Source organism: Xenopus tropicalis, chromosome 5 (assembly GCF_000004195.4).
Source record: "Xenopus tropicalis strain Nigerian chromosome 5, UCB_Xtro_10.0, whole genome shotgun sequence".
Taxonomy (NCBI): domain Eukaryota; kingdom Metazoa; phylum Chordata; class Amphibia; order Anura; family Pipidae; genus Xenopus; species Xenopus tropicalis.
In genome coordinates this window covers 42,983,527-43,055,615 of record NC_030681.2, presented here as the reverse complement: position 1 = coordinate 43,055,615, position 72,089 = coordinate 42,983,527, and the positions used below count along the sequence as shown (strand labels likewise).

Below are 72,089 nucleotides of genomic sequence, written 5' to 3'. Positions count from 1 at the left end.
ACAACGGTGAGTTCTTTGCATTTAGGATTTCACATTGTGAGAGCTGATATGATGGTGTTGGGAATTTGACCTAGATCAACTGTGAGACAGATCCGGGGTTTATACACCCGGATCTCTCTTTTGTATTTGGTATGTTTTATTTACTTGATTTCCTGACATTTGAGACATTTAGGTTAAATTAATTGAGCCATTTCTAAGTTTAGGTTACTACCATTTCTTAGTTTGTAGTTTACTGCCTAACCTCAAGCTGCATTGTTATGTCATCACCTCCAGATCCATGGTGATCACTGTGATGTCATAATGTTCTAAGTAACAATGGTATGGAATGTACAATGCAAAGTACATTATTGACACACTGATGTCCTGAAAGCTGGGACTGTGGAGACTTATTCCCTCCCTTCCAAACCTTACCCAGATGTACTCAGCTGAAAAAAAAGACACACTAACACCGTTATGTGGGTGGAGCTCAGCCACAGCTTTATTAAAGAATACAACATCAAATAGTCCTTGCCATGTATTTCAAGAACTTTATATAGCTGTTTTATAACGAATGCCGGTTTAAATGGCCCAGGAATATCACCCGCCATTTGCTGTGACAACTAAATATATATAAATATATATATATTTTTTTTAACAATCGGAATAAACATTTGCTTGGAATGAAAAATACGTCATGTAGTTGACAGAACTTACGTACTTACAGGTCATAAGATAAATGTGCTTAGACAGGGAGGGGGGAGGGAGATGCCTCCCCGCGCTTTCATTAGCTATTTTAGCGCTCTCTAGGCTGTGGAGACTTAGTCCCTCCCTTCCAAACCATACCCTAATGCAGTGCTGTCCAACTTCTGTTGTACCGAGGGCCGGAATTTTTCCGACCTACGTAGTGGAGGGCCGATAATGGAAGCCAGTTTTGACCACTCCCCTTTTTGAAACTGCACCCACTTGAAACCACACCCATGTTATCACATGACCATACCCATATTAATGGTTGTAGTACAGCAAAAACCTGCTATAATCTGCCTGCCCTACCCTGCCTGTGTGTGCCATACTCTGCCTGCCCTACCCTGCCTTTGTGTGTGCCATACTCTGCCTTCCCTACCCTGCCTGTGTGTGCCATACTCTGCCTGCCCTACCCTGCCTGCGTGCCATACTTTCACTGTGTGTGCCATTCTTGTCTGGTTTGTGCCATACTTGGCCTGTGTGTGCCATACTCTGCCTGCCCTACCCTGCCTATGTGTGCCATACTCTGCCTTACCTACCCTGCCTGTGTGTGCCATACTCTGCCTTCCCTACCCTGCCTGCGTGTGCCATACTTTCACTGTGTCTGCCATTCTTGGCTGGTTTGTGCCAAACTTGGCCTGTGTGTGCCATACTCTGCCTTCCCTACCCTGGCTGTGTGTGCCATACTCTGCTTGCCCTATGCTGCCTGTGTGTATGGCACACACAGGCAGCCTACAGTGACACAATGCTGGCACTGCTCCTACAGTCTGCACAATAACTATATATTAAAAAACTTTTTAATTGCAGTACCACCTCAGTATATGTTCTTTTTGTAGTATGCAGGGATTATTTGTGGGTTTCTACTGCTCCTGAGGTGTGAACAGGGGAACAATGGGGGTGATTACAGCCTGAGCCTGAGGTGTGAACACTGCAGGGGGTGAACAATGCAGAGATTAAAAAATGTGAACAACACAGGAGATTACATATTTAAACAATACAGCCTGATTACAGCCTGAATCTGAGGTGAGAACCATGCGGGGGGGGGGGGGGGGGGGGGGGGGGGGGGCAGTTAATGACAGTACTGATACCATTTAAAGCTTACACAAGAGTAAACCATCAAAGCAGCCAGACAGGTGGGGGGCCACACAGAGGGGGTCGCCAGTTGGACAGCACTGGTCTAGAGCAATGCTGTCCAACTGGTGGCCTGCTGCCCCGCCCCCCCATTAAAGTCTAGCTACTGTGAATGCTTACCTTTGTGTAAGTTTTAAAGGGTATCAGTACTGCGATTATTCACAAACCATAGATTTAACCACAGTATATTGTGTTGTAGGCAGTATAGTGTGTTCAAACTTGCAATCTTAACACTACACATTAAACACTTGCACAGGTAAATTAACCCTTTTGTCATGAAATATGTCTTGTTTAAATTGCTGCCTTCTACTTTACATTGTTCTTTTCCAGTTAGAAGTCAATTTGTTCTCTCCAATCCTACTGAGTTTACTGAGCCTACAACGCAACATGTTTGAATATGCTACCACAGTCAATGTGATTTTCTCCACAGGAAATTAACAAAATCATTGCTCTTTTCTTAAAGCCATGAGGTAATTAATCAATAATTGCAGCACTCCAAATTTGCGAAATTGCAGGAAAATTTGCAAAACACAACTCATTGGGGTTTTTCCCACTGTGACTTCTTCAGCACAATATATATTGGAGTCTATAAACATAATTTCCTGGTGATTTTCTGAAAATATTTGCAAAGGTGAAATGCAGAGTTTTAACAAGAATCTATACCTTGTGAAAAATGTTGTTCATCACTAGGTATTACCCATAAGAACACTACCAAGGAGCACTAACTTACTAACATGTGCTAACTTGCACAAGTACCTTTGCCAATACTCAAGGGTTTTTTTTACAAATATGGGCACTAACTTGCACAAGTGCAGTTGCCATTAGAATCATTCAGGTCTTTGTTTTTATTTCATAACTTATAGTAGACTCTTCATTGTATTTACAAACTAATTTCGACCATTCTCTAACTTGCAAATTAGTTCTCCTGTTAGGAGAAAACAGCACCAGCCCGGGGTACCTGGAGCGATGCGCTTCCTCCTTCCGCCTGCATTTCGCTAAGACTAACAGAATAGGCGCATGCTTTTCACTCTACATTACCTACCGTGATGGTCACCCATACACTTGACTGGGGAGAGTAAGAAATAAGACCAATGGCAGCCAGTGCATTATATCAGATGCTGATATAAATCTGCATTTAAGCTCCAATGAGAGTTAGTATCATATGCAAATATTTCCAGCTTTGAAATTAAAAAGATTTGTATGAATCATTGATCTCTGGCTGTTAAGAGATGTACTTCAGCTTAAAACAAAAGCAGTGCTGTGATTTAAGATAAAGAAAGATAAGTGAAAATTAACGTAAAGCCCCTGATTATTGTTTTCTTCTTTTTATTAAAATTTCCATTCACTTAAATTCTTCATGGGAAAGAACTCTGGGCACCGTTACCAAACAGTGGTGGATGAAAACTGTAGTGTTTCACTGCCTTCTTGTGTTCATGCCTGGAAGTGCTCTCACTTGCTTGATTCTACTACTAACAGCTGAAAGATGGAGATAATGTGCTTGAATTTCATGCAGCTATTGCAGGATAAATAGAATGAATATAAGGAAATGAACGTATTGCTATTGCTAATTTAGTGATATAATTGCATAACCTTATCAGTATTTTAACAGCCTATACTTTATATATTTGATGGTATAGGAAATTTATCTCAGCATTGCTACAAAAGGTAAGGGGAAAGTATGAAATTTAAGGGCACGGTAATAAAACAAGTGCATCTCCCTTATGGAGTGGCGACTTTATAGTCAGGAGAGTATGGAACCCCTCAAAAATGTGCAAACATGCTAAATTCATACCATTTCCACAGAACAAGATACAGAACAAATCTAAAGAGCCATTTACACAACCTTCTACCTGAGCTAGCAGTTCTTTGATTGTTCCTTTAAAAAACTATAGACATTAAAATCCATTTGGTACTTTTGCTGCTCAGCCAAGAGTTGGCACTAATACTGTATGTCTATGTAAATATACAAAAAATGATTTGTATACAACATTCTGTGTGCTTATAATGTAATTATTATTAAGTGACTAATGTTTTGGCTATGGGGAAAATCAATCCAAACAAACTGTACCTACATATAATTGTTCTATGTTATTTGTGTTATTTCAATTACTGTTTTATTTTAAATATTTTATTTCGATGTGTTGTCTGCAGTATTTTTGGAATAAAAGACCATGATAAATAAATACATATAAATATAGAATTTTACATTTTTACAATATGAGGTAAATTCAGCATTAAAGATTTCAGGGCAGATTTATCATAGTGCTAATTAGAGCTTACCACAATAAATGACACCACTCTCTATTAATGTCTTTGGGATTTTTAGAGGAACCCATTGATAAATATGTCTAAAATCCCATAGAAATGAACAGAGAGCGGTGGTGAGCTCTTATTTAACACTTTGATAAATCTGCCTCTTCATGTCTTTGAAACCAACTCCATGTTGAGCATTCTTTAAATAATGAGCCAGCACTGAGATGTGGTTATTGCTCTATATTCTCTATTTCCATCTGATTCCTGGGTACAATCCCATAAAGCTTAATTGAAAAACATCACAGTTGAGCCTTGGCTATAATAGGATTACATATGTAAACATACTGTTCTAACATACTTTATCTAATGTACAGATTAAAGGGCTTGTTTACTTAGAACTATGTGCCAAACATTTAGGGCCAGGGCACATAGAGCATTGGCTCTAGCTCCGCTGCTCACAACGTTCGTTCTTTTTTTTCAGGCTGAGAGAAGTGGATCTGCTTCTGATGATGGCACACAGAGCTGTGCCCTTACCTTTAAGCACCTACCTATAGAGCACTTGTAGGGCACTCTGTGACCCTATGCTTGTTGCACCAATGTTAGTAAACTAGCAGTGGGGTGCAAAGGAACTCCAGGAGTGCCTCATGTCCACAGGTGCTCCTTCCTGCACAGGGTGAATGATGCAAAAATAAGTATACAAGGGATGCCCACATTCAAGGGTTATTTAATACTGGCAGGCAGGGAGCAAAGTGCATCACGGCAACTTGATCCTGTTTTTTGTACTTCCCTAAAATATGGGCATCTGTTGTATGGTGACTGTGTTTAGCAGTACTATACTTAGGCAAAGGGTGGCACATAGGCTTCATCCGCCCTCATTCAGACATGTTAGGACTAGCAGTCACTGGCTGTAAAGAGCCTTGTTCTTACCTGGTAAGGAAAGAACTTCCTTGTGTCCATCAGCACCTACTTGTGCAGCTCACAAAGCACTTGTATCCATAGTAATGGTAAATAACCCCCTCTACCTCTTATGTGGTGGGCACAATTTGCTCCCAGCAGTGTGCCATGCACTCAAAGGCAAAAATCTTTGCCCACTGACTAAAGATATTACCAACATCAGTGGGTGCAAATATTGGGAAAGTATGTGTATATATATATATATATATATATATATATATATATATATATATATATATATATATATATATAGAACTGTTATGCCTTGCTCATTCCTTGTTCATGTAGCTTGCTAAGAAGAAAAAAATAAGTAACTTATTGCCTGGAAATCATATAATATTGTCAAAGTGCTTCTAACACAGAGACTCCTGTCCTGCTGGGACAGATTATAGATGTATATATGGAATAACACAAAGCCATTATCCCATTTATGGAACAGCAGATACTGGAAGGTAATTAACTGATCAGTTTAGTTCAGCAGAATCAACAACAGCAGAAAACTAAAGCAAATTAATTAAAAGCACAAAAAAACATTATATTGTATTGAAAAAATATAAATCCATTATAGACTCATCTCCCTTTGGTTTTAGGGTAAAGACACACAGAGCTACTAGTAGAAGCTACGTTTTCATGACTACTAAGCGCCAGAAAATACCCTGCCATAGACAATACTGAGAATTTCCTCTGCTAAAACACATGTAGGCAGGATTCAGGGTTCGGTGCATCCAGTTTTTGGGAGGGCTGGCTGGGTCAAAACTGTCTGCAAGGTTTTTCCAATTTGAAAAACTGGGCAGGACTCTCCAAAATTGACAACTGCCAATTGCCATGTCATAATCCTGTACCCATGATGGCACAACCCCACCCATGTGACTTAACTTCCCTGCCCACCTCCCTGTGTTAAGTTTGCTGAAAGGTGGCAACCCTAAACGTGGCATGCCTAGAAGTTACAGAGAAAGCTATATATCCTGCCCTTGCAATGCTTAGCAACAAATAATATTCCATATAATGGAAAAGGGGGTAACTCAACTCGCACATTAATGAAAGTGGGCGGATGCGCAAGCCCCGAGCTCATATCTTGCAGGTGTTCCTTAAAAGCATAGACACAAAACTAAGCTTTCACACTCATGGCACCAGGCTGAATGTTTAGTTGAAGCTTAATTTTACTTTATCCATTAAAACATAGACCCAGTCACTCGAAAAAAAACCCTGATAAAAAACAAAATGGAATGGTATCTCCCCTGAACAATTTTGATGACATGGATCATTAAAGGAGAAGGAAAGTCTAAGTCACTTGGGGGTGCCAAAATGTTAGGCACCCCCAAGTGACTTAAATCGCCTACCTTTTTCCCCAGCCTGGTGCCCCTGTTCGGAGAGAACAGCACCAGTCCAGGGGTAGCTGCAGCTCTTCCGAACTTTAACAGAGAAGTCGGCTTTTCACTGCTTTCTCCTAACAGGGGCACCAGCCCGGGGTACAAGGTAAGCGATTAAAGTCACTTGGGGGTGCCTAACATTTTGGCACCCCCAAGTGACTTAGCTTTTCCTTCTCCTTTAAAAGGAACAGTTCAGAGTAAAAATGAAAATGGTCAAAATAAATAGATTGCACAAAATACAAAATGTTTTCAATACAGTTAGTAAGGCAGAAATGTAATCTATAAAAGCTGGAGTGAGAAGATGTCATAACATAACACTACATAACACTACTTCCTCCTTTACAGCTCTCTAAGCTGACAATCAATGACTTGAATAAAGGGCCATATGGGACATAACAGTTATTCTGCATTTGAATCTGACCTGCATGCTCACAAACTAACTGAACAGTTGTGTCCCTTGTGGGCCCCCTAAAGTCACTGACGAAGTAAGAGATTAGAGAGCTGAAAGCAGGAAGTAGAGTTCTGGCTATTATGTTAGACTTCTTTAAGACATCTTCCCACTCCAGCCTTTATAGATTACATTTTTGCCTAAGTAAGAATATTGCAAATATTTTTTATTTTGCGCAGTTTATCCATTTTACCCAGTTTCATTTTTACACTGAACTGTTCCTTTCATGTTACTGGATTACTGAATCACTGGGGTGGTGATGCAAGTTCAATGTCAGCATTTCTAGCCATATTATTTTTTAGGCTGTTCTGTTTTCAGGATTACAACTTTTGTAAGATGGAGGTAAAAACAGTCAGTTTTAAGGGAGGATTTATGTGGTCCTTAGGTTTCCAAAACACAGTGCCCTTTCATCACAATCTGCTATCTGCAAAATCTACGGTCTCTATGCAGGTCCATACCAGGATTGAAAAAAGGCCCTGGCATTCTCAGAACACAGAGGCATATGTGTGCCATTGTTTTAACTTTGTTACACATTAGAATTCTGTTCTTTATATGTTGGCTATAACCTGCTCTTCTTCTGTTGCTACAGCTGCTAGTCCAGTCATTTATCAATGCCCACTGGGCAAATTTGCCCATGGGCAGAAACCCCTGGAAACCAATAAAATTGTTTAATTCATTGTTCTAGAGAGCGCTGAAATAAATAATGAAAGCGCGGAGGGACTCTGGAGCCAGCTGTGGCTCAGTTCCCTCCGTGCTAGTAAGGGGTTAACTCACCAGCTAGTGCAGGCAGGAAAGTGCAGCCCCCTCGTTCGCTCCTCCTGCCTCCCCCTCTGTGCCTGCATCTCCCGCGCTGCTGCCACTCTGCTTCCACAGAGCGGCATCCCCCTCCCACCCTCCCTGTTTAAGCACACTCTGTTTCACAAAAAAAAAAAATTATCATATCAGTATAAATATTTGAGTTGTCACAGCAAATGGCGGGGGGTAGTCCTTGGCCATTTAAGCTCTGATGTTGTAATATGGCTTCTACATGCCCACTAGATGTTCGCAGTGGCCGGCATTCGTTAACAAAACAGTTTAAGATGTTTGTAAAAGTTGAATATACATGGCAAGGACTAATTTTGGAGGTTGTATTATATAATAAAGCTGTGGCCGAACTCCACCCACACAACGGTGTCATTGCGTCTTTTGTCAGCTAGGTGCAACGGGGCAAGAGTGATAATGGGAGGGAACAAGTCTCCACAGTCTAGCTACAGCTGGCTGAAAAAAGCCACTCGCTGATAGGCTGCTATGGTTCACTGCCCATGGGCAAATTTGCCCAGTGTTGACAAATGAGCCCAAGTTAGTTACTTCCTGGTCTGTAGCCCATAATGCCTGCAGCCATGTCATTAGATGCAAATAAACTTGGATGACCCCCTGATTACCTACATTTAACCATTGGACATTGTACTAAAGTGACATACTTTATATATAAAAAGTATATATAGTCAAATTGTGTGTCCGCACTCTAAACGAAATAAGTGGGTGCTAGGTTAAAACGTGTAAATGCCTGGTCCCTTTCATATGTATATATATATATATATATATATATATAGCTCGTTTATTAATTCAGCATATCAATATAAAGAAGAAAGGTACTGTTGTGATAACAAGGACTGCCAACCATTTAAGTTTAATACAGATTATTGATATTTCTCTTTGTAAATACCCATTATAATCAGTGGCTAAGAATAAATGTAACAAAAATAAAAGGGATGAAATCATTTCATTACAAGCTTTTGGCAGTATCACAGAAGCACAATAAAAACAGAACTGACCGCCAGACAGAACAATGCCAGATGCCTGTATTACAATAAAGCTGGGTGATAATTATATTTTATATTTGCAAAAATAAAACTCACAGATCCTATTCAAACTTTTCTTAGGATGTTTAATTATTACAGCAAGATAAAATGGCCGGAATTGTGCTGGGAAATGTGTGCTTTTTTTGTGTAATAAACTGAGAGCAATGAAAATGACATGCAAATATAAGTACCTCTGTGCTAAAGACCAAGATAATCAGACAAGTAGCTTTATACATGTGAAGTACTGGCTTTGATCTAAACATGTAGATTGCTGTTTTGAAGCTTTTATTTTCTTTTGAATGAAGATCTTCCTTATATGAGTGTAAATGAACAAAAAAATAGCTTGAGTGGAAGTGTAGGAGGCAGAAATTGCACATTCTTCTTATCAAGCTTTGTGATTGAGGTGAATAATATAGTGTTTAAAAAGCTCTTCCGTAGTAGGTATGGTTTGAAAAAGACTAAAGTTTATGCGTTCATGTTTTTGCAGTTTTTGCCTTTGCCCTAATACATTTTTCCTGAGTCGGTCCCTGAAGGTAGGGTTCACTTACTAAAATGGGCAGGATGCAAACTGAGGAAAAATAGAAAGATGCAACGTTCCATGTTATTTACACCAAACTGCGGAAAAATAAAAAGATGCAAAGTGCCATGTTATTTACACTTTACACTTTTCTTTTATTGTGGTCCTATTCTACTTGTTGGCAGGGCACTCCTTACAGGGGTCCAGGTGACCAATAAGTTAATAAATGGGTCCCCCTTGGGTTGAGGGCCCTTCTAGCCAAGGGCTTACCAAGAACAGTGAGTTAATGTCAAGTCTCAGCCAGAGAAGCAAGTTAACTGTAAACAGCCAGCCAGGGGGAAACACTTCTGTAGAAGGTTAACATTTAAACATTTACTACACTTCTGCTTGGAGATGCTTGTGGGTTAGATGACGCAGAGCAAATGTATGCACTGAACTTATAAGCTACTGTACATAAAAAGAGTGCTGTATTTAGGTCCTGTGCCCCCCAAAGCACTGAAACTAAATATGCCACCTTAATCATGGAAGTGACATTGCGCATACTTTTCTAATTGTTAATCAATTTTGTACTGCTAGGGCAGGGGTCGGGAACCTTTTTGGCTGAGAGAGCCATAAACACCACATATTTTAAAATGTAATTCCGTGAGAGCCATAAAATATGTTTGGCCGCGGATACTGTGAGGCAAAGTAGGGTGGGTCCCAAGGATGCCGGATGCGATGTAGAGGAGGGCGTGGCCTGCACTCGGCGAATAAAAGACGTGTTCTAAGGCTTAGAACAGGTCTTCTATCCGCCAAGCGCAGGCCACGCCAGCCGTTATTTTTTTTATTAAAGATTTGGCAGAGAGCCAGATGCAGTCATCAAAAGAGCCACATCTGGCTCCTGAGCCACAGGTTCCCTACCCCTGTGCTAGGGCTAATGTCACGTGTGCCGCAATTGTGTAGTTTTGCACAGCAATGTTTTTTTTGGCTCAGGGGTCAGTCACCCCCCCCCCATTTGAAAGCTGCACAGAGTTAGGCAAGTAGGCAAATAATTCAAAAACTATGATAAACAAATAATGAAGACTAATTGAAAAGTTGCTTAGAATTGGTCTTTCTATAACATACCAAAACATACTAAAAGTTAACTTAAACCACCCCTTTAGGGATTTTTCCGAGGGGAAGCACAAAAGAGAAATCTCCTAGTGTAGTAACTTCAAATATATAAAGTGCTCAGCTTGTAAATAGGTGGAAACACACAAATTGTTCTGTGACACAAAACCACAGTGATTGTACTTAAGCTTCCCTGGAGAGATTACCTACTCACCAGAAATAAAAATGCCAAACAGTGAAATTTCACATGTGATTTTAGCATTTCATTTTAGACAAAATGCATGCGGGAATATTCTGTCCCACATTTTTATTAAATAAGCTAGTACAGATATGGAATCCCTTATCCGGAAACCCTATATCCAGAAAGCTCTGAATTACGGAAAGCCCGTCTCCCATAGACTCCATTTTAATCAAATAATTCAGATTTTTAAAATTGATTTCCTTTTTCTCTGTAAAAATAAAACAGTGCTTTGTATTTGATCCCAACTAAGATATAATTAATAGTCCTATTGGGTTTAATTAATGTTTTATTGATTTCTTAGTAGACTCAAGGTATGAAGATCCAAATTACGGAAAGACCCCTAATCCAGAATACCCTTGGTCCCGAGCATTCCGGATAACAGGTCCTATACCTGTATATGAAAAAAAAGTTGCACAAATTTTGTTTTTTTTTATGTCAGCATTTTTTTTTTTATTCACAAACTCAAATTTTGATAAGAATTCCTAATATTACTTCCTAACGCCTTTTCCAGTTTGTACATTGAATTACCAGCACACTTTATGTACAGGAATTATTCCTACACTAGCTTCTAGGCATGCCATGGTTTCAAGTGTTGCCAAATATTGGCATGGCTAAGTGTACACATGGGCTTGTATTCTTGTCTGTAATACATAAGGTATGGATAAGGTTAATGTCTAATATTTGGAATGTGAGTGATAATTAAATTTGTGTTCTCTCCCCCTTTACTAGATATGAAAGGTGCAGGTTAAACATTGCAGTGTTTGCTACACACAGAACTGTTCCATTCAGCTATACATTTGGGCAAAATTCTGGTGTAAAAAAATCAGTGTAAAGAAAAAGCATTTTTTACACAATATGCACAATATGCTCTCTCATACATTTGTCCTGTTGACTTTTAAAATGGGTTCAGATTCAGTTGTAAATGCTTGGGGTAAATCCAAACTTTCTATTGTACTGATTTCATGATCGATCTGAACAGCGGGAAATAAAAAGAAGCTGTGACTCCTATTCACTTTCTGATCTGCAGATGCACTATACGCAAGCCAACATAGTGCACTGGTATATTAAATTTATTGGTGTAACCTCTATTTCAGAGGTACCATTAGAACATGGGTTACACTGTACTCTCTCACACAGAATGGGCCTTTGCTAAGTGGAAGAAGAAGGTGGGGGTGTTGTGCAACTACACCTCTCTTGCTGCTATGCAGAAAAATGAAAACAGAGGGCACAAGAGGTTCTTGCAAACAACAAAATAATAAGTGCTTATTTGACATCAACAGGGTTACTCACAATACAGCTGTCAGAGGCCAGTGGTACAGGAAACACCAGATACAGACTGACACTCCCCTGCGGACAGACTTGGCAGGAATCTCACTTCACTTCTGCCACACCCTGTAGTGGATCCCTCAGGGAATTCTCTACCCCGATTCCCTATTCACTTGGATCCCTACACTACAGGCAATATGGCCTGGGAGAGATACCTCCAGCTGAGCTCAAAACTGCTCTTTCTAGCTCAACCCTAACTGCCTTACACTCCTAGGGGCACATTTACTAACCCACGAATCCGAATTGGAAAAATTCCGATTGGAAAATGAACATTTTGCGACTTTTTCGTATTTTTGCGATTTTTTTGGCGCCTTTACGACTTTTCGGAAATTGTTGCGACTTTTTCGTTACCAATACGATTTGCGCGAAAAAACGTGAGTTTTTCGTAGCCATTACGATGCGCTCGTATCTTGTCGCAACTTTTTCGTATTGAGCGCTCGTAAGCGGCGGGCGAAACTTTCAGACTTAGCATGATTTTGGAAGCCTCCCATAGGACTCAATGGCACCCTGCAGCTCCAACCTGGCCCAAGAAAAGTCACCATACTGAAGCTTGAATGAATCCGAATCTTTCGTACTCGGCGCGAAGGCTACGAAAAAGTTGCGACTTTTCACGCAAGTAGTAACGCTACGAAAAAATCGCCAGATTTTGCGCAACATTCGGAATAGCAACGAAAAAGTCGCGACAATTTTCCGAAAAATCGCCAAATACCGATCATTACGAAAAAAACGCAATCGGACGCATTCGGCCCGTTCATGAGTAAGTAAATGTGCCCCCTAGAGTGGTACTATATAGGGAGCTACACCTGCCACTATCTAATGCCTCATTCACGGGGCCCTCTTCCCCGACTTTAACTGGGCCTGGGCCCATGCACAGGGCTCTCAGCACATATCCACCCTGTTCCTCAGGTGGAAGCAAACAGGAAGATGCCACTCCTTTCCCTCAAAGTGAGGCAGGAAGTAGTCACCATACCTTTTAACCAATAGCACACATATGTTAATGAACTGACTGATACATTCCCTTCTGCCCAGCAACTAAGGGAACTGAACCTGTAGGGGTTTAAAGCCATAGGGGCCATTTAACCCTATGGGTCCCTACATAGGTCTGCCCAACTGATCAATAGTCAGAGTATATGGATATACTCAGCAACAACTGAGTAGTGGTTGAGCAGTGCAGAGCAGTAGTGTTTACATCCCCTTGTGGCATCAGGAGTGCCTTGCATGTCTATGAGCTAAACCACACAGGAGAATTTGAACAGATTTGTGGGTCAGGACAAAATTTTGTGGGATTGGATTCCCCTGCTGTAATGTCAGATAAAGTTAGATGGTGTGTTATGTTCATGCATCTACATCCTACAGTCAATGTATGTCTGTCAGACACGATTCAGAAGCAGCATGCAGCGTTCCCTTTGGTCAAGGTGTGTCATGTCAGATGGAAGTTAACACATGAGAATTTTATAGCTACATTTGAATTGTAAAAATTCCTCTTCCAGAACCCTATAAATGCAGTGCCATTTCTATGAGGGATGGTAATATAGGCATTTTTCCAAGAAATCAGGGTTAAAGGAGAAGCGTATTCATTATTCAGCCAAAACATATGATTTATGCTGCAGACATAAATACTGATGTCTGAAATGGAATAGCATTTGTGGGAAGTACCTCCCAGAAAGACGAAAGCCCTATACTTCTGTTACTTCTTCCATGAGTGACCACAGTACCAGATTTCCTGCTAGCGTTAAACTGGTAACTAGCAAACAATAAGATTCAGTTATTTTTCCAGTCAATCAATGTACATACTCTGAGCATACCATACTGCATAAAATATTGGTTTCAAGCTCAAAAAAAAAATTGTGTGGAATAAGGGCCAATCAGCTGTATTATAGATTATATTATATAGTCCAACTTATTATCAAGGGTTAAAACATAAAGGAGGCTATAGTCCAGCCATTACAGCCATTATAGGAGTGAATTCCTAAAGCAACACTGCTTGCTTTACTAATAACAAGATGATTAACATATATCTAGTAGGGAACCTTCTCATTTGCCAATTCTCTAGCACACCTTATATAGAAGGTTTATATACCCTTTGGTTAAGACTGTTGTAAATGTAAATAATTGCAGGAGTCGCACCCTTAAATAATGTTCTATTGATCTTACTTCTGTTATGGAGTGATCATGAATTACTCTGATCTGAGCTACTTGGTGAAAGAGCATTTTTATGTGCTATTAAGTGTTCATGATATCATTACAATTGTTTGTTATAAAATGTATAATATACACGTAAATGTTTCCTGTAGCTCTAGATTTGGAGCAGCAGGCAGTTGTACAGGATTTATTAATGGATCATTAATGTATTTAACTTTGTGAGGGAAGCTTTGGAATTTTTCCAAGCATTCTAATAAAATGATTTTTGCATAAGTCCAAGTGCTAGGAAGGTCTTTAACTGATGTTCCACTGGGTTTCAGCGGATTCTCTCTTAATTAAGCCATGACCATTTAATTTTAAACTTAAATTCCATCTCCCAGAGTGCTCAAGTATATTGCCTTAGATGCAATCTGTAGCCTAGCATCATCATGGCTGTGTTCTAAATAGGGATATAATCACTCATATACTACTGGACTAAAACCCACAGCATATAATGGTAAATTCTTAAAGAAACACTATAATACAATTATTTGGAATGCAACTTGGTCCATTTTACCTGTGTTTGGTGCTTGGATGCACCTGGCCATGTGTAAGAGCCCTTATACCCAAGTGCTTATACATGCATTATGTGTAGTTATAGTAGTTAGTAGTGCTTTTGTTGGGTTCCGCAGTACCAGAACACAAAATTAATCAAAGCTCCTTCTTTCTGCTTGTACCAACTGCACTGCAGTGAACCACGAAATGCAGATGGAACACTACTTCTGGTAGTTGGTGGCTGTTGGTGGTTCAGTGTGTGCAACTGGTGCAGGTACAATAGAAAGGATTTGTTAGCTTATGTGTTCCTATGTGGTGGAACTAGGTTTGCCAACTGTTCTTAGGGGCTATACCGCCCAGAAAAGGGGTCTGGGCAATGATATATGGGGCAGAGGCTGACCAAGTCAGCACAGCCTTGCAATAAAGGTGCATAACCATGGCATAGGGAGGCAGATTGGGCAGGGATACAGGGTTGCAATAGATTCAAGGCAGGATGAAGGCAGAACGACTGGGGATTACAAATTTATCGGCAAATCCATTGGCAGTAAAAATTGTAATACTGGCCCTGGCCTTGGCACATTACAGGCTAGGCCAGTGAAATACTAGTCAGGTGGCAACGCTAGGTCCATGGGCAGAAGCACGGTAATCTCTATTTGAAAGATAAGAAGATAACTGAAGTACCTCTGGAAGGGAGGATTCTTATTGCATAATTCAGCTTGTTTAACCAATGATTGTACAGGTATAGGACCCGTTATCCAGAATGCTCGGGACCAAGGGTATTCCGGATAAGGGGTCTTTCCGTAATTTGGATCTCCATACCTTAAGTCTACTAAAAATCAATAAAACATTAATTAAACCCAATAGGACTGTTTTGCATCCAATAAGGATTAATTATATCTTAGTTGGGATCAATTACAAGGTTCTGTTTTATTTCTACAGAGAAAAAGGAAATCAGTTTTAAAATTCTGAATTATTTGATTAAAATGTAGTATATGGGAGATGGGCATTCCATAATTCGGAGCTTTCTGGATAACGGGTTTCCGGATAAGGGATCCCATACCTGTACAACATATTTTGAAAAGACTGGAATAAAAAGCTGGTGTTCCCTTTTATTATTTACAGAAAAAATATATCCATCCCTTTATATAAATGCATATGTAAATATAAAATACAAATATGTAATGGTATCATATGTATATATCACAGAAAGAATGAGCCTGTTTTCATAAAAATATGACACATTTTCTCTTAAAGGATTTCAAGAAGTCACAAGAGTCACAATTTAGAGCACAGCATATCCCCAAGCTTACTTTAATATACACAGCCATAGCAAGATCTAAATCTTATAACTCTCTTGAGCAAAATAATATCAATTATGCATGCATACACTTACTTACAAATACCTCATATTCTTAAATGTGAAATTGTTTCCCAGTTCTTTGAATCCCCTGTAAATGCACAAAACATTTACAAACCTCCCTACAGCACCAACATAATCCCATAAAGAATATTTGTTTTCTTTTAGATAAATCTATACAAATATATACTCACATACATTTTAATGAACAATTTTGCAGTTTTCTGATATTTTGCAGGATTAATAAATAAGAAGCGCTTTATTAAAGGTGTTGTTCACCTTTGAGTTAACTTTTGCTATGATGTAATATTCTGTGACAATTGGCAGTTGGTCTTCATTTTTCATTATTTGTAAATTATTTTAAAAAGTATTCAGCAACTCTCCAGTTTGGAGTTATAACTGATATCTGGTTGCTAGAGTCCAAATTATCTTGGCAACCAGGGAGTGGTTTAGATGAGAGACTGAAATATGAATAGGTGAGGGTCTGTATAGAAAAAAAGAGTTATAAAAAGTAAAAATAACATAATAAATAACAAAATTATAAAATGCTCACAGAGCAATAGTTTTTTGGCTGCTGGGGTCAGTGACCCCCATTTGAAAGCTACAAAGAATTTGAAGAAGAAGGCAAATAATTAAAAAAACTATAAGAAAGAAATAATGAAGACCAGTTGAAAAGTTGCTTAGAATTGGTCATTCTATAACATACTAAAAGTTAAGGTGAACCACCCCTTTAAATGAATTGGGATAAATCTGGCTCAATATTTTTTCTGGGGGATGCTTTCTTCAAATGTTTAAAAGTTGTTCATTTTGAATATCTATGTGTTATCTGTATTTTTTATCTGAAACTGAGGACAAATTCTACAGCAACCTCAATATTAATATATTTTACCTAATTGTTAGGAACTTTTTTATCTGCAAAAAAAATTGTATAAAGTTCCTCCCAGTGCCTCACTTTAATCCTCTGAAAGATCTTAGTAACATTTTCACTTATTTGTGTAACAGGTGTATGGGGTCAGACTACCCCACAATCACTATTATCCCTAATAATGTACCTTAGGCCCGGTCCAATCGGACACAACTCCTAGCAATTCCTGGTAGGCACATGTTACATAGGACTCTTTCTTTTCAGGTGGGCCCTTGCTGTACTGTTGGAGGATGGGTTAAAGCGGACCTGTCACCTTAAGAAATAATTTCAAATTATTTTCTATTGTATTTGGCAAGCAAAATAAACTTTACTTACACTATATAAATTATTTTAATCTTATTTTTTTCAGCCTTGGAATTCACAATTGCAGCAATCAGGCAGGGGCCATTTTGTGAACACTGTTATCAAAGCAGGCATTGCATTACGCCAAAATCTTGTTTCTGTGCCAGAATGGGGGGACCTGAGGCCCATGTCCCTGCACTGGTTACATAATTAGATGGTGAGGAGGGAGGGGGAGTGTGAGGAGCGCAGCAACATCTAAGAAGTTCTGAATTGAAAGTGAAAGTAACTGTCTGCCCCACCTCTATGCCTAAGGCATATAGGCGGGGCAGGCATTATATGATTGACAGCTGGGATTTTAAAATGCTTTTATACTGGGTATGGATGTGGTAAGAAAAAAAATATTTTGGGTTTCATGTTTAATTTGAAAAGGACTTTTATTATACAGCTTTTTATGTCTGGGTGACAGGTCCACTTTAACCACACTGTATCTCACACCAACAAAAACTCTTCCAATAACTTTGGTACCAGTGTTTCTTTAAAAACTATTAAACTGTCTATTTGTAGATGACACTTAGAAATGGTGGGTGCTGGGTTAGATGGTACACACTCAGACAATCAATAAGTGCTTCCAACAATAATCATCCAGTGTATACTAACAATTTCAGGTTTAATGTTCACAACACCATAGAGGTAGCACTGCCTGCCTTGGTGCACAATTCCCAGCTCTAGGTACATCTCACAGTGGTTTTGCGCTCCAAGGATCTCTCTCAGCCTTACCTCTTGTGTCCTTATCCAGGTGGCCTCACACCAGGGTACTAACACTCCTGGACTCCATGTTGGAGCCTCTTGCTTCTCTACTAACTAATCCTTGATCCTTACTTCTCCTATACTGGAACCTTCTTCTGTTCCAAGAACTCCATAACCATCCCACCTCCTCCAGTAAGTGGGTAGACCAAAAGAGACTGATCAGTTACTGAACTGCCAGGAGAATACTTCAACACAGGATAAAGAAAGAAGCTTCTCACCTATAACTAAATTCCCTTTTTAACCTTGGGCCGAGTAGGGTTTCGGTTGAAAAATCGTGAGTCTGTCCGGTTTGGAAAATTTCCAGCCCACGCATTGCTACCACTGCTTATGTGTCTCCCCCTTCCTGCCCTTATGAATACAGTACTGCCTCATGCAGTAAGTGCTGTATTTATGGGAATGACATGAGTGCAACCAGCCCTCAACTCAAATAAGCCTTAGGATCTTGCATTTCTAGTCAAATGATTTGTTGAGTTTTAGTTCTCTTTAACCTGTACAATAGTCAAGCTAAATATTAGTGTTTGATATAGATAGGCAGCACATTTTGTATATTATGTCTTATTGGGGATTTGTTAACTCATGTTACAGCAGTCTTACCATCTCAGTGATCATTGTACTAACATGGAAGTCTAGGTGATTGGTAGATATGGATGGACATGCAGGAAACTATTTATACACAGGTTATTTATTAGGAGAGAGGTTTTTTAGGTCATCTTAATAACTGTTTTGATAATAATTTTTAATTTAATATGTTCTTGATAATATTTTCCAGTTTCATTTGTTGTATTGGTCTGGCCTTGGTCTGTAGTGACATGATGTGCTGTTTTGCTGAACCGCTGGTTTCTATGATATTGTGCTACAGGAGCCAAAAAAACGTTCCCTTTGCTGCTGTGTATAATTTCTGATCTTTAAAAGTTACATTCCATTTTATGCATGGATAAAGCCTGAATACTTTTTATTGAATGGGAATGTTTGAAATAAAATCCAGCAGTGATATTTTATGTTGCTCCTCTAAACTCTTGTTCAGTGAGCGCCCTAAGCTTTTTAATTTTCTCTCTTTCCTCTCTAGCAGTTACTTGAATAAAGAAGCCAATTATAAAGGCCTTTTGCACAGACCAAGCATTCAGTCTTCCATGGGGAATGAGCAGGTTTGAGATGGAAAACCATTTGTAGGTGTTTCTCAATCAAGCGCCTATTTTATGGACTTGGTAGCATCCTGCAGTTTAGATAACAGGGTGGGTTATTAATATCACTCATACTTTGAAAAAGCAATAGGATTTTGGTGAGACCATAATTTGGCTTCTGGAGTATTGCACCACCAGCTACAACTATTCTACAATATGATTTGTATTCTGTGAATTAGTATTAGGCCCGGATTGGCAATCTATGGATTCTGACAAATGTCATAGAGGCCTCCCCATTCGTGGCCCCCGTTTTGGCTGCTGTGACTGCTTACCTTTGTGTAAGTTTTAAAGGAGAAGGAAAAGCTAAAACACTTGGGGGTGCCAAAATGTTAGGCACCCCCAAGTGACTTGAATCGCTTACCTTCTACCCCAGGCTGGTGCCCCTGTATGGAGAAAACAGCACCAGCCCGGGGTAGCAGCGATCGCTTCCTCTGCATGCGCAGTAGAGTGAAAAGCCGAACTTTAACAGAGAAGCCGCCTTTCCACTCTACTGCGCATGCGTCGGACTTGGAGTCTCAGCGAAAGGAAGGCGGAAGGAGGAAGTGCATCGCCCCAGGTGCCCCGGGCTGGTGCGGTTTTCTCCTAACAGGGGCACCAGCCCGGGGTACGAGGTAAGCGATTCAAGTCACTTGGGGGTGCTTAACATTTTAGCACCCCCAAGTGACTTAGCCTTTTCTTCCCCTTTAAATGCCCCCAGTACTTAAAACAACGGGCCCATTGCATTGTTGACACCTTAGCTTTAGGCTGTAAGCCCCCATATTGGTCACACCTATAAGACCCTATATTGGTCACACCTATAGGCCCATACATTGTTCACACCTGTACCGCCCTGTATTGCTCACAACTCACTGCAGGCACCCACATTATTTAACTGGTCACACCTCAGACAGAGCGTAGGAGCAGCACAAGCATTGTGTCACTGTATGTACTGCAGTAAAAACTGTTTACCTTGTTATGATGTGTTACTTGCGTAGTCATGATAGGTTTCCCTATTTCCTTCCCTACTCTGCCTGCCCTGCTCTACCATGCCTGTGTGTGTGCCATGCTCTGCCTGCCCTATATAGCCTGGGTGTGCCATACTCTGCCTGCCCTATACTGCCTGTGTGTGCCATACTCTGCCTGCTCCATGCTCCCTGTGTGTGCCATACTCTGCCTGCCCCATGCTCACTGTGTGTGCCATACTCTGCCTGCCCTTTGCTGCCTGTGTGTGCTATGTTCTGCCTGCCCTAAACTGCATGCGGGAGGTGAACCTGGTGGGGGTTTGTTAGCATTTGGAAATGTTAAGGGTTCTTTAAGGTGTGCATTTATGTGCTGGGGGTTGCTGTGTTTTCCACAGGGGAGGAGGAAGCATATGGATTTAATAATAATTAATAATAATATGAGTGATGGGTAAAATCCCTGCAGTGAGCACCTATGATTTGGGCTTTTGCTGTGCTACCAACATTACTATTGGTATGATTTTAACAACTCTTGTGATAACATGGATGTGCTTTGAAGTGGGTGGAGTTTAAAACAGGGTAGTGGCTTCCATTATCAGCCCTCCACCATGTAGGCCTGGAAAATTCTGTCCCTCCGTACCATAGAACTTGGACAGTACTGCCATAGACACTATTTAGTGAGCCTGTGGGTGGCTATTTGGGGCTTATTAGTTAAAATGCCAGGGCCTGATAAGTATGTAAAGTGTGGAGGGTCCATTAAGGGGTCATTTACACACTAAACACAGTGCATTGTACAGCATGAAAATTGCAATGTAAATCGCCCTGTTTGTATCTCCCAGAATTCCAATGTAATTGCAACTGTGGGGGTAGTTGCATGCACTGCATGTGCACCTGATTTGTCAAATCAAACATAATTTCACGTGTTGCCAAGTTGGGTGCAAGCTGTAGCTAATATTTTCAGAGTGAGGATTATATAATTTACAGTGCAAAGGTCTATGTAAATACATTCAAAAACACTCACAGAAACGCTGCAGTCCTCTATCAAATGAAACACAGGATTTCTTGTCTCTTTTTTTTTGTAAACATGATGTTCCAGTGTCTGACTTCCTCTCTCAGAAACATCCTTAAAGAAGAAGGAAAGGCAAAGTCACTTGGGGGTGCCAAAATGTTAGGAACCCCCAAGTGACTTTAATCGCTTACCTTTTATCCCGGGCTGGTTCCTCTGTTCGGAGAGAACAGCACCAGCCCGGGGTAGCAGCAGCGCTTCCTTCTTCCTGCTTTGCTCGCATGCGCATGCGCAGTAGAGTGAAAAGCCGAACTTAAACAGAGAAGTTGGCTTTTCACTCTACTCCGCATGCACCTGTCGTTTAGTTGTTGCAAAACGAAGTAGGAAGGAGGAAGCACTCGATACAGGTACCCCGGGCTGGTGCTGTTTTCTCCTAACAGGGGCACCAGCCCGGGGTACAAGGTAAGCGATTAAAATCCCTTGGGGGTGCCTAACATATTGGCACCCCCAAGTGACTTAGCCTTTCCTTGTCCTTTAATTACAGTGGCCAGAGTCTGCACAGTTTTCTCCTCTCTTCCCTCTCCTGCTCCCTCCTCCCTTAGGTATGTGTGATCTATGCTATAATGGCTAGACTGCAGGCAGGAAGCTACTTAAAATGGCAGCTGCTATCTAATGGTTTATGCAGAATAAATATAGTGTTCTAGGTGGCACTAATGTGGCAAATCTATTGGCAGTAAAATGCAAAAATGACTTTTCTTCTCCTTTATAGTATGTTTCTTCTACAGCAGGTCTGCTGTGCCAGTTAAAAGAGAACTAAACTCCCTTCATGTATGCCGGACACTAAGGGGCAGCTTTATCAAACTGTTAGTTTAAAGCTTATTACATAAAAACTCAACCACGTTCTATTCATTCCTATGTGATTTTAAGAAGTGTATTTATAACTTTCACCCATTAATAAATATGATTCTAAAGATCCTATAGGAATGAATAGAACATGGGTGCGTTTTTATGAAATAAGCTCTAAACTCACATTTTGATAAATCTGCCCCTTAGCATAACTTTATAGGGTATGTTATTCCAACCTCAACCATTATATTCACAATTGATTGATGACTCACAGAGTAAATTAATTATTTTACCAAATTTGCTTTATGATAAATTGAATGCATGACAAAGGGAATTTGGGAAAGAATGAGTTTATTCCATGAAATTAACCCATTGTGTGTGCATGATCAATTAGCCGTAAACTTGTTTTGTATATGATAAATATATATTTGGGAGGTGAATTATAGTAAAGTGTGTATTTATAAACAAGTGCGAACTGTATTGAAAACTAATGAACTATGTTGGTACTAGAAAGTGCTTGAGTTTGGGGAGAGCTGCTGTTTAAAATATAATGGTATATATATTAAAACTGATAGTACAGGTTTGGGGTATATTTATATTGTCCTGTTCTCAGTCCCCAAAACTGCACTGAATAATCAGCGTTCTATTGAAACACCAGTTCTTTCCACAAGGGCCATTTTGATTACAGTTACTCCCTGTTTTACGCCATTGCTTTCCTGACAATGTTTACATGTCACTAGTAAGAATCACTAAAGTGCGTGTGCAGCTTTACCTCATGCATCCAACTGTACATGTGTGTTGCCATTTTGAGGCTGTGAAGAGAGGGGGAAAAATTATTTTCATCATGTCTGCACCTAGAAAAACAAATCTTTTAGAGGCTAATAACTTGTAGCAGAGAATGATTTACAAGGTATGAGGAGAGCTATAACTGCTGTGTTGTGCAGTGACTTATCCACTGGTGATGTCCCGATGTCCTGATTATAGGCTTTAGTTCTCCTTTAAGGCAGTCTGCTGTGGGAAAACTGGAATTAGTGCAATGTTCTAGGCAACTATGAGGAAGTGCAGGGAATGTGTTTGGATGTGACTAGCGTCCATTAAAGGGTGCGTCCCACCAAAATGAATGCACATGTTGTGCCTATTAATGCCATTCATAGGTGGATTTTCAGTAAGACTAGGGGAGGCTTAGCCTTCCCAACCCTGCTTGGCACCTTAAAATAAAATTAAAAAAAAAACTCACTCTGTTTCTGCACTGCTCTGGAACCTTTAACATCAGGAAATCTTCTTGCATTTCTCCTTCCTGCAAGCTCCAGTACTGCTGTAATCAGCTATGCTCTGATTTGATCTTTCTTCTTGTGGCTTCTCCAATTAGACCATAACTCTCTTGACAGACAGTAAAACTGACCAATCAAGGCACAGATATTGGCAGTGCTGAGGAGATATTACAAACTGCAGGCAGTGCAGAAATGAAGACTGATAAGAAGGATCTGCAGGGTGTAAACTTTACCTAAGAACCTCACCAACTCTGAACTTTTGCTGCAGATTTCATCCCACTCCCACAGGTACTATACTGTACTTGTTCTAAAGGCTGAAATACTAGCTGAAATTAAATAGTTTTATTTTCACCTGGCATAATATCACCCATCACCCATGCTCCAGTCCTAAATTAACTTTTCCCCCCTGGAAAACCTAATTGTGCTTTTTGTTGTTGTTTTTTTCTTACATTTGTCACTATTTTGTTCATTTCTAGTTAGTTACAGTGGAACCCCCATGAGACTGTATAGCTGGGAAACAAAATAATGTTGTGTATCAGTGCCAGTGTTATAGTGCCAGGGCCTGTATATCTGCCATCAGTATCTACTGCTTCTCACTGTATAAAATGTGCTGGTTTTGTAAATAAAGACTGCATTTCACTATATATAATGTGCCTGGGATGTCAGTACCCATTGCCTTTCTTGTTATAAAACTAACTGAAACACATTTAAGCTAACTGATCACAAATGGATGGAAACCCCCCCACAGAAGTGCATGTATGAATACTTTTACATCCTAAACATTTTAGGATGAAAAAGCACCCCCACCCGAACTTTTGCACAGAATTCCTAGTCAGTGGGAACCACAAGAGGTAGTGACGCCAGCAGCAAATCCACTAAGTCTCACATTAGCTTTACATAGTTATAGTTACATAGTTACATAGGGTTGAAAAAAGACCAGTGTCCATCAAGTTCAACCCATCCAAGTAAACCCAGCACACCTAACCCACACCTACCAATCTATACACTCACATACATAAACTATAAATACAACCACTAGTACTAACTGTAGATATTAGTATCACAATAGCCTTGGATATTTTGATTGTTCAAGAACTCATCTTAAAGGCATTAACAGAATCTGCCATTACCACATCACTAGGAAGGGCATTCCACAACCTCACTGCCCTCACCGTGAAAAACCACCTACGCTGCTTCAAATGGAAGCTCCGTTCCTCTAATCTAAAGGGGTGACCTCTGGTGCGTTTTTATGGGAAAAAAGAACATCCCCCATCTGCCTATAATCCCCTCTAATGTACTTGTACAGAGTAATCATGTCCCCTCGCAAGCGCCTCTTTTCCAGAGAAAACAACCTCGACCTCAACAGTCTCACCTCATAGTTTAAATCTTCCATCCCCTTTACCAGTTTAGTTGCACGTCTCTGCACTCTCTCCAGCTCATTAATATCCTTCTTAAGGACTGGAGCCCAAAACTGCACTGCATACTCAAGGTGAGGCCTTACCAGGGACCTATAAAGGGGCAAAATTATGTTCTCATCCCTTGAGTCAATGCCCTTTTTTATACAAGACAGCACTTTATTTGCTTTAGTAGCCACAGAATGACACTGCCTGGAATTAGACAACTTGTTATCAACAAAAACCCCTAGATCCTTCTCCATTAAGGATACCCCCAACACACTACCATTCAGTAGATAGTTCGCGTTTATATTATTTCTACCAAAATGCATAACTTTGCACTTATCAACATTGAACCTCATTTTCCGGTCTGCTGCCCAGTTTTCTAATTTTGTCAAATCGCTCTGCAAAGCGGCAGCATCCTGCATGGAACTTATAGTTTTGCACAATTTAGTGTCATCAGCAAAAATAGAAACAGTACTGTCTATGCCCACCCCCAGGTCATTAATAAACAAGTTAAAAAGCAAAGGACCAAGGACTGACTCCTGCGGTACTCCACTAACCACACTGGTCCAATTAGAAAATGTTCCATTTACCACCACTCTTTGTACTCTATCCTTCAGCCAGTTCTCTATCCAATTACAAACATTATGTTCTAGGCCAATATTCCTTAATTTGATCATTAACCTTCTGTGAGGTACTGTATCAAACGCTTTAGCAAAGTCCAAGTAGATGACATCAACTGCCATTCCATCGAGGTTCCTACTCACCTCCTCATAAAAGGCGACTAAATTAGTCTGGCAAGATCTGTTACGCATAAAACCATGCTGGCACAAACTAATAGTATTGTGAACTGCAATGTATTCAAGTACCCTATCCCTTATTACCCCTTCCAAAAGTTTTCCTACTACTGATGTCAGACTAACAGGCCTATAGTTTTCAGGCTGAGAACGGGATCCCTTTTTAAATAACGGCACCACATTAGCAATCCGCCAGTCTCTCGGCACCATGCCAGACCTCAATGAATCCTGAAAAATTAAGTGAAGAGGTTTGGCAATCACAGCACTCAGCTCATTTAATACCCTGGGATGAATCCCATCCGGCCCTGGACCTTTGTTTACATTTTACATGTTCAAGTCTCTTTTGAATTTCCTCCCGAGTGACCCATGCCTCAGTAGCTAAATTACTAGAACTGAGCATATTAAAAGGGAAGCCTTCATTATCTGGCTCCTCAGATGTATAGACAGATGAAAAATAAGAGTTCAAAATTTCAGCTTTTTCCCCGTTCTCATCAACCAACTTACCCCCCCCCGTGATAATAAGGTTCCCACCCCTTCTTGCTTCATTTTTTTACTATTCACATAATTAAAAAATAATTTTGGATTCTTTTTACTCCTAGCTGCAATATCCCTTTCCATTTCTATTTTAGCTTGCTTGATAGCTTTTTTGCATGCTTTATTTGCTTCCTTGTACCTGAAGTTTCTGCTGTCAGTCTATGTATGGCCCATCTTTACCCTCCCCAATGAAAAAGTCACCCTCCACCTATGTTTGGCATTAATTTAAGGGTTCTGATAGTGAGTTGCCTCAAGCGGCACTGCAGTGGAATAGCAAGCTAATTCCATTTGAAAACCATGTGCCAGAAATGACGCAATCCCCACTCGGGCAATGTTAGCCAGAATTGCAGCAGGCACAACACCTTGGCTGGCCACAATGACTGTACTGAGAAACGACTATGCATTGTTGGCGAAAAAACATGCTCAGTGTGCTCTGGGCTGTTGTTGGGAGGGTAAGCTTAGGGATCTATGTAACTGATCAAAACAGCAGTAAGTAAGGTAACATCTGTCATGTAAGCTGATGCTGCAAAGCTGATTAATAATCAAAAGTGACTATGCAGAATGTACTGGTTTCTCTTCTGCCATGTAATGTGAGGTGGAATTTATAGATTTTGTATTGCTCAATAAAACCTTCCCCAACTCTCAAGGACCTGTGGCTGCATTAAAATGCAAAATAATTTTCCAATGAGAATCCCAGCTGATCTGTGTAAACCTTGCCCCATGTTGTTTGTTCCAACAGTTTGTGCTTAATGCTGCCACCTACATTTTCCTTGCACCAAACAATGATATCTTTGGTTCCAGTGTAATATAAGAAATGCAACACAAAATAAGAATTACCACATGCAAGATAATAGCAGAATGGCTGACACAGTACTGGTAATAAGCATTCTCATGGGTGCACTTGCTCTTATGATTAAGTTTTTGGTTAGTATTATTCTCATTGGTAAATTTTCTTGCATTAGTAATTATGTTTGTGATCTACTGTTTATGGTTGGATTTTGATCCCCATTAAGAAAATGAATCCTGAGGGATTCCCATAAATTACACTGACTACCGTAGATGATCCCTTTAAATGGGTTACAGTAGCTGTATATGTTCCTAAATTGCAGGGCAGTGTCCATATACTTACTTATCTGGAGCTAGAGCGAAATAATAATTGGTTGGAATGGAAGGAGCTGAAAACCGGAGCATAGCAATACACTGACAGCAAGATCATGTGCTAGCAGGCAAGAATATTGAGATTCCTCTAGCTCTGTATTATGATTATACACTGATGCACTACAGAGAATTAGTCAGTGGAAATTTTAATTGCTTTTAATGCACATGGCATTTTACCTTTTTTAAGTGGTGGAATAATAAATGTTACATTTTAATTTTTGGATATTCAATTAATTATTCGCAAATTAGTGGGCATCTTGGTTCATTTGGTGGTTGGTATAGGTACTCATATCTTTAATATCCTTTCTATTAATGTGGTTGAATGCTGGAAATTGGGGTGGTGCGTTTCTATTACCTAATTGTGAGTTTCTAAACTCAGCCCTGATTAGATGATACTTAGGCAAAAAAACATAGGGTTCACCAATTCCTTGTTTGACCTTATTTTCCCTTTAAACCAGTATAAGGTATTTGGCTTTGGCCATCTATTCTATGACGATGTATTTGATATTACAAGCAAAAATACATGTGGCTTAAAAGCTCACAGGTAAAAGCATGTACAGTTCAAATAAATCTTACTACAACTTTGTAGTACAGTAAACACCATAACATTGCCCAGGGTGAGACAACATTGGTGGTGGAATCTCAAACTGAAACAAGCAAGGGTAAATCCGTATTTTAAATTTGAGAAATTCTAGTTTGTTTTTTTTCAAGAATGTAAACGCGAAAATTCAAGGTATTTAAGTTTTTTATTGGAATGAGTTTTCCTTATTAATAAATAAGTGAGCATGCGAAATATGAGTTAGATTTAGAAAAACAAACTCTGATAAATAAGTGTAAGTGGCAGGCAAATTTTCACTGCATCCTTTTTATTTCCCTGAGATTGCAACAAGCAAAGGTATTCCAAGGCTCCCTTGGTGCACCCTCTACTTTGAACCATAAAGACTATTCACCAAAGCATGTAGAAACAGCACACCGGCAAAAGATGAAAGTGCTAACAAGAGTGTACCAATGTAAGTACCATTGTATAACAGCAGTTACTATACTGTGCATCTGCCCAGCAGGCACAGGCGAGACATGGTGATCTAACAAGATTGCAGTGCTCTTCAAGAAAGTACTCAGGGCACCAGTTTGGCATTTTGACACACATTTTAGCACCCAAGTGTTTAAAGCTTTACTTCTCCTTTAATTGGGCTCCATCTGTATTTCATGACAGTGTGGCCATTTTTACCAGTGACAGGATTGCGGCTTATGGGAATGTAAATGCAGCTTTCAATTAGTTTGCAGAGCTGTCAAGGTCACAGATGCTTGGATGACATCCTAAGGAGCTGCTTACTGGGCAGCAACCACTGAAAGAAGTAGAATATTCTAAAAAAATAAATCTAACGAAAATGATCTTGACAAGATCAATGCTCATTTCTATAACGATCAGTTCATAGCTGCTCACCAATAAAGAAAAATGGCATCAGGCAATAATTCATAAGGGCTATTTCCTTTTAACGAGCTTTTTAAATTCAACAATGCTTATAAATAGGTCTATGAAATATTTAATAAACATATTTAACAATATTCTGGAAGCAGACCAAGGAGATTGGGTGGAAGATAGGCAAGGTTATTTATGGGGGTAAAGTAGGCTCAAATTCAGCAGGAGAATGGTAAAACTTCACTTGCAGTGACAAAATTAAGTCAATATTCTATGTTTCCCAGCATTCTTACTAACTGCATCTGTCACTGGCAGGCACACGATTTCCATCTAATTTCAGAAGTGAAAAGAATTTGCAACTGACAGTGAATGGCATACAGATGGGTACATGTGGCAACCATATAAGGGGTGGAATGTACACATTCCCTCCAGGGGCCCCATATAATTTTTTTTTCACAGCTGCACAAGTGCCCAATACATGTGTGCCAATGTGCCCAATACATGCATGTCCCAATGTGAATCCTGCAAGAGTGTGGGAATAATGTGGGAGTGATAATGGCATTCTATCACACCTCTTTGAACACTACATTGTCGTTTAGAATGCCCCTCATATCTTGCTAAGGGCAGTGGCATCCTGTTCAAATAACTGCCTCAAATGTTAAACAGAGTAAGTGATGATGGTGGTGGTGTAAAGCATGTTTTGCCATAGAATGAAAGTTTAACTATTTAAGATACATATTTTAAAATATATGAACCTAATGATTTCTGTTAGACTTGCATTGCTGCCAATGCCCCAGACTTCACTGTTAACATTAACTTCACTTCACATTCAATGATTCTTGTCACTTCCCTCTAGATTAATTATGGCAATCAAGTAACAAAGTATTTCAGTGGAATAAACAAACCATTTATTGGCTCAAAATTAAATAAACAATTCAAAAATAAGCAGTAAACATACTATACCAAACAATGGATAGGTGCATCCCAGTGCCTCATGATACCCACTCTCCTAAAGCGTTTCGCACCATTGGGTGCTTCATCAGAGGAGGTGTGGCATGTTCATGTAATTTCCTTTTTATACCCCCCTACATATAATTTATACAGTGTACAGGGTTACCATCCAACCCTATAATTGGCTCATAATAGATCAAAAGTGTAATTTATACATTCCCAAGGGCTTTCAAGACAGCCCTGCACTCAGCATAAATCATATAACAAGTGAAAAACACAAAAGAGATACAAAAGAAGCAATAATTTAACCATTTCAATAAATATTGTGCCTTAGAGCAGCGTTTTTCAACCACTGTTCCGCGGCACACTAGTGTGCCGCGAGATGTTGCCTGGTGTGCCGTAGGCAGGGCCGCAATTTTTACTTTCAAAGTAAGCTCGGGCCCCCTTTAATAAAATCCGGGCCCTGTCATTGGTTGCGCCCCGTGTGTACGGGTGACGTCAGTACGCACGGGGCGCAACGTTATAAAAGGGCCTGTGTGCGGTCGCGTGTAGGCAGAAGTGCAGAGGCGGCGCGCGTGAGGGGAAGATGCTGCTGAAGCCGCTGAAGAGCAGAAGTAAAATGCTGCTGGGCACCAATGTATTAGGGGGGGCCACGGGGCACACTGACTTATGGGGGCACTGCTGCTGGGCACCAATGTACTAGGGGGGCTGGCTCTTGGCACCAATGTACTGGGGGGCACTGCTGCTGGGCACCAATGTACTAGGGGGGCACTGCTCTTGGCACCAATGTACTAGGGGGGCACTGCTGCTGGGCACCAATGTACTAGAGGGGCACTGCTCTTGGCACCAATGTACTAGGGGGGCACTGCTGCTGGGCACCAATGTACTAGGGGGGCACTGCTGCTGGGCACCAGTGTACTAGAGGGGCACTGCTCTTGGCACCAATGTACTAGGGGGGCACTGCTGCTGGGCACCAATGTACTAGGGGGGCACTGCTCTTGGCACCAATGTACTAGGGGGGCACTGCTGCTGGGCACCAGTGTACTAGGGGGGCACTGCTGCTGGGCACAGAGTTAAATTTTTTAACATTTTCTAATGGTGGTGTGCCTCGTGATTTTTTTCATGAAACAAGTGTGCCTTTGCCCAAAAAAGGTTGAAAAACACTGCCTTAGAGACATTTAAATACATCCAAAGTACATATAATAAATACCTAAAGTGCATAGCAGTGCAAAGAAACAATCTAATAACTATTTATTTCTTACACGACCATTAATATTAATTATGGCAGCAGCAAAGTTAGGTGATGTCTGTGCTTTCAGCTCCCTGCTCTTCCCCACAGACTCTGCCCCTCCCACTAGTGATGTGCAAGCCAGGGAAAACTCAACCCACACCCTACTCTAACCCGCAAAACCTTAACCCACACCACACTTTAACCCACATAATGTTGTCATTGTAGGACCCATACTCAACCTATACCTGCATGTTTTTACTCTGTATGCTGCTTCAGCATGTGCCTTAGGTTCCAAGAAACTTTGGGAGCAGAGGAAGTGTGTACTTCCTCAGTCTGACCCAACCAGAACCCACAATGATTGCCCAAATTTCATGTCTAACCTTCCTGACCTAAGGGAAAACCCTTGGGTCCTGGGAGTTACAGATCAACCCCCACATCACTACTACCCATGATCTACCCTTAATTGGTAGTTGTGCTACCTGATCCTTTATGGAAAGTGGCCACTGGGCCCCTTCAGAACTATGGGTCCTGGGTAATTGCCCAAATCACCAGAAAATTTGCCATATTATGATTCCATACATATGCGTGGCATACTTGGTAAAGCTGGTATAATTTATCTTTTCATAATTTACTATTATAATAAAGGAAAAGTCAGGTAATTTCAATGGCAGGTGTTTGCGCCCCCTATTTAAAATATACAATTTTAGAACCCAAACAATGGTGGGTCACTAGGCAACCTAAGTCTGTTGTAAAGGCACACATATCTCTGTGGTAATGGTGCAAATCTCTGGGTTAATGGCACACACATGCCTGTGGTACAGGCACATAACTCTTTGTGGTAATAGTACACAGGACTGTGGTAATGCCAAACACAGGAGAAAATGTTAAAGCCTTTATGGCATATACAACAATTTTCAGCCCTGGTGACTTCTACCTGGGAATTGACCCTGGAATAATCCATAATGCACCACACATTCTAAATAAACTGAAATGTAAGCAGCTTAACTTGGCAAGCTAAGATATAATTTGTAATAGAGCATAAATATGGTATATATTTATTTTGCCAAGACCATAACTGAAAAAGATAAAATATATTTTTTTTAACCAAAGCAGCTAACTAAATATGTGTATGATTGCTTCTCTCCATTACTGGAGGGTTAGTTGGGGAGCTGAGAGCACGATCGATAATGTGTAATAATTTAAGACTCGGAAAAGCTGTTCAGCAAAAAGCAAGGTTTTTCACACATTTGTGGCAAGGTCTTTGTGCGGGGCTTGCCAATGTTCCACTCTGGGCACTGAGTGATACACTGACTGATACACTGAGTGATACACGGGTCCCTCCCGGCCCAGGGATCCCCCCCTTATGTTGCAGTAGGGGCGCTCCAGTCGGAGCCGCAGCACTGCTGCAGAATCGCACGGAATGAGTGTGGATGTGTAGAAATGGTTGTAACCTTCTTGCAAAGGATGTGCTGCTGCTGCTGCTGCTGCTGCTCCCCTGCTGCTTGTCCGCGCCTGCGCACTGGGCCGGCATTGCTCTCTCTCTCCCCCCCCCCCCCCCCCTTGCCTTCTCCCTCACACTCTATCGCTCCCTCCCTCTCTCTTCTATGCTTCTCCCTCTCTCTCTCTCTCCCTCTGTTCCTGCCGGTTTGGTGCTGAGGTTGGGCGGATGGCAGCGGAACAGCGCGGCTAGAGAGCATCCCAGCCTCTCCCGGACACACAGCTCGTTACCAGGCAGCAGCTGCATCACCCCCATCCAAAGCCAGTGGGTAAGAGCTGCAACTCCCTGTCAGCCCCTCCACCTTTACCTTTCCGCGATCCCTTCTAAGCCACAACATGTCTGCTGCTTTCTACCAAATCATAGGAGAAGCCTGAGCCCATTAGGTGGATTCCCAGGAATCTTGGCAGCGCATTAATGGTGTGAGAGGGGCAGAGCCTGGCAGGGTGAAGTCATTCCTCTCCCACAAACCAGGATTCCACTCCTATTCCGCACATGCCTAGCAAATCGTATTAAGTCTGTGTGTGCCTATGCGCTGATTCTGGTCCCCTTGTACGTGCTACATTATGTTCCCTTTGCCCTGTGTGTTTGGATGGAATTGTGGCTGCCATTTGGGTTGTGCATTTGCTGCAGCAGCAGCTCGATTTGTCGTGCTCGCATTACACGCCCGCAGCAGCGACTGGGGATGATAGCAGCAGCAGCAAGGAAGCAGCGACTGGGGGATAATAGCGGCAGCAGCAAGGAAGCAGCGACTGGGGGATAATAGCGGCAGCAGCAAGGAAGCAGCGACTGGGGGATAATAGCGGCAGCAGCAAGGAAGCAGCGACTGGGGATAATAGCGGCAGCAGCAAGGAAGCAGCGACTGGAGATAATAGCGGCAGCAGCAAGGAAGCAGCGACTGGAGATAATAGCGGCAGCAGCAAGGAAGCAGCGACTGGGGGATAATAGCGGCAGCAGCAAGGAAGCAGCGACTGGGGATGATAGCGGCAGCAGCAAGGAAGCAGCGACTGGGGATGATAGCGGCAGCAGCAGAAAGGAAGCAGCGACTGGGGGATAATAGCGGCAGCAGCAAGGAATCAGCGACTGGGGATGATAGCGGCAGCAGCAAGGAAGCAGCGACTGGGGGATAATAGCGACAGCAGCAAGGAAGCAGCGACTGGGGATAATAGCGGCAGCAGCAAGGAATCAGCGACTGGGGGATAATAGCGGCAGCAGCAAGGAATCAGCGACTGGGGGATAATAGCGGCAGCATCAAGGAAGCAGCGACTGGGGGATAATAGCGGCAGCAGCAAGGAAGCAGCGACTGGGGACGATAGCGGCGGCTGCAGCACATAGGGGAGGGGGAAGAGTAAGGGGGATACCGTACCAATCATCATCTGGGCGCCTTAGCGAAACGTGAGAACTGGGGGCGGTAGAGGTGGGTGAGGAAGGAGGAGGAAGAAGATGGAGAAGACATTGGGGGGGGGAGTGATTGGGGCAAGTTATTGTCAGAATGCCCCCAGCTTCAGTCCTGCTGCTGTCAGTGCGCTACCAATAACTAATATGACAGAGCTGATCAATCACTTCGGGTGCTCCCCTCTCACGGTGAATTAAGGTCATTGTGGATGTGTGAGTGTGGGCTCATACCCAATACAAGTGCAGGAACGCCCCTGGCTTATCCCCATGCTGCCAAGCCCCGACACCGGCTAAATACTGCTCGGTGTTTGTATATGGCGTATGGAGACTTGTATTTGCCTTACACGTAGGCAGCCTCCTCTCTGCACCTATGTAGCGCACCCTGGCCAGGCTCCCTCATCCCTCACTTACACTAAATCACTTTCTCACAAGCCATAAAAGCTCCTTTTAAAGTTCCAAATGCTATATCCAACTAACAGCCATGCTAAACGCACTACAGCACAGAGTGCTCAGCAAGGACTGCAGCTCCAGCTGTTGCTGAACTGTTATATTTAACATTTCCTTTTATAGCTTTGATTTGAGAAGGTGTAGTTCAGCAAACTCCTACAGGCTGGATCACACTTTCTACCCTTGTAGAACCTGGTGTCTCATTTATAGAGGAGGGAAACCAATAACCCATAAATCCTTGCCAGATGTGGCACAGGCAGATGCTGTATGTGCCTTTTGCACTGCAGCCAGCAGCGGGTACAGCAATGATCTGCAGCAGGGATGGTGCCCATGGTTTAGCCAATGAGGAAGCAATGGGCAGCATTTGTGTGCTTGTGTTTTAGTCTGCATTAGTTTTCTTTGTATAGATTTTATTGTTTCTTGTAGCAGTGAGGTCCATTCTCCCCCTGCCACCCAAATCTTGGAGGAAACTGGGAGTTGTAGTTGTGCATTAAACTGAGGAAGCAATATACTTGTTTTGGCCTTTAGCCATGTTAGTAAGTTCAATTTGTGCTTATAATACTGTGAAATAAAAGAGTATTGTGACAGTCTGATGTTAGCATATATGTATTTAAATATATTATTTATTTTTGCTGATGATATGATATCCCTCCAGATAGACAGCCCTGCTGCTAATAGAAATCCACATCTTCTACATGCAGGCCCCTCTGAAATCCCATGATCTGTTGTGTAAAAATACACAAATACACAGCATCCATACACCTTCTGTAGTCAGGCCATTGGCTCATGCACGTGATGTGTGCACAGACATCATGCTTATCATTGGCTGACTGAAGGCCTACTATGTGTATGTCACCTGCAACACCCCAGTTCCCTGGATAACCCTACACTCCATCACACAGCACATCCATAATTATCATAACAGATAACATTCTCCTACTGTCAAGTACAGTCTTATCTGGAAACCTGTTATCCAGAAAGCTCAGAATTATGGGAAATCCATCTCCCATAGAGTCCAATAGGTCAGATTATTTAAAAAACGATTCCCTTTTTCTCTCTAATAATAAAACAGAAGATTGTACTTGATGGGAACAAAGCAACATAAATCCATATTGGTAGCAATTGGGTTTATTTAATCTTTAAAGATGTAAAGGAATGGTGATCAATATTACGGAAATATCTTTAATCCAGAAAACCCCAGGTCCTGAGATGATAGGCCTTATACCTGTACAGGAAGTAGTGTGAAGCTCTATGATCTATATCAGTGGTTCTCAGCCATCCTAATGCCGTGACCCCTTAATACAGTGCCAGGTTTGTTTCTTGGTCTACAGCTCTTTTTCGGAAAAATACACATTGTCTCGCGGAAATTCCTATTGCAGTGCCGCCATCTTACCTTGCATTCCAAGCCATTCCTTGGTTAGACTTGCATATGCACAGTAATGTAAAGCCTGCTAATTTTACTGTGGATGTGCAAACCTAAATCTAACAGAGGGAAGGCTGGGAAAGCAAGGTAAGATGACAGCACAGAGATGCAATATAACCTTTCTGGGGCCAGTGTGTTTTTTCCTTGAAAAGGAGCAGTGGCCTGGGGAACAAACTAGTGATTGGCTTCTCTGGTGAATTTAGGCTTCTTTGTCCTTAAAGAATAGTAAACCTTTTTTTTCTATCAGTAAAATTACTCTAAACAGCCTCCAGAATTCCCTACCTTTGTCCCAGCATTCTGTCTGACCTGGTTCCTCAGTTAGACATTAATCCTTTCCTTTGCTTCCTTGTGCAGAGTGAATCCCTGCCCCCACTTCCTGTTCAGGTCTCTCATAAAAAAAAACAAAACCCTGCTAATGCACAGACTGGCTCCTGCCGCCTCCAAGCATGTGCAGAAGGCTAGCCACTCCGACAACAGGTTGTTGTAGCGGAAGCCAGCTCTTCCCGTGCCTAGACTGCATTTCCCACAATGCCTTTTTCACAGGTCTCTTACTCAGCTGGCTTCTCTTACATGGCTTCAAAAGTCAAACATAGCAGTGCAGAGAAGAGAAAGAACAAGGTTACTAAACATGCAGATCTTTCACTGATATGGTGGGCAATATTGGGCTGATTCTCTCATTGGGCTTTCAGGCCAATAATTTGATTATAATTGCCGCTATGCAGGTTGTGACCACATGGACAGCATCAACATGCAAAACTATATAAATAACTAAATAACATAGAAAACTGTGGATTTTCTTTGCTAAAATTAAAGACAAAATAAATTAATAATAATAATAAAATTCTCACGGCATTCCCTAGCTCTCCAGAGCAAGCATTGTGTTATTTTTCATAGATTTCAGAAATATATCTTTATGGGGCACTTTCATTAAAGTACCAATCCAAATCACGAAATACGATCATTTCTGATGATTGTAAAAGTCACGAAAATTCCGTTCATATGAAGATTTCGTACTTACGATCCGAAAGTTCTGAAATTTTCATATTGAAACGATAGTTTATAATTGGTGATCCGAAAATCGCAAAATTATCGTATCCCAACGATCATAAACGGCGCGAAACTTTCGTACATGTTGCGACAAATACGATTTTGTTGTGCAAATTGTCGCAAAGTATGAAAAAGTTGCGCAAATTAACAAAAATAGCGTGGAAAAAGTAAAAGTTCTAAACTTTAGGAAATATACAATTTTTTTGTAATCGGACCTGTCGTACTTTAATGAATGTGCCCCTAAGTGTTATTGGAATGGTTTTGCAGACTGGACTGTTGGGTTGTTATATCCCCAGTGTCTTTTTAGAATACTTGTGTCTAAGCAGGAATGTTTGAACAAGCAGGACTTAGTTTTGTTTCCTTTTGTTGTGCTCTACGCAGTGGAAAGAGCAACCTGTGAAACTGCTTTGCTGTTTAAATAAACACAGGCCATGTCCTGTTTGGATTTTACCTGGGGTTCCTGTCTATAACCCAACACAAGACACTGCCTCCTTGTGTTTGGTGTTGGTTGATCACACATGGCTAAGCAGCACTGTTAACACTCACTTAAAATGGAAATAAGTGTTATTTATTGGACATAGGTACATATTACCCCTTTAAAGGGAAAAAATAAACCCTGTTTCTATCTATAGTCTACTTTATATTTATTTTGGGTTAGGGATATTCAGTATGCTACCATGGAAGTAGATTCCTAGAAAGTTCTTCTTGAGTACCAAATATAGAGTTATATGCTTCATGGTTCAGAAAATGTTTCAAGAAAAGCTATTGGTTTCTATTGAATTTAGCCTGTTGTGCTTACAGGAAAGCATTTTATTGCAGCAACTCTAACCTGTAAATCTTGGCAAAAATGTAGTATTGTGGATACTTTTTTATACTTCATCTTGGGCTGGGAGTGCATTATGGCACACATGTTTAATATTCCAAGTGGGCTATACCCACTAATTGTGCCAGCCATGTACTGGAAAATAAATGTTCTGGCAGAGTTTCAACAGCTTCAAGTGGCTGAGATTTCTCTATACAGCACAGGAATTTCTAGTGCACACTTAGCTTCATTGTACATTCCTTTGCTGCATACAGAAATGCCACTGTACCTGTGCAAATGATTGCTAAAGGCCAAACAAATACATTGCCTGTATTTAAGGCTGCTGTTCATGTTTGAGAATACATCAGCCCTGTTCCACTCCTCCAAATCATCCCACTCCCACATACTTTAATGTTGCATTTGTGGTTACAGGTATAGGACCCATTATCGAGAATGCTCGGGACCAAGGGTATTCCGGAAAAGGGGTCTTTCTGTAATTTGGATCTCCATACCTTAAGTCAACTAAAAAATCAATAAAACATTAATTAAACCCAAGAGGATTGTTTTGCATCCAATAAGGATTTTCTATATCTTATTTGGGATCAGTTACAAGGTACTGTTTTATTACTACAGAAAAAAGGAAATCAGTTTTAAAATTCTAAATTATTTGATTAAAATGGAGTCTATGGGAAACAGGCTTTCCGTAATTCGGAGCTTTATGGATAACTGGTTTCCAGATAAGGGATACCATACCTGTATGCAGCCCTAGAACAGGGTTGTCCAACTTGAGGCCTGTTGGCTGACTGTGGCCTCAAGGGGATTTATGGCCCCCAGTCTTCTCAAGGGCTCCACAAACTATTTTATGATGTCAGGATTTTAATCTAATCTGACCCTGGCAGCTAAACAGCACCTTGGGGGGCATTGCTTTAGTCCTATAGAGCAGCCACACAGAAAGAGTTCAACACACCATACTTTTCTTCAATTAAGACTTTTGAATAAGTTAACTTCAATGCCCACCATTTGTCTCTTATTATCTCCTATATACTTTCAATTGGTCACATGTGTGTGGATCCGTTTATTTTTATATTTAAATTTATTTTTAACAGTGGTACACTTATAGTTCCAACAGACTGAAGTCTGTACTTATGACAATTACAGCCAGTCAGAGCTTTAGTAAATCAACACTGATTTCATTGTGTTTTAACTGGAACTTTATAAAAAATCACCACCCATCCATTTGAAAAACTTTACAGAAAATCACAATAGTAGACCAATAAAAAACTTCAAAAGCCAAAACGAAGGCCAGTGACACAATAGACGATCAGCTGATTTTAGCACGGAAGCGCAAAAGTATATTTGTTCTGCTCCGTGGAAAATCAGACATTATCAACCACCATGTCATCTAGTGTCTACAAAACAGCACTGATTTCAGCTTACTTAACACAGAACATATGGTGAGAACATAGATGTATGTTCTCCACCACAGGTAGCCCAGTTGGAAGAAGCCCAAATACAGATCATGTACTGAAATAATATATTTGCCACTGCTGTCAGTCCAGTTGACATTAGTCTACCCATGGTCATGATCTGAAGTAGCAAAAATGAGTATACATTTAATTTACACCTCAAGCTTGACTTCTGGATATTATTTATAAATATGTAGTTATGTAGTTTGCCTGGGACCTAAGGTTTTTTGGATAAAAGTTTTATTTTTAGCTGCCTGGAATACAATAGCCTTCAATGGTTTCAATGGTTTTTTGTTATAATAATAAATAAGAGCTGAATAAAATGTTATCAACAAGTATGGTTTTGATAAAGAATGCTTTTGGGAAAATGCAGTGCTTATGCTAAATAAGAATTAAGCATGTGTACAGGTGTAGCCATATGTCTTGTTGCACCTGTTTTGGCTTTGTCTATGTGGACATATCTTACAAAAAACATAGCTAGGGTAGGCACTAACCAGATTCCAACCACAGACCAAGGGGGCCCTTTTTATTAAAACTTATAATGATGGGTATTGAGAAAATCACAGCAAAAAAATTTCAATTTTTTTCAAATTCAAGTTTTTTTATTCAAACTGATTTTAGTTTTTTATAAATATAAATAAATTCAAATTGCAAAAAAATCAGTTACGTTTATTCACATTCTTTTTTTCCAGGACTGGATTTAGAAAAAAAACTACTATCTTATTGACTGCAATACATTTGGCGTGAGAAAAAACACCCAACCGCATAAGAAAAAAACTCCCATTGACTTCAATGCATTTAAAGTAAGAAAAAAACTCCCATTGACTCCAATACTTTTAGAAAAATATTTTGACAAAAAAAAAGCAGGGCAGTTCTGCTCATCGCTAATATTCATGCTAAACACATGCAAAAACTACAAATTGTAATGTATTCTCAAAAGTGGTAGTGAAAAGGTTATTTCTCTTATACTAAGAATAATGACACAGTGATGAATATTATCTCTATCATTGCTTTGTCAGAAAATTTTTGATTACATTTTTAGGGATGCACCGAACCCCCCAATCCATGTAAGGGTATTCGTACGAATACCCAACTAAATCCGAATCCTAATTGATGATTATTATTAAGTGATTATTCAATTGGAGCTAGTTCCATTTGAACTGCTTTCCCTGAAAACATCAGGTTGTAGGCATTCCATGTTATAGATTCCATACCTGTACAAGTATGGGCCCTATTATCTTTTCATAATTTGGATCACCATACCTTAAGTCTGATAAAAATAATTTTAACATGAAATAGGATTGTTTTGACACCAATGTGGATTCATGCAGCTTAGTTACCATCAAGTACAAGCTACTGTTTTAATATATATAATATATTATATATTATTTTTATATAACAGAGAAATACAAATACCATCTTTAACACAGCACTTGGGATTTTTATCAGAGATCAGGAGCTCTTTTCTTGTCCCACAATATGGTTGTGTGCACCAGTGGCTCCCTCCCAGTGCCAGTGGGACTGTTGTTTCCTCCAACTAGATCAACGGTTCTCAGCCTGTCGGTCGGGACCCCTTTGGGGGTTGAATGACCCTCTCACAGGGGTCGCCTAAGACCATCGGAAAACATATTTCTGCTGGACTTAGGAATAATTTTATGGTTGGGGGTCACCACAACACGAGGAACTGTATTAAAGGGTCGCGGCATTAGGATGGTTGAGAACCACTGAACTAGAGTGTGTACTCTATTAGCTGCACCTCTGTCCCTTTAAGGGAAAACTGCCTGAGATGATACAACAGTTTGTTTTATGCTTTTAATTAACTAGTAGGTGCAGTTTGTATGAGCACAGAATTTTTGGCAATTAAAGTAGCAATGTAAAAACCTACAGTTTTATGCTACTGCCTGGATAATTGCCTTTTGATGCTTGATATTTACTCCTCTTTATTTGTAACACATGCTTATGATTTGTTATTAGATCATACTAATATTTGCAATGCAAAATATGTGAATCATTTCAGAATAAAATGTTAAAAGACTATTAAAGGACAACTATACCCCCAGAATGAATATTTAACAAAATATATATTATATTAAGTGGCTTATTAATAATCTTACCAAACTGGAATCTATATATCAGTAAATATGGACCTTTTACTATTTTTTGATGGTCTGTGTGCTCCCTGAGAGCACACAGCAATAATACAGCTCTAACTGCAACAGAAAGAAGCGTGTGAGAAAAAGACACAACGTTGCACATTAATTGGCTGATGACCTACCATGTATGTGTGCCCTTGGTATGTTTGCATGCACCATGAATTGTATGATCTCAGGGGGTGGCCCTAAGTACTTAAAGGTGCAGTCCAGTGTAAAAGTTAAAATGGGCAAAATAGATAGACTGTGCAAAATAAAAAAACGTTTTCAATATAGATAGGCAAAAATGTAATCTATAAAGGCTGGAGTGGGCAGATGCCTAACATAATAGCCATAACACTACTTCCTGCTTTACAACTCTCTTGCAGTAACCAATCAGTCACTCTAGGGGGGGTATATAGGACATAATTGTTTAGTTAGTTTGATTTTGAATCTGACCTGAGTGCTCACAAACTAACTGAACAGTTTTGTCCCATGTGCCCCCCCTAATGTCACTAACTAAGAGATTAGAGAGCTGAAAGCAGGAAGCAGTGTTCTGGCTATTATGTTAGACATCTGGGCACTCCAGCCTTTATAGATTACATTTTTGCCTAACTAACTATATTGGAAATGTTTTTTATTTTGAGCAGTCTATCCATTTTACCCAGTTTCATTTTTACACTGAACTGTTCCTTAAAAGGAGAAGGAAAGGTAAAAACTAAGTAAGCTTTATCAGAAAGGTCTATGTAAATACAGCCATAAGCACTTACAGGAACGCTGCACGGAGTCCTCTATCAAAAGAAACACAGGATGTCTAGTCTCCATTTTTGTAAACATGTTGTTAGGGTGTCTAACTTTCTCTCTCAGAAACATCCTTAATTCCCCTTGCCAGAGTCTGCGCAGTTCTCTCCCCTCTCCTGTTCCCCCCTCCCATAAGAATGCTGAGAACTCACTCCCCCCTCCCTTAGGAATGTGTGAACTCAGTTATAGCTAGAGCTGAAGCAGGAAGCTATTTAAAATGGCAGCTGCTGTCTTAAGCAAACAGAGAAAGCTTCTAGGGCTCTTTACTCAGGTATGGTAATGCTTTCTGCAGAATAAATATAGTGTTCTAGGTGGCACTAATGTGGCAAATCTATTGGCAGTAAAATGCCAAAATGACTTTCCTTCTCCTTTAAGATGGCAATTTGGGATTACCCAATGGTACATACTACTAAAAAAGGTATATTTTGCAAATGCTTTATTTACATTAAGCAGGGATTTACATGCTTTATACAGTATATTTTTGTAGAGACCTAAATTTCTGGAGGTTATAATTTTCCTTTAACTCTTTGCTTACAGCACTAACCTTTTCTGCGAATGGCATTATAATACTGGTCACCTGTTCTATTTTCTGTGCTAAATTCTTTAGTTTCCATTGTGACTTTCAACATTGGGTAAATAAGGTTAGTCACTTCTGAGCAGTATTTTGCAGTTCCAGATTAATTGCATGAATCATGTGTCTGCCTCGGCACATATATACAATGCAGCTCTGGCCATGCAACATCCCATAATATGCTTGAAGTAATGGCAGGTTGGTGTACTTCTTACAACAGCACTGATTTTAATTTTTTTAAGAAACAGCTTATATCTCTCTTTCATAAGAGGCGTAATAGATTGGGTCCCTTGTGATAACTTTTGTTTGATTGAGTGAAGGGAAACTGGGGAATTTAAGTGAAGTCTAACATCATCTTGATGCCTTTAGTGGGTCAGTAACAATAGCTTAGGAGGATTTTTAAAATGGGACAAAAGTAAGTTGGCACAAAGTGGGAAATGGAGTGAGGCCCCACTAATCCCACTTATTAATGCTAAATTATTGATGCTAAAACATTGTATAAGGATTATCTTAATTCTGAACAGACCCATCAATTTACATAGTTCAATTGGACTCAGGAATTATTGTTCTAAATGAATGGTACCAAGATTTGGGTATAGAGTGAGGGATATTGTGTAGGCTATATAGCAGTTCAGGTAGGTATATAATTTTGAATGTATTTATTGTAATAGTAGGCCTACATTCCTCTCCCTTCCTTTCATGAATACAGTGCTGCCAAGCACAGGCAATGCTGTATTCATTCAATTTTTATTTGTAGAGAGCAGTGCAAAATATACAAAAAACATGGTGGCTTGTGCCCATTATCCTAACTAAGTAACGCTACCTAGAGTTGCTCAGTTTTTTATCCACAAAAATCCTCAAATGCTTCTCAATTAACAAAGCCCCCAACACAATTTATATAGTGTATAACTAGCATTCATTTTGATTTAGCCACATGCATAACCTTGCATTAGTGTTTAACCTTATTAGCCAGATTGCTGCCCAGTGCTCCAACTTTTTTAAATCTCTCAGCAAAGCAGCAATGTCCTGTGTACAGCTATTTTAGGATTGCTTAAATGGACATAATGGATTGCACATATTGCTGCTAAAGGTACTGTGGGCCAAACACACTTCTGTTGCATCCTGCCCTACTAAGGAATGGTGTGCAAGTGCACATTTTAAAACTTGGGGGAAGAGTGCAGCTAGGGTTGCCACCTTGAAATTAATTTTATTGGCAGGCTGGGGGGCGGTGGCAATAGTGGGCAGGTAACGATGTCAATGGAAGTGTGGCAGGGGCGTAGAAGTCATAAGGGGCGGGGCCATGGTGCTAGAATCTAGAGAGGAGATTGAGGGGAGATCGGGGAAGGAAAAAGGTTAAATTGGGGTGGGTGAGAGCTTAGGTGGGTGGGCCAGAAGCTAAATTACAGGATATTACAAATTTACTGGCAATTACATAAAATAGTGCCCAAGTGGCATCCCACAGCAGGTTGTGCCAGGCACTACAAGCTTGCTAGACTCCAGTACCTTTTTTAAGGCATACTGGAAATTACCAGTCCTCAATATATTGCTGCAACTGAGTTATGTTGGTAAATGCAATACTGTGTGCATCCACACAGTGGCTAGTGCTACAATGTGGGGGAAAATATTCTGAATTCTGATCGAAAACTACACTTTACACACTTTGCCTGGTAAGTAGTTGCGCTCTAAACCTTGCACAATTTAGTATGATCAAAATAGAAACAATATTTATAGTGACAGCTTCTAGGTCATTCATAAAAAAATTAAAAGCAAAGCGCTATGACCAGATCCCTTCATTACTCCACTAACAACACTGGTCCAACCCATTCCATTTACCACCAAGCTTTGTAATCTATCTTTCAGTCCATACAAATATTATGTTTAAGACCAATATTCCTTAATTTAATCAGTTAATGAAGAAATAGTGGCAAAATCTAAGTAGATCTCTGCATCCCCAAGGTAGGTTTCTGCTAACCTCTTTATAGAAGGCAATTACATATGGAAAGATCTACTGAGCATAAAACCAAGCTGGCACAAACAAAACTGCCAGGCAATTCTAACCTGAAAATACACACTGACAAGTTTCCAGACAAAATTGGGCAGCAGGTGCTTAAACAAGATTTTTCCAACTCTCTAGAAAAATATCTTCTGGCTAAAAAGCACCGATATTGATGTTGTCAGGCACTTCCCATTCAAGTAAATGGGAAATGGTAGGGTCAGTTTCTGTCAGCTGAAAATAGACCAATGTTTAAAACACCAGCCTTAGGAATCATGCAGCCACTATGTAAATAAGCCAGAAACCAAGCCCTTTGAATGTCTGCGGTCGCTCGGAGCCTGTACACAATTTGGGAACAATGTCCTGCCATCCACAGTAGACTTTGGTTTTACCCATGACTTATTTCTATTTATAAGTACTGAAAATCTTCTGCTTCATGTGTGTTCCATTTAGCCTTTCTGTCTGCTGTCTTTTTGTAGCCACTGTGGACATTGCTGAGATGAGAAAGAGGCAGCAGGCACAAAATGAAGAAATCTCGACAGTGTCTCAAGCTCCTGGTGGGAATCAAAGGCCAAACACATGCTGCTTTTGTTGGTGCTGTTGTTGCAGCTGCTCATGGTATGTCATACAGTCTATTTGGTACCATATCCAATGCAGGTAAATAATAAATGTAAGACTCATGGTCAGTGACTTAATGTTTTACAAGTCATTGTCTGAATTAAGGCAGCTAACCTGGCTGTGAAGTGGGTTATATTGTTAAAAACAAATATGTCTTTTTGTTGGTTCAGTGTTGTATTTGCATGCAGATGACTCAAACCTCATTGTCTTCTGAACTTGATAGCTTGCTGTATGGTCCAAAGGGTGCAGATGTTCTGCTACATCTGTATGCTGCACATGGCTGTGTTACTAATAGTTCTCTGTATTACCCTTGTTTGTATTATACACTTCTTTTAACACCTTTTCCAAATACATGTCAGGTTTTCTGCATCAGAAATCTTTTTATTTAAAATACATACCAAAGTGGTAGAACTTTGCAAAAGACACACTTTTCTAAATAAATTGATATAGTAGGATTAACTCCTTTTATTTGTATTCATTTTTAAAATCAATGCACACCCTTAGGGCTTCTCTCCCTGGATTAGGGGTTACCAACCCCATATTCTGTCTGAGGAAGCAACCCCAAGCCACCCCTATTCTCCTGCCCCAAGCTGACAACTTTAGTGTCAGAGCAGGTTCAGAAGTGCAGAGAGCCCTATTAATCTAGAGAGCTGAATTTTCATTTTAAAAAAAATGAAAAATCGCTTCTTAAAGTAACCAGAGGCAGATTTTTGCCATTCTCACCTTGCCTCATGGCAGGAATGGTCCTGTATTCAAGTCAAAGTGTGTGGTCCAGCCATACTCAGTAGCACATAAGACGGTGCTGTCATCGGGGCTGCCATCAGAATTGTACAAGTTATTAATTTAGGGCCCCACACATGCGCCTAGTACAAAACTTCTGGACAGTCCCTTGTTGGCGAACAGCTAGTAGAGAGATTGGTTTTGCTAGGACAAAAGGTTGAACTTGATAGATGGTTGAACATAATCATTCAAGCACAGCTACTATCAAACCATCATGGTATTATCATGTCTGCTGCCACCGGAGGCAGCAGACTTGATGACACCCTCCTATTGCTCTCTCAGTCAATCTTTCAGTTATGAGGGGCAGTTTTTGCCACCACTAATATGGTTCCACCTAAGGGCAAAGACACATGGGACGATTAGTCTCTGCGACTTTCTCGCCATAGGTTGCTATACAAGTCGCTGCTACTAATTGTGCGTGGTTAGCGATGTGCGGATTCACCACACGCTGCTAATCGTCTTGTGTTTCTTTGCCCTAAGGCAATGTTTTCAACTTGAATCATGGCAGAACTGGCACAGTTAGATATTGCCTGATTTGCCAACCCACATGGAGTTCCAAATAGCATTGATTCTTGTACTGATGCGTTGTAGATCTGCCTATAAGTGACACTGGCATATTGAATTATTTGTCTGGACAGAATGATTGTTTTGTGCTGTGCAACATATATAGAAACTCTCCAGATTTAGTCATGGAAGTTTTTTCTAGATATTTTTTGAAATTTACACATACACAAGGGCACACAGCATTATGCACAACTTGCCTTGATGATGGCAAAGTGGTGCCTGCTTGCAGCAGAGCTGTATTTATATATAAGCATTTGCAGGCCCGTGTCTAGGAAGACAGCTTTAGAGGGTTGGCCTATGAATGCCATATAAAAAGAACTGATTAATAAAAAAAAAATCCCCCCGCTGCCACTGAACATTGCAGCTTTGAAACTGAGGGGATACCTCATCCGGTGGCAATGGCAAACATACAGTAGGCAAACTATACTGCACATGCGCTAGAAGCCAAATGGCCCAATCAGGGCCAGTTCCCTTGCTCTCTGTGATGATTCATTCCTAAAAGGAAGTAGGAAACAAGTTTTGACTGATTTGTTTATGCAAATTCACCTTTATTTTACTTAATTAACATGATCAAAGAGGATCTGGATGTATTTCATTTCATAGGTCTCCTTCAAAGTGAACATCATGTGTGATTAGAAAGTAATACTTCCAAGCTGATCTGTAAAAAAGCAAAAATCCCGTACCCTACCAATGAACCCAGTGGGAAATGTAAACATTATTTGTATTTGTTATTACCAAATATACTCTACTGTTTGTATTTGTACACCCTAGTTGCGAGCTCCTGCGCCCCTACCCACACCGCAGCCCACTTTGCGATTTGGATCGGAGCACTGGCACACAGTTCCCGTTGGGGGAGCAGCAGGAGCAGGCTGGTTCTCTGTGTCCCACTAACCCAGTCCGACCCTGTGTGGGCTGGCTGGAAAACCTATATATAGTTTTGGTTGGGGAGAAAAAAAAACACTTTAGATGCTTTAGGTGCACTGTGGCAGGGCTCCAGAAAGCTACCTTCAACACTGGTGGCATACGTTTCTGGAGCCAACTCCCTTTTAATGCCATCTTAGAAGCCAACAACAAGTCAGACCCAGGTTGAGGTTTGTATGGTACCTGGCCACTTCCTCTCATAGCCCTCCTCAAGTGATAATCCTCTTACAAAAAGAGATAGCTAATAGGATAATAAGGGGGTTATGTAATAAAAGGTCCTAAGTTTGTCCAGGAGCAGTAACCCATAGCAACCAATCAGCAAGTAGAATTTACTGGTCAACTGTTTAAAAGCATACATCTTATTGGTTAGTATGGGTTAATGCTATTGGGCAATAATAATAAGTTGGCTTGAGGCCTTTCTTCCAGGTCTCCCTTGCGCCACTAAAGCTGTTGCTGATGTGCCAGTCTGACTCAGTAAATCTTGTGGTGCAATTTGTGCACAACTTACCAAAGGGGCTACGTCACGACATACACTATTTAGAGGGTACCCTCAATGACACTGGAATTAGGAAATGGTACACTGTGGATGAACTCATCCGATGCACTCATATATCTGAGCATTTTGTTTGTCACTTGGTTTTTCATTTTTATTGGAGTCAGAGGGTACAACATGCTTCATTTTACCATGAAATGTGCACCTCCATATGCCTAAACTGACTAAATTCCCCTTACTATCCCTTTTTATTCATTATGTCCCTTGGATAATTAAACAGCAACTTCAGTGAAATTTTTTAAATTGTTTTTTCCAGTTGTTTATATTTGTTCTAGTTAGTAGCTTAGCTGGGATGAAACCATAAATTCAAATGCTTTAAATTCATATGGATTCAGACAAGCAAATAAAAATCCAAACTAAAACCTACAGAATTTTTCGTTAATTTTTAAAAAAACGTTTTACTCACTTTTAATCAAAGGGAGGCTAAAGAAAATAGACTCCTCTTTTTTACAAGGTGATGGAATTTCTTTCTTCATGAATGTACTTAAACACCTCCAGTAGCTAACATTGTGTCATTAATGATTAAACTGATCTATTAAATCTCTTTCCCAACCTGCCAAACTTAAATGACCTAATTATAAAGACCTACCTCCTGTGCTGATGCTTACTGTAAATCCCCTTTCCCCTAGTTGCAGAGCAAAGCCTTGTATCACTTGCTCCACATTTTCTTAAGGGCCTTTTTGCTAAGTTTGATTTTTACATGTTTTGTTCTTTTCAAGATTTATGTGTGTGTTTTTTGGCAGAATACAATTGTTTCGTTTTTATCTTGATAAATTTGAGAAATGAACTAACGTTCGAAATTTATAAAACTTTGTGACTTTTTTAGACTTTTGACAAAAAGCAAGCCAAGTTTAAGCTGCCAAGAACTATTGAGTCCTATGGAGGCTTAGAAAGGTAGAGAAAGAGTAGTCAGTGACAGTCTGTCCTTGACACAATTTCAAGGGGATGTTAAATGCATTATTCTATTTTATTATTTCTATTTCACACACTTTTAGGGAGAAGTTAATCCCATAATTGTTTTCTATTTCACACACTTTCAAGGGTAAATTAATCACATCATTGTTTTCTATTTCACACATTTTCAAGGGGAAGTTAATCACATCATTGTTTTCTATTTCAAACATTTTAAGTGGAAATGAATCCCATCATTGTTTTCTATTTAACCCAGTTTCAAGTGAAACTTAAACACATTATTATTTGCCAAGAATGAGTGCCAATGCTGATAAAATGACCGCAGGAGCACTTCCTGTTTGGGAAAAATAAAGAGGATTCATGGAAATGAATGGCCATTTAAATTTCACAAATTTCTCAAATTTTTCAGTTTTACTTTCGGACAATACATGCATTCTTTCGACCCTACCAACATTATCGTGACATTTAAGAAATGCAAGAATGATTGTGTTTTATTCAAAAAAATACCAAGTCGAGTTTATACGAGTTTCAAGGCCAGAAAAATTCTAGTATCAGCCAGGACTTAAATTAGATATTGTATTTCATGTACAGGTGTAGCAAAAACATAGACAATAAGGAACTATACAATGCATAGACAGGCTATTATCAAACAGTAGGGTGCCTCTACATTAACAATGACCCACACAGTGTGCAAAGTGCAAAAAAAGGCTGCAATCCGAAATAGAGCGAAGAGACTTTGGACTGTGGACTTCTGTTTGAATTCACTGCAGCCTGCCTTAGGCCATGTTAGATTTAAAAGGACTGGGCAGGGGGAGACGTAGTCATCCACCTAGCGCTTTCCTCTGCACGGAGCATCAGTTTTCAATCTAGCACTCAATGGGGCACACTCTTGCACCTGCACCTCCTGGGCTTGTAAATGAGCCCTGTTAACTATAATATACTGGAGCTATTTTGGTAAAATATCCCTACAGTGCAGGTTACCCAGGATCAGTTCAAAGCAATATTGGGTTTTCATTTACATTAAAGGGCTCATTTACTAACCATTGATATTTCATTTTAAACTTGATTCAAATTGGTTTAGAAAAAGTTGCAGAGAAAAGCGATTAGACTTTTCCGAGATTTACTATGGGTTTAAATGGCCAAAAATCCAAATCAATTATCCGGGTTAAACTTGCAAAGTTGATGTAGAAGCAAAGGTCCCTTCCATTTCCTTGAAGTTCTTTCTTTTGCCTCAGAACTTTTGCGATTTCTCTGGATTTTGTACGAAAATCACAACTTTTCTAATTGTCACAGTGACAACTCCATAAAGTCGGGATTTTTGCAGCAGCAATTTGAAAAAATTGTGTTTTTTTACAACTTTTCTCTGATCAACTTTTCCTTCCGACTTTTTCTTAGTAAATATCAGACAGGGAAAAACAAATTCAGTCGAATTTGAAAATAAAAAAAAAAAAGAGAACTTACAGAGTTTTAGTATATCTGCCCCTAAGTGACTTTCCTTAAACATTCACTGCACTTAGCTAAAGGACAGGCTTGACACAATCCACGCAAAATTCTATTATTATTAGTAGTAGTAACATTTATAAAGCTCCAACATATTCTGTGGCATGGTACAATAATTGGCCTTAGCCCATTACAATTAAGTATACAGGTATCGGACCCCTTATCCGGAAACCCATTATCCAGAAAGTTACGAATTACGGAAAGGCCATCTCCCATAGACTCCATCAAGTAATTCACATTTTTGAAAATGATTTCCTTTTTCTCTGTAATAATAAAACAGTACCTTGTACTTGATCCCAACTAAGATATAAATAATCCTTGAAGACAAAACAATCATATTGGGTTTAATTACTGTTTGAATAATTTTATTATCAGACTTTAGGTAGGAGATCCGAATTACAGAAAGACCCCTTATCCAGAAAACCCCAGGTCCCGAGCATTCTGGATAACGGGTCCCATACCTGTATTAAATTGGGCAAATTCTATGTACCATGAAAGCATTGCATGTTCCCCACCACCACTATGTTGCCCATCTTATGCTCCACCACTGCTCCCATTCTTCTCTGTTAAGTGTATAAAACACCTGAAAATACAGAATATTTAAAAAAAAAAACAAAACTGCTGGTTGATTGCAGTTAACAATGGCACCCATGGTAGTACAAGTAATAAGAGAAATTTAAAGGGATATGATCAATCATAATATATTACACAACTTTATGCTCCCCCATTGTTTAAAATTACTGGAGCGGCGCACCAGAAAAGTGCTAAATGTGCAAGTGTCCCTATAATACAGAAAAGTGGGTGCAACAACTGAGGGTGGGATTTATTATTATTAATCAGCCATTACAGATGCTGTAGGTTTCTTTTAACCACACTTGTGTTTTTGTAAATCGTGGGTTTTTTTGCCCCCTATGGTCAATTAATAATAAATTAGCCACTATATTTTACATCACTGGTTGAAGTTAAGTAATCTGCTCTCCCGACCAGTTGGGGTGGTTTAGTTTGGTGGCTAAATGCTGGGTGAAAACTATCACTGCACTGTCCCATAGCAAACTGCCCCTTGTGCAATAGCCCCACCCCTGACCCAGAGGCCAGTATACACAAAAAAAGGTGGCAACCCTATTTACTAAAGTGCAATGTTGTTTATAGTATAAAACATGTTTTTAGCCTTTATTGATGTTTCTTTTCAATGCGTTTCTCCCTGAATAGGGCTTCCTCATCTAATTAATAATTCTGGAGTCATTTGGCACAATGCCAAATAATTGATGTAAACAAGAAATGTTCTTTTTTAGTTATAGTAGTCAGAGACATTAAATGGAACAGTTATAATTAATTCCTCTCTAAATTTTACCAAGAGTTTTTTTAAGATTTAACAATTTTTTTTCTTTTATCAATCTTAACTATCATTCTCATAAAATGTGTAGAGGAATTTTAAATTGTTTTACCCTTATATATTTTCAGTTGGTAAAAAGACATCTATGGGCAAGGACACACTAAGTGGATTATCCATTTTTCATTTAAGGCATTTTTTGTAGAGTCTATAGGTCTATTGACAGGCCTGGTGTTGGCCTGTGTGGAGCTACATGGAGCACAAAAATAGTCCTCTGCGACGCTACACAGCACAAAAAGAAGAATGTATGCATTTTTGCTCTGATATCTGCTCCATGTAGCTCCACATAGGCAGAGGCTGGGCCTGCAAATTGAGCTATGGGTGTGTGCACATAAGAGCGGATCTGCTTTCCTCTAGTTCTATCAAAAATGCCTGTGGTAGAAAGATCAGACAATATACTTTGTGTACCCTTGCCCTAAATATTTCTTGAAACAATCTACACACAAGTGTACTGTAAGTGAGCACTAAGGGGCATCCCTTAGCTTCCCTGCAATCACATCCCTGGGGAAGGTATGATCCAGAGTGGCTTCAAGTATAGAGACTGGAAAAAGCAGCAAATCTGTAGCCCTACCTGGGGCAACTAGTGTTTCAAGCAATCCAGGGGAGACAAATTCAAGCCTATTTCAGAAATGATTGCTTGGAAAACAAGCCCTGGATCCAAGCACATATGGTATGGCTCCAATGGCATAACAACAGAGGAAGCACCAGCAATCTTGTGCGGGGGCCCTCTGCACAATATTCTAGGTGCCCCACAGTTAAGCTCCCATTATGTAGTGGGCCTGAGTCTCCGAAGTTAAGCCCCAGTATGGCTCTCTATACCCTGCACTTGCCCTTTTAAATAATATGCTGATGTAGGAACAACAGATACAGGGTGTATCTAGAAACATGACAATGGAGCAGGTGAAAAGGGAATCCTTTTTTAATGTTGGAATGTCATACCTTAACAATATGTGGGTGAACATTTACATGGTAACTATTGTGACAATGATAACTTAATGTCATCTCATGGAAATAATGATTTTTTAAAATCCTGTACCATTTCAGAAATAAGCAAGTTACTCTTTACTAGCCCCCTCCCAGGAATCTGCCTCCCTAAATGCAAAACTCAGAGTCAGATTTTGATTTACAGTAAGGAAGGTCCAGTACATTGGTGTGTTCTCCCTTTCCCCAATGTATTAGATCTAATTGTCTTTCAAAACAACCGACTCTGACACAAAACTGCATATAGGAGGGGGGGATAGATTGCTGAGAGGGGGATTGCGAAGGGTAACTTGATTTTAGAAACAGTATAGAAACTTTTATTGATTGCATTAAGAATAACATCGATTTTCATGTGCTAAAGGTTTTATTAAGTTACATTTTTGTAATAGTTCCCCTTGAAATAGTTCAAAGGATTATTGGTTCAGAATATAAATTAAATATAAAAGAGAGAGAGACAGGGGTATCCAGAGGCCTTCCTGTCAGCTGTTGAGAATGAATCATGGTGGAACAAAACATGCAAAACCTGCTTGGTACTAGGACTGGCACCATATTGAATGAAATGACTTGGAATTGAAATGATAAGTCAAAATGACAGGTTCCACCAAAAAGGAGTGTCTGAATGCCAGTTTTATTTTGTGCGTCTCCAAACCCACACATCTCTCTTCATATTTGTATTCTTCTCTGCTAATGCTTATTATTGATATAGTCCAACTGATTTTACTTGGAATTTACAATACAGAGTGAATACATACAATAGTCAAACCTATGTATGCCCCATATGTTTTACACATCCTCTCAAAACACATTTAGAAGCTTAGAAGTGAACAGGTGGTGTATGCAATCTCAGTTCTAAAAATACATTTATTCTATAACCCTTTAAGTGCAGGGGATCATAAAATCTACAGGGCTGGTATAAAAGCATAATGGTGCCATCACTGTAAGCTCTTGTGAGCAGCATCCTCTGATCCTATTTTAATTCTGTAACCCTTGTTTACAGAATTGTTATAAGACCTCTGTTATAAATGAATGTAAAGTGCAGCATAACTTGCTGGCACAATATATATATATATATATATATATATATATATATATATAAATGATGATAACCATAGATTTTGCATTTCTACTTTGATCTAAACTTTTTTCCTTTATACCAGTGCCACATTATTATGGTACGTAAAGGGTTAAATGTCAGGTTCTGCATATCTGTAGTGGGAATTTAAGACTCCTGTGATCTCCCTGTGCCCTTTCCTTTTACCTTTGTTAGAGGGGTAGTTTAAATTCAGTTTTAGTATGATGTAGGCAGTGATATTTGGGGACAGTTTGCAGTTGGTCACTATTTTGCATTTTTTATGATTTTTCAGTTCAGCTTTTTGTTCAGCAGCTCCTTCATTTGGTATTTCAACAGCAATCTGGTTGCTATGGTCTTATTTTCCCTAGCAACCAGGCAGTGGTTTGAGTAAGAGACTGGAATAAGTATAGGAAGGCACTAAATAGGAAAATAAATGATAAAAAAGTAGCAATAACAATAAAATTGTAGCCTCACAGAGCAATAGTTTTTCACCTGCTGGGGTCAGTGACCCTCATTTGAAACCTGGAATGAGGTAGAAGAGGAAGGCAAATAACTAAAAAAACTATTAAGAATAAACAATAAAGACCAATAGCAAAGTTGATAGAAATAGAATATTTTAGAACATGCCAAAAGTTAACTTAAGGATGAACAACCCCTTTATATCCCTTCTTGCCAAGTTACAAGCAAAAAGACTGGGGGGTAATCACAATGTGGTTCAAACATGAAACAAGGACATATGTTGCCAGCGGGGCTACAAGAATATGACCATCTGTTATTGAGCCGTCGGCCCAAGCACCTGCTGAAAATCTATATTTAATATATGATATAAAGTGCAAGTGATTTCAAAATCTTATAAAGCCAGATTTCCCTTTAAAGAGACGGACTGATGCATTGTGCTGGGTTTTGCTGAAATTGGCACTGCCAAGTTTGGAACAGACAGTAAATATTTCATTGCACCCAGGCAGGCAACCCAAATATTGTGCATGCTATTGACAGGGTCCTTTGTCTCCTTCTTTGAAAAGTTGTAAAAATCCATAAACAGTCCTGTGAAACTGGTCATTACCATTCATATGCAATGAGTCATGTTCATCAATGCTATCTATGTATGGGGAGCTAAATTTAAGGTTATAAAAAGTGCTGTGAGCGTTCCATCTCAGACATGCTGGGCTTGCTTTCATTTGCTGGTGCTCACATGATAAACCACTGCTTCTGGAATGGAATTGTATAATCAAAGAATACAAGAAAAGCCCTTGTGTTCCATTATATCATTTATGCAAAACCAGACACCCTGGAGTGCTGCAAAAACTATTTATAGCTTTCATTTATAGTTGTGTCGCTTAAAATGTCACCCTAGGAAAAACAAGGCCATATCATTCATGGATATATATTCCTGTTTCCTCTGCTCAGCCAACAAATATACAGGACTGCCAGCTACAAATTTATTTTTTAGATTAGGGGTTATTTTCTATTCTCTTGGGCTCAAGTGCTTGGGGCATAACAGCATGTCCCTCACTTAAAGGGGAGCTCCGGCTTCTGAACAAAAATTTGTTAAAGAGCCCCACACAACGCAGAAACACCTCATTTACCTATCACTGCAATCTGTTCCCTCAAAAAGTAAGAAAAAATACCATTTTATATTTTGAAATCCAGCTGCAGAACAGTTCTTCTCTTTCTGCATCATTTGAAATCCTTGCAGGGGAGGAGGGAATAAAACATTGATGTTACAAACTGTCACAACTTCTCCACAGCTTGCAGACAGCATGCAGGAACTATATAACCCACAATGCATTGCACTGTGATGTTCCTTACATTATTAACATTGCGTGTTCAGGGAATTGTGGGATTTGGAGATTGCAGGCTGAGGACAGTCGACCACTGTTACAAAGTATTCAGCCAATCAGGAAATTGTAAAATAAATGTTTTTACTGTTTTTTTTTTCCTATATTTTTTTTCCATATGAGATCTACTATTATACATACAATAGCAACCCATACCATCAGTTTCAGTCAATTCCGGTTTTAAAGAAGTCTCTGAAGAAAAATGTGCTAATGTATATTTTTCTTAAATAAAAGGAAACTAACACCAACCTTACAGACACACTAAACCCAACTGGCTTATTACACTGTAATCAGGCACTGGAAATAAGAACATACTTGGTCAGAAACTGTGCCTAAAAATCCAGTTGCAGGTACAAAAAACATGGAGCCAGATTTACACAGATCTGTTGGGATCTCATTAGAGAATTACACTCACCTAAAGGTTTATTAGGAACACCTGTTCAATTTCTCATTAATGCAATTATCTAATCAACCAATCACATGGCAGTTGCTTCAATGCATTTAGGGGTGTGGTCCTGGTCAAGACATTTAAGCATTTTAAGCAATTTTGAGCGTGGCATGGTTGTTGGTGCCAGACGGGCCGGTCTGAGTATTTCACAATCTGCTCAGTTACTGGGATTTTCACGCACAACCATTTCTAGGGTTTACAAAGAATGGTGTGAAAAGGGATAAACATCCAGTATGCGGCAGTCCTGTGGGCGAAAATGCCTTGTTGATGCTAGAGGTCAGAGAAGGGTATTAGTATGGTGTTCCTAATAATCCTTTAGGTGAGTGTATTTTGCATTTTAATGCATACAAAATTCACAGTCAGTGCTAGTATTGGTAGAGTATGGTTTTAATCATATTTGTGTGAAAGTTAAGGGTGTAGTAACCATTATTATGTCTGTATGTTTTTATTTCTATTGTACTATATATAAATTTCATAGTGTGAAGTTTAATAAATCTGTCCATAAGTTTTATTTTGACTTTGTCTTCAATGCATGTACAGGTGCATAAAGTTCTGTATGGGCAGTTCATTCCAAGCAATAAAACCTGATCTTATTTCTCACTGCATTGTCCCGTTTCTTGCTGCACAGTTCTTAGTGCAACCGAACTGCACATGTGGCGCAAGAACAGATGGTCAGTTTGGAAGTTTAAGTAGTAAATTGACTGTTCTGCTGATGTACCTGCATGGGTACTATGGAGTGCTGAATAAAGATCTTCTGTGAGTGTCTCTAACATGCGGTTGATGGTCACGTTATCATGACACATTCCACCCCTTTATTATATGATCAATTCAGTGGTTTTGTCCTATTACAGCCAGTTTTATGTCAAAATTGTTTGCAAAGGGAAGATATAGAACATTCTATATCTACATTCAGTTAAAGCAAAACACAGCTGTATTTAAAAAGGAACTGTAAGGACAAGAGAATGAAAATGCCCTACATGCATTTGCATGTACTGTTCAATATAAAGCATGATACGTTAATTGTGTAGGGCTTTCTGCCCCCTTTCAGAAATATGTATAAGTCTATTAACACATCAGAGTAGGTGGGAGTTTGCAGATACAAATGCTTCTTTTTTCACAGACACAGGACAAAAATAAGTGATATGTCAGCCCTGATGAGTAATGTTTTTTAATTTTTTTTTTATTGTATTTGGGATTAAGGGGTCAATTAAAATACACGTGATTGCTATCAACACCCAGCTGGGTTAACACATGACATCATTTACATTTTGTTTAAGTTGCTTTACTTTCTCTAGACAAAATAAAGTGTTGTACTACATTGCAGCCTCACTGTTAGGAATGAAGAAAGAGGGGAGCAAGCAGGACGACCGACACATACAACAAAAATGGAGAATATACAGGTTGAAGAAGAATGGTGAGTGTTGAATCCATTTGTTCTCTTTTTGTTTTTGACATGTTTGCAGTGTCAGAACCCTAAGGCATGCTAAATGGGGAACTAGCATGGAAATTAAAATGTAATATAAGCCTTATCTCACTAAAATAAGAGACTTTATAAAGATAATTCATTACAAATTCTGTATTGTTTCTGAATTACCAAGTTATTCTTCACTGTGGCCCTTACATCAATCTGTCTTTTTCCATTCTCTTTTTATGCTGGAGTCAGATTATGATTGACAGTTAGGTCTACTACATCCTTTGGGGGGTTGCATCCTTTGCCTAAAAAGATGTATTTGAGCTCACTCTTTCACACTAACTGGCTCTGACAGATATCCTGTGCCTCTACATCCAGGAATATTGTTGGAGTCAGCTATTTTGTGCTGAGTCAGTTAAGTTAACGTAGAAGGTTAAAACCATGTAAGTTCAGAAAGGTATATGTAAATACACCAATAAACACTCACAATTTTGCTGTTCTGAGTTGTCTGTGATATTACATACAGCATTCATTTGATGCTGTTGTTCATACATGGTCTTTGGTATATTTCCTCTCTCAGCTGAAACCTCCCAGCCCCAGGCTGGACTGTGCAGCTTTCTCCTCTCTCCCTCTCCCCCTCCATTCTCCCTCCTCCTCCATTCTCCTCTCTCCCCCTCCATTCTCTCTGCTGTAATCTGAGCTAGGAGCCATCAGTGAGAGACAAGGCAATAGGAGACAGGCAGGCAAGGAAGTGATGTCACACCAAGCTAATATGGCAGCAGCTTTCTTAAACAAACAAAGAAACCTTCTAAGTCTGTTTATGGTAAAGCTTTCTACAGAATAAATATAGTGTTCTAGCTTGCACTGGGGATAATCTATTGGGAATAAACAGTGTCGGTAGTTTTTCTTCTCCTTTAACTTTTACACATCTGATGTATTAGACTTACCTGTCAATTAAAATCTGCCCCTAACTTCTGTATAAAGAGAGATTGAAGAGATACAGGTTGCTGAGAGGGATATTATGATGAGGAACGTGATTATTTCAGAAAGGTTACATAATTGTTAAATATGTCCTATAAGACAATTATATTAACATTATATATTTCATTTTTGTGATAGTTGCCAATTAATTGTTTGGCTAATCTCACCTCCCCACCTGTTTTAGAATAGCAGTTCCCAAGTTGTGGGTCCTGCCTCCATAGAGTTGCCTAGCATTGTAACAACAGGCATATTGGAAGTAAAATTAGGGTGAAATTTAGAGGGATGAATGGTTTTCTATTGTCTTTCATATCTCTGGAACTATTGCAAGATAACTGTTACAAAAAAAGCTTTCCATTTATCTATCAACCCTGTTATGACCTAATAACGGCTAAATCAAATTTTAATCACAAAGTGGAGTGTAATCCCCAGAAAATTCAAAGAGGTAATGTAACAAATGTTGCAAAGTTTGCCTGGTGAGGTTGGCTATACAGAGAAAGATACACTTATTTGGGGAGGTCACCAAACAATCGTTCTCCAATATGCCTACTTGGAGGTGGGCGATATTGGATTGATCTGAATAATTGGATCACAGTGACAGGATTCAGGCCTTTGGGACCACATCAATAAGCCAATGTACTTGCCCAGACAAGATTTTTAAACATGCCTGATCAACATATGCCTGATTTTAAGCCAGATTTTGGTTGGGCAGGCCAGCAGAGAACCCCATACACAGGCTTATAAGCTTCCGACCCAGACTATCAGCCGCTCCTATCAGCCTGTGTATGGTCATCTTAACTCAGATGTTTGTTGTCAAATAGGTCCTTAGTAAATGCTTCCAAATGGACCTAGTGATAACATTGCTACTTTTGATTACATTACCTCTAAAGACCACTCTTTAGGTGGCTATACGCATGCCAATAAAAGCTGCCTGCTCTTCCTCACCAGACTCGGCTGCCCGTTGGCCAACTTAGTCTAACATACATAGAAACAGAGTTAAATATATATATATTTATTAGTCCGACATGAGTGATATGCAGGAGTGTATTTCATAATCAATCAACAAAGTATTCAGTGAAATAAACAACCATTTATTGGCTCAAAATTAAACAAACAATTAAAAAAAAGCAAACATGCTGTACCAAACAATGGATAGGTGCATCCCAGTGCCTCATGGTACCCACTCTCCTAACGCGTTTTGCACCATGGGGTTCTTCATCAGAGGGTTGTATTACACTAGATATTTAAAATTCACAATTATTACAAGTTGATTTTCTTTATTGAATGAGATTGTATAGGGTCATTTTCCTTCCCTCTTTTACATTTACATATCAGTGTATTAAACACAGTGCTGATTGCTAATACCCAGTTGTACCAGAACACATATAGGTATAAGAATCTCGTTTTATTTCACTAGAAGGTTTTTTTTGGTAAGTGCTGATTTCGTACAAAAATGACATTTCTGACTGGGGAAACAAATGATAAGAACTTTTTGGGGGTTAACAATGCATCTTACCATTTGACTAGCACAGATTAATGTATAATGGAATGTAAAAGGGCACGCATTATGCATCAAGATCAAAATGAGTTCCCACAGTATCTAAATGTGGGAAATCCTTATTTGCTGGGAAGGTAGCACACATCTTTATTTTGGCCAGCAACCAAATTATGGTTTAACCTCACATAGAGAGGCAGCCAGCAGTCTGAGATGAGACTATTTAGAACAAGTTATTTTAAACTTATGGTTGCTTGGAATGAAGTATACTTCATAAAGTGAGATTACAAAGCTCTGTCTCCTCCCAGAAATAGCTGAGATAAAATATTGGTATGTATGATATAGTTATATAGTAAATTAGGTTGACAATCAAAATATTGCTGTGGTTTAGCAATTTTCTTCTGTTTTGTGCTGATGTTTTTCTGGCCTAAACATCCTAGGAGCTCAGAGCTTCTTATATCCAATGGCCAGCCCAACATTTCTATAACGAAAATAAAGTAGCCTTCCTTACGTGCCCATAACGTCCGGCAGTGTGGTCAATAACACCCAAATTGCGATGTCCAACAAAATCTGTTCATGTTTGGTCAGCTTCAGTTAAAAGTTATCAAGTTGTATCAGTAAAGATGCCAATGAGAACCTAAAAGAAAATTTGTGCATGAAATAATAAATGTGAAACTGAAAAAAATTGCTTTTACAACTCTTTTATGTATCTTAACAATTTAGCTATTGTTTCTGTGAATGTTTGCATCATGAACATTATAGTATTGTCACTGGTTACTGGCTGAATTCATTGCTTCTTATAACCATGGCCACAAGTGTTAGCTCAAGGTTACCCATTAAAGCAATTTAGCAAATGTCCCTTATTATTCCATTGCTAACTTAAAAAAGGACTATAATACTAATAAATGGTATGTGTTATAATATTTCAGCCAAACTCCTACTGCTGAAGAAATTTTGTCCTGGTCCCACAATTTTGACAAGATGATGAAAAGCCCTGCAGGACGAAACCTCTTCCGAGAATTTTTACGTACAGAATATAGTGAAGAAAATCTTCTGTTCTGGTTAGCATGTGAAGACTTGAAGAATGAACAAAACAAGAAAATAGTTGAAGATACAGCTAGAAATATTTATGAAGATTATATCTCTATACTTTCACCAAAAGAGGTAGAGTATGTTCTGTTTCTAAAGAACCAATATGTCTTTCAAGCTTTGGAATTGTTTTTGGTACACACATGAGAGGGATCTCAGTCTGCAACTGACTTCTGGAAGGTCCAGTGTTGGGTTAAATCATGGATCTCTAACCTTTTTTTTTTTACTTGAGCCACTTTCAGACGTAAGATGTGTTGGTGAGCCACACAAGAATTAAAAAGTTCTTAGGAGATGCCGAATAAGGGCTGTGATTGGCTATTTGGTAGCCCCATGTGGACTGGTGGCCTGCAGGAGGCTCTGTTTGGCGTAAAATTGTGTCTCTATCTTTCCAAAGCTTTTTACAAACCAGTGATTTAAAAATAGGCACCTACTTTGAGGACAGTAGGAGCAACATCAAATGGGGCGGTGAGCAACATGTTGTTCATAAGCCACTGGTTGGGGATTTATATAAAGGCAACAACTAATACTCTTAAGTTATGTGTTACTCATCTTTGTTCTACATTAGCTGTAAATATTTGTTCTTGCTAATTTGGTACTAATATTATAATACACCTTAATTTTTTTAATTTTAAAGATTATAAAAAAGTCATTTGCCCTCAAGACAGAACTTATTAAGGTGACAGTTCAGTTTCTGTCACTTATCCCTGTAGAGATCTATTGTTGCATTTTAGAGCATGAAAATTCGCATATTCCCTACTTTCTATTCGCAGCACACCTAAGGACAGAGGAAACTATATTCTGTAAGAAAAAAGGGGTAGTAATAACTAATGAGTGCTGAAATTTTTTTTCCTAATTCTGCCTTTCCTCGAACTTAGTTTATAGTGACAGTAGGGACCATTTACGAACACAAGCAGAGTTGCTCTTGGCTGTAGTCAGTTGCACATAAAATGACATTCAGTAGGTACTTGTGTCAACATGCTCCTTGCACTTCTGTATAGTTGCACTTGGCCCCACTGCTTTTTCTGCTCAGGCCATAGGGACAGCTCTAGGAGAGTGTGAAGAGAGACCCTTAGAGATTGAATATCTCTGGATTAAGCAGCCAGGCAGGCGGTTTTCCTTGTTGTAAATGGAATGTAAATGGAATACTGAAAAGACCCTAGGTCTGAACTGAGGTTGCAAAGGGAAACTGCATGTTCCTTAATGATCATGTGTGTATTTCATGTAAATAACTAATAATGCTTAATGACTAATAATACTTAAATGCTCAAAGGCATTTAAAGACTATACTGAGATCCCAAGGAGGAACCAATGTTTAGAAAAATCATTCTTCAGGGTACATGGCCAAGGACCATCTTCTTAAAGCACCAAAGCCTCTGAGCTATGGAGGGCGGCTACTGGTTTTCTGGAATGCCATCAGAGGCATGCCTTTCTGCTGATCTCTGGAGTAAAATGTTAAGACTAATATAAGCAAATTCTCAGGTTGCATTCAGTTAATTTCCCTAAACCAAACCTGGCTAATGGATTTCTTTAACAAACACATACAGGCAATTTGTGCTACAAGTATAATTGTTGTATTTGTCAAAATTTTTGTAGATCTCTAGAAAATATGACCATGAAGCTTTTTGTCTGGGCCAAGATGTCTAGGGTTAGGTGCTGTGATACCTACAGAGGGAGAACAACTTGCTCACTTGGTGTTCCTCCTTGTTGCTATGAGTATAAAGTCTGATTCCCCTCGGACTTTGAACAATTACTTGTAAGGGCTTGGGATGACAAGTCCTTTCCCATGACTAGAAATCAGCCAAAAAATTTGTCAGCCAGTTATTCATTGAAATTTTTTTGTAAACTGCTGAGCACACACAAAGATGGGGACCTGCCCAGAAGCAGATCTCCTGCAAACCCCAATAAAGCCAAACTCTTTCTGCCACCCTATCATCAATAAAACCCCTTCCTTACCAGTGAGCTGCACAGAAACAAGCTGATTGGACTGATTTTCCCTGTTATACAGTGATAGAAAAAAAGTCAGCAAGGTTTTCTTATCCAAAAGCTTTCCGTTATGACTCATTTGCTGATAGCTTGATCCACATGAAAGAGCCAGATTATTATACTACTAGATTAGTATAGAAGCAGAGGATGTGGTTGCTCTTGATGGTTTTTCTAACAATATATATATATATATACACAAGAAGTACATTCTACACTTTTGTCAATGAGATTCTTTAAACATACTTTATGTAATAAAGTGTGGTAGTTTAGTGAGTAGGACTCTACCCTATGAGCAGAACGTTTTTGCTGTATATACAGTATATAGCAGAAGTTCTGACTTTTTGGAAACATCTGCATTTATAATTGAAAAGTTCTCTGAGAAGCACTATGAATATCATGTGTAGGCTGAGGTTTCCTTTGAAACCAGCCTAAAATGTTTGACTTTGAACCAGGACCACATTAGTCACATTTGCTTTTTAAGGATCTCAGTTAGAGGTCATTATATCTATACTTGGACATGTTCCTTTTCCTCTCTATGTTTTCTTATAAGAGAAAATAATAAGCACCAGAGAAATTAAAACAATAGATGATCAGACACTGTCCAATCACCTTGTCTTTTATAACTGTGAGTAAGCAACACAGCACCGTGAGATACACAAGGGTGTATAGCAGAGGTAGAGAAAGACTTTATTACCTCACCAGGGACCCAGAAAATGCAGAGATTAAGGAGAAATTTCCGTTTGATCTGGGTTAAGGGAAATGTAGACGGCATGGAATATTATGACTTCATAAGTGATAAATATGATTTTGTTTTATTTAAAAAAGCAGTACATTTTATAGCATGGCCAAAAGCCAGCCCATGTATATATATCTTTTATGCTCTTGGCAGTGTGTCAATATGCCATGAAGCTGACTTACACATTTCTTTTAAAGTTCTCTTATCTTTTCACTAAACTAAAATATCCCCAAGCATATCAAAATACTTTTATAGAGTAATAAAAAAACAAGTAGTAATCGAAAAACTTTGATACAAAGCCTATCTGCTATATGTTTAGGAAATGGAAGAGTAACTATGGTGTTATGCTGGGAAGGTGGAAAGCAATGTCCTAAGCAAAAAAAATTGAACATTTGGCTGAATTTAGTGTTAATCAAGAAGGGATTGTCATTACAAAAGTGTTTTCCTACCAATGATTATTAGAATAACCAGCATGAACAATTGGAATCAAAGACATTGGAATCAAACCTGTTGGTTATAGCAAGCCTTGCTAAAATAAAATGATCCAGTTGGGAAAGTCAGAAAACATGAGTTTATTTTGCATAAGATTGTCAGGTTTATCAAAAATGTTAAGTTCGACTTTTTCTAAGGTTTTTTTTCCAATTCGTAAAAATGTAAAATCTCAAGTCTGTGCTCCTTTAGTAAAACACTTGAATCTTAAAAAATGTGGAAATTGTGAAAAAAAAAAAACTGGAACGTGGTAAAATCACATTCTACTAAATTCTGAATTAGTCTTGAAAACTTTAATTGAAAAATAGCTTGCTAATACAATTCCTAATGACTTTTATTTTTGAGTTTTTGTGCATAATAAATTTCGAAAATTCACGCTTCAGGACCTCGAATTTGTGATTTTTGCCCCAAAAAATAGGATTGCAGTAAAAAGTCAAATTCAGGTGCTCCTTAGACTCTTTTGTAATAAAGGCAAACAGAATATTTGCAAATGTGCCTGCAAACACAAATAAATGGCTACATTCTTGCACCAAAAGTATTCTATCCATAATTCAGTTTTTACACTGTCTTTAGGGAAAAGGCATAAGAACAGGTTTCCATTTGTAAATGATGACTTTATGCTATGTGAGAAATCTTGGAAATCATTTTTATTTAGTCTTATGACACACAGGGTGTTTTATTGGATAGACGTCTTTAAGCCAATATTGTTACAGACATTAAACTAAGGGGAAGCTTTATAAACATTCAAATTCAAGTTTTTATTGCAATTTAAGATTTTTGCAACAAAAACATAAATTCAAATTTGGGTTTCCAAAACTTGATGCTCAAAAACACAAACAGAAAAAGAAGCTTGTGAGTTCATGTAGACGTCAATGGGAGTTGGAGCAAACTTATTTGAGTTTTTGAGATTCATTTAAAATGTGGCACATTAAAAGGTATTATGGGATTTAGCATTTTTTCATGGTTTTATATCAAGTTTTTGAAATTCCATTTTTTAATATATTAGCACACATTCAAGCTTTTTGAGTTTTCCTGAATTAGGAAAAAAAACTCAAAAATTTGATTTGTGAACAGTTGGCCTTCCCATGTACTGATATTGCCATGAAAACACGGAAAAGGAAAACAAAATACTATACATGCCCAGTGAAACTGTACACTAGCAATCAATAACTTGCTCATTTTCATGCCTACAGGTCAGCCTCGACTCTAGAGTGCGTGAAGTGATCAACCGGAATTTGCTGGATCCTACCCCCCATATGTACGAAGATGCCCAGCTTCAGATCTATACATTGATGCACAGAGACTCTTTTCCAAGGTTTTTGAACTCACAAGTCTATAAGTCTCTTCTTGAAAGTACAGAAGGCTCAATCACTGAATCTTAGCTAAAACCTCTGGATAACATATCTTGTTTTCTTAACAGAACACATATGTAGTTTATTACCATCAGACACTGAGTTCCTGGAGAACTCCACTTGTGCACTACTCAGGCTACTGTGAAGAATAACTTTAAAAATTGTTTGGTCTCCGTCTCCATTTTTACAAGCTCTTCATCTTTGAGTTTGAAAAACAGCAACACTGGAATTGCCACATTTGTTTTCTATGCTATTTACTTGAGTATATCATTACAATGATATATTGGGTGGACTATGAACAGACTCCTTGTTTTATTTCATGTTGCATGTGCAAGGGTAATAGCTGTCCTCAACACACCAATTCATTGTTGCAATATATAGCCAATTGCATTAACGACGTAGTTACTGACATTTTATGTGCAATACAGTATTATGTTCAAATATTGAAATGAAACTTTGGCTTGATTTGTATTCCTTCAGATGGGCATTTTAGGATAATCCAATTTTCAATTAGATGGTGTTTTACAGTGGTATAAAGAGTGGATACTAACAAGCCAATACACAAACAAGCAAAGCTAATTATCCTTGTGTGGAGGAAATTAAAGTGGAATTTCCACGGATGTTCACTGCCAAACTGTGGCTCTCTTATATTTTTATTAATGAGTTTGCAATGTCAAATAAGCACAAGCAATCTAAAGGATACCTTGTATGGATGACCAAATATTTCAGCTGATATTGTTTATTGTTCTAGCAAAAAAAAAAAAACATATTTATGTACATTGTAAATGTAAGTAAAACTGGGCGACCGGTTTTAACATTGTTGTCTAGCATTATGTATTTCAGCAAAAAAAATAAAATAAAAATATTTATACTTTAATATTTCAAGAAAAATAGAAATGAAGATGTTTACCTATATGTAGCATTTGAAAACCTTTTGATGACACAGATGTCTTTTATTATGACTGAATGAGAACTACTTTTTTTTTGACAAAGAAACTTTAACTTTAAAAATAGCTACTTTGAAAATGTTGTAAAATATCAATCCTTCTACACATTTCTAAACATTCTTAGTAACAAGGATCTGTAGAAACCAGCATTACAACCAAACGTTATTCTTCGTATTGCTTTACGGTAGATTTTTTTATGGTTTTTAAATTGCTTTGAGTGTATATATAAAATATATACAGGTGTGGAATCTGTTATCCAGAATGCTCGGGACCTGAGGTTTTCCAGATAAGGGATCTCTCCGTAATTTGGATCTCCATAACTTAAGTATTGAATAAACCCAAAAGGCTTGTTTTGCCTCTAAAGATGAATTATATCTTAGTTGGGATCAAGTACAAGGTACTGTTTTATTATTAAAGAGAAAATAATTATTTGCTTACAATGGAGTCTATGGGAGATGGCCTTTCCGTATTTTGAAACGTTCAGGGTAACAGGTTTCCAGATAAGGGATCCTATACCTGTATATATATATATACATGCACACACACACATACACAACGTATATCTCCATTATCTCTATAAAAAAAGCAAAATTTGTTAAAAAATGATCACATCTTGCCAGATCTAACATCACAGTGACAGTAAAAATGCTTATTAAAGCTTAAACTGCATGATTTTCGGAGCGGCAAATCCAGCCTCACGGTTACAATTTTCTTTTAAAATTCTTGTTACTACCTCGGTATTATTTATTTTTGCTTTATTTATTCAGACTTTTTTTCAATTGTGTAATTTTTTTTTTATCTATAATTTTGCATGGTTTAAGATCTATAAAAATGAAATATTTTGCATTGGTAATTTGTACAGAATTCAGGAGAAATGGATATTAAAGGGCTATTACCTGTTCCCTATGCAAATAGTTTACCTGTGTAAGTGTTTGACAGAAATAAAAAAAGGTTAAAAGAACTAATAAATTTGTAAATAGGAAAATATAGGTTCTGTTTACATTGAGGATCTGGATATTCTGAGATATTCAGCACTTTTACGACAAATACGACTACTATTTGTAACGTTGTAGATACATTCACGATAAAAATATTTATAAATGATAATTTCTATCATAAAAATGTGTTTTTGTCAGAGAATGCTCCTGTGCGAAGTTTATTCATACTGGCGTTTTCTCCCTGCCATGAATAAGTCTTACGGTGTGTTGCACAGAAATTGAGTGCGTATGTGTGTGTGTTGGGTTCTTATTTTTTTTTCTTTTTTAGAAAATCTGAAAAAAAAGTTAAAAATAAAATAAACTAGTGATATTTCCACTTCAGGAATGAAGACTTGCATTTACTGAGATTTAGAGAAGACCCTTGCCTAATTAAAATTGTGTTTACTGTATCGTTCGAATTTTTGTGTCCATTTAGATGGTATGGTGCTCAAGGAGCAATAACTCCGACCATGTTGAGAAATGAATTTGTACCGATATAGTCTATAAGATGTACAGACAGGTTTATCTGGGTAGAGTTTCAGTTCTGCTGCTAGCAGTTGTTAAGAGACAATTGTTTACAGTAGTAAAAACCTCAGTCTACAGAGAAGAAACCTAGACTCGTTGCTGGGTGGAAAATAGTTTGGAGAGTAAGACGTGTCCTCTTTTACCGTGTTGGGACATTAAGGAAACACGTTGACTTTCCCTTTCCTTCTGACAAGTGTGCAGATCATGTTAAAGGATTTGCTATTTCTATTTTCATTATTGAACCCCTGCCGATTTTAAGAGGTTTGAATGCATGAACATTATATTTATTACGCAGTGGTTATTGCTGCTACAAGAAAATTGAATACTGCATGGGTTGTGCTTGTACCAGATTTTTCTTAATGCGATGCGCATATGTACTATAGTTGTTTAAGGCCTTGTGAAGTTGGGCAAGTGGCAGTTCTCATTGGGCCAGTTAGCTTAAAGGTGCATTCATATTTCACACAATGAATTGTTCAGTATATTTATATATACTGGTCTTATTGAAGTATTCACACAACTTCAGAATATGTCAGTTGCTTTTAACCACAGAGAATACTGCAATGTGTCGTAGGCCAGCGAGCCAGCCAAGATAGGTTTATTGTTGAAATTAGATGTACAGAATTGACATTTTGAACAATCCCAATAATAGTATACTATTTGAAAATATTTCTTTGAAAAAACTCTCACCAGTCCAGTAGGACTTGTGGTTTTGGTGATATGAGAAAGAAAAAATGCCCCCCCCCCCCCCCTTAGACTTAAATACATTTGATTTGAATTTTGATTACCATTTTGTAACTATGTATATATATATATATATACTGCATATTAACATTCAGACAAATGTTAATATGCAATTTATATTGTATGTATAAAGAACATGCTACATTTAGAAATACATGTTAAAATATTTTTATATCATGATAAATATTTCATAGCCATTAAAACGTCCTACTGGTTTAGCAGCCTGTAATAAATCATTTTCTTGTTTGGGCTATCAGGACAGTTAGGGGCACATAGACTTAAGCTATGTAGCGATAAAGTCGGATTCTAGATAATTTTGAGAATTACGAATGGGTTTTCGTCAGCTTGATTATTTTGTTATTGTTCCCTGAAAAATTTGAGTTTTTCGAAAATAACTCCCATAATTCATGATTTATTAATGTTTAGTTAACTTATTTGTCAACAAAAAATTTGGCAGGTTTGATCTGTCAAGTACCATTGAGTCCTATGGAGGCTTAGAATAGTCAGTGACAGCCTGTCCTTAACCATTCAAGAAGAAATTAATCCCCTCATTGTTTTCTGTTTCACCCAACTTCAAGAAGAATTTAATCCCCTTGTTGTTTTCTGTTTCACCCAACTTCAACGGGAACTTAATCCCCTCATTGTTTTCTGTTTCACCCAACTTCAAGGGGAACTTAATCCCCTCATTGTTTTCTGTTTCACCCAACTTCAACGGGAACTTAATCCCCTCGTTGTTTTCTGTTTCACCCAACTTCAAGGGGAACTTAATCCCCTCATTGTTTTCTGTTTCACCCAACTTCAAGGGGAACTTAATCCCCTCATTGTTTTCTGTTTCACCCAGCTTCAAGGGGAACTTAATCCCCTCATTGTTTTCTATTTCACACATTTTCAATGGGAAGTTAATCCCCCTCATTGTTTTCTATTTCACCCAGTTTCAAGTGAAATTTAAACACATTATTGTTTTCCAAGAATGAGTGCCAGTGCTCCTAAAGAGGATTCATGGAAACGAACATCCATTTAAACTCTAATTTTTCGAGTTTTAACAATACTTTCAACTTGAAAAATTCTGATTTTTCTAAGGTAAACTCAAATTCTCTGCATGAACAATTCAAGCATTACGTGACATTTAATAAATACGGCAATGATTGAGTTTAATTCGAATTTATACCATGTCGAGTTTATACGACTTTCAAGGCCAGAAAAAAAATGAATTTTGATAAATGTGCCCCTAAGAGTGTGCCTTGAAGTCAAAGGGAAAGTATCCCCTGTATGCACAGGAAGGTACTCTGCAGCACCCAACAGAGCAATACTCTTAGCCGGCCAGTATAATGCCTTTTATCTTTATTTTAATTACAATTTGGAGACGTGTCTATGTGTGTTTAAATGTTGCATGTTCTTAATAGACAGATGTATTTTACCAGTTATAGTTTTTTCAGTGTTACATGCACTTAATTATGACTTTTTGTTTTTTTGTAGATATGGTCATCAGCACAGTTGAAATATACTAATAGTTTCAAATGACAATTTCTCAATGGAAAAAAAAAAACAAAGACTGCACATAAAACTCACTGTTCTTGGTGCTAGGTGATGGCCATTTCTATGGTGACTACTCCACTATATTAACTCAGAGTAGTGGTGGTGCATTTAGTATAAAATATATAATTGGGGGGGGGGGGTTGGCTTAAGAGAAATTTGGGGGCACCTTGAAATAACAGAGCCTCTGACTTTTACTGGAGAATGGTCCTTCTTCTTAAGGCACATAGTTTAAGGGTATGCCAAAGATACTATATTCATGCAAACAGGCGCTTGTGTTTTACTACAGATACAATATTCCATATGAACTGTTAGTGCAGTTCCCCAAAACAAATTGTTGGGAAGTTTTTGGCAACATTATATCCAAAGGAACAAAGAAATGCGTATTTTTCTACGCAAACTCCGTACCAGTAATCTGACATTTTGGAACTTGAATATTTTCCTGCAATGTTTGGCACGGTGTCACTTGGGTATCTGGCAAACACATAACAACTGCTCATAGAACACAAACCAAATGATTTCACATCTCTTACTATAGTCAAGATTTTTCTGTTTCACAGATTTTTGGAGATTGTTGTGATGGGAATTTCCTGGAAATCTGTTGAGGAAATAAACGTGTGATTTCCCATTCAATACATTGTTCAGCAATGAAACAAGTGCAGTATTTAAAGTTATTTGTATTTAAATGCATATTATATTTCTGACATATATATATAGATTTGCTGCATTTCCGCAGTTTAACATCACTTTTGTCATATTGTCACAAAATGGATGTAATTTGTTGCGCTGTAATAGTGAATATGTCACTGCTGTTGTAAATTCAATGAAGATGTAAAACAAGCAAAAAAAAAAGAGAGAGAGAATATATAGTTCGGATTATACATAGTTCTGAAATATATGCTTAAACAGTTTTGCACCTTTTATAAAATAATAAAGTCTATTTCTTTAAACTGCTCACGTTTTGAATATTACAAGCAATGTTTGTACTGAAATGGCGCAGCTACACCCGCGGGGCTCATTTCCTTGAATGAATGATGATGGCATGATTTCGGTTCTAACTGCAAGATTTTAAAGCTGTATCATTTCTGCATTTTTTTATTTGATTTACTGAACAGTAAACTTTCTTTACAATTTCGGTTGTGCACACTAGTCCTTTTTAACAGTCGCTCCACCATAACATTTACGTCACTCGCCTTTTTAGAAGCCAAGATTCTCCGTTGAGTTTAGTTTGATAGAATGAGTTTGAAAATGAGGGTGTAAAAAAGGAAGATACCGGGGGAACTGATCATTTTTCATATTCATAAATCATTTGGTTAGTTGTGCTAATTGCCATATTTAAAGATTTTCCTTAAAGGAACAGTAACAACAAAAAAATGAAAGTGTATAAAAGGAATTACAATATAATGTACTATTGCCCTGCACTGGTGCAACTGGGGTTTGCCCCAGAGAGACTACTATAGTTTATATAAATACCCTGCTGTGTAGCCATGGGGGCAGCCATTCAAAGGAGAAAAGGCACAGGTTACATAATAGATAATGGATAAAACACCATTGTATTCTACAGAGCTTATCTGTTATTTGCTATGTACCTTATCTCCTTTGAATGGCTACCCCCCATGGCTACACAGCAGGGTATTTATATAAATGCTTCCTGGGGTGCTGCAGTATCCAACTTGTAGTCCATATTTGCTTCACAGAAATGACTGCGCTTTATGTCCATGATGCTGCTGCTGCTGCTGCTGCTCTGGTGAAGTGAGCCATAAAGGTATAGTTTAGTGTAAAAATAAAAAACTGGGTAAAACAAACAACTGGACAGATGTCTAACATAATAGCCTGAACACTACTTCCTCCTTTACAGCTCTCTAACCTCTTAGCTAGTCAGTGAATTTAGGGGGGACCACATGGGACATAACTATTCAGTTAGTTTGTAAGCACATAGGTCAGATTCAAATGCAAACTAACTGAACAGTTATGTCCCATGTCCACCCCTCTAAAGTCGCTTAGAGGTTAGAGAGCTGAA

At 39.0% G+C, this 72,089-nt stretch overlaps 1 protein-coding gene across 3 annotated transcripts; it reads left to right on the top strand.

The window, feature by feature from the left end:
* Positions 1-32,235: 32,235 nt before the first annotated feature.
* Positions 32,236-66,243, top strand: rgs17 (regulator of G-protein signaling 17). Of its 3 annotated transcripts, XM_004914670.3 has the most exons (6): positions 32,236-32,433; positions 39,435-39,545; positions 44,716-44,854; positions 57,138-57,227; positions 60,627-60,861; positions 65,188-66,243. In XM_004914670.3, exons 3-6 carry the CDS (start codon positions 44,736-44,738, stop codon positions 65,374-65,376), a joined length of 633 nt encoding a protein of 210 aa, XP_004914727.1. In that variant the 5' UTR covers positions 32,236-32,433; positions 39,435-39,545; positions 44,716-44,735; the 3' UTR covers positions 65,377-66,243. The 3 variants fall into 3 exon arrangements, with proteins under 3 accessions (XP_004914727.1, XP_031758470.1, XP_017949737.1); XM_031902610.1 differs by lacking the exon at positions 39,435-39,545 and having other exon boundaries at positions 57,150-57,227; XM_018094248.2 differs by lacking the exon at positions 39,435-39,545.
* Positions 66,244-72,089: the final 5,846 nt, after the last annotated feature.

Coding starts and splice junctions, on each gene's coding strand:
- rgs17 (XM_018094248.2), top strand. CDS start 44,736: ATGAGAAAGAGGCAGCAGGCACAAAATGAAGAAATCTCGACAGTGTCT. Junction 44,855..57,137: donor TGTTGTTGCAGCTGCTCATG/GTATGTCATACA, acceptor ACTACATTGCAG/CCTCACTGTTAGGAATGAAG. Junction 60,862..65,187: donor CTATACTTTCACCAAAAGAG/GTAGAGTATGTT, acceptor TCATGCCTACAG/GTCAGCCTCGACTCTAGAGT.